The 70,125-nt window shown below is 34.3% G+C and overlaps 7 protein-coding genes and 1 pseudogene across 12 annotated transcripts; 6 read left to right on the forward strand and 2 right to left on the reverse strand.

The window, feature by feature from the left end:
• The first annotated feature begins 4,288 nt into the window (after positions 1-4,288).
• Positions 4,289-22,742, forward strand: LOC120280391 (calpain-type cysteine protease ADL1). The gene is made up of 32 exons (XM_039287234.1): positions 4,289-4,422; positions 4,728-4,909; positions 5,431-5,681; positions 6,553-6,735; positions 6,853-6,988; positions 7,199-7,329; positions 7,422-7,536; positions 7,664-8,705; positions 8,831-8,941; positions 10,004-10,062; positions 11,395-11,557; positions 12,510-12,783; positions 12,905-13,055; positions 13,143-13,254; positions 13,341-13,506; positions 13,674-13,744; positions 13,895-13,986; positions 14,092-14,254; positions 14,347-14,418; positions 15,050-15,427; positions 15,524-15,639; positions 15,732-16,029; positions 17,090-17,406; positions 17,591-17,942; positions 18,763-19,083; positions 19,154-19,258; positions 19,374-19,502; positions 20,403-20,783; positions 20,880-21,017; positions 21,209-21,445; positions 21,530-21,998; positions 22,193-22,742. Exons 2-31 carry the CDS (start codon positions 4,782-4,784, stop codon positions 21,833-21,835), a joined length of 6,498 nt encoding a protein of 2,165 aa, XP_039143168.1. The 5' UTR covers positions 4,289-4,422; positions 4,728-4,781; the 3' UTR covers positions 21,836-21,998; positions 22,193-22,742.
• A 144-nt stretch (positions 22,743-22,886) lies between these two features.
• Positions 22,887-30,250, reverse strand: LOC120280392 (phosphoenolpyruvate carboxylase 4). 2 transcript variants are annotated; one of them, XM_039287236.1, is made up of 21 exons: positions 30,006-30,250; positions 29,519-29,682; positions 29,092-29,206; positions 28,919-28,996; positions 28,282-28,350; positions 28,124-28,202; positions 27,960-28,036; positions 27,777-27,872; positions 27,401-27,542; positions 26,871-26,999; positions 26,481-26,527; positions 26,236-26,320; positions 26,039-26,133; positions 25,771-25,896; positions 25,463-25,564; positions 25,232-25,378; positions 24,878-24,976; positions 24,697-24,785; positions 24,479-24,605; positions 24,144-24,350; positions 22,887-23,876 (listed from the first exon to the last, which is right to left on the reverse strand). In XM_039287236.1, exons 1-21 carry the CDS (start codon positions 30,159-30,161, stop codon positions 23,052-23,054), a joined length of 3,054 nt encoding a protein of 1,017 aa, XP_039143170.1. In that variant the 5' UTR covers positions 30,162-30,250; the 3' UTR covers positions 22,887-23,051. The 2 variants fall into 2 exon arrangements, with proteins under 2 accessions (XP_039143170.1, XP_039143169.1); XM_039287235.1 differs by having other exon boundaries at positions 26,039-26,320.
• A 2,442-nt stretch (positions 30,251-32,692) lies between these two features.
• LOC120280924 (nudix hydrolase 1) lies at positions 32,693-33,319 on the forward strand. Its single transcript, XM_039287895.1, has 2 exons — positions 32,693-32,864; positions 32,994-33,319. Exons 1-2 carry the CDS (start codon positions 32,720-32,722, stop codon positions 33,296-33,298), a joined length of 450 nt encoding a protein of 149 aa, XP_039143829.1. The 5' UTR covers positions 32,693-32,719; the 3' UTR covers positions 33,299-33,319.
• Positions 33,320-34,494: 1,175 nt separating this feature from the next.
• Positions 34,495-40,524, forward strand: LOC120280372 (zinc finger CCHC domain-containing protein 8-like). Of its 4 annotated transcripts, none has more exons than XM_039287195.1 (9): positions 34,495-34,687; positions 35,599-36,039; positions 36,399-36,480; positions 36,654-36,729; positions 36,932-37,015; positions 38,071-38,204; positions 39,098-39,344; positions 39,714-39,777; positions 39,858-40,524. In XM_039287195.1, the coding sequence occupies exons 2-9, from the start codon at positions 35,661-35,663 to the stop codon at positions 40,493-40,495; spliced, it is 1,704 nt and encodes a 567-aa protein (XP_039143129.1). In that variant the 5' UTR covers positions 34,495-34,687; positions 35,599-35,660; the 3' UTR covers positions 40,496-40,524. The 4 variants fall into 4 exon arrangements, with proteins under 4 accessions (XP_039143129.1, XP_039143130.1, XP_039143128.1 ...); XM_039287196.1 differs by having other exon boundaries at positions 34,495-34,676; positions 35,604-36,039; XM_039287194.1 differs by having other exon boundaries at positions 34,496-34,676.
• Positions 40,525-41,071: 547 nt separating this feature from the next.
• LOC120280373 (protein MIZU-KUSSEI 1-like) lies at positions 41,072-41,917 on the forward strand. The gene has a single exon (XM_039287198.1). The coding sequence runs from the start codon at positions 41,109-41,111 to the stop codon at positions 41,862-41,864; it is 756 nt and encodes a 251-aa protein (XP_039143132.1). The 5' UTR covers positions 41,072-41,108; the 3' UTR covers positions 41,865-41,917.
• Positions 41,918-48,505: 6,588 nt separating this feature from the next.
• Positions 48,506-58,526, forward strand: LOC120280096 (histone acetyltransferase HAC12-like). 2 transcript variants are annotated; one of them, XM_039286826.1, is made up of 14 exons: positions 48,506-48,696; positions 53,682-53,726; positions 53,814-54,586; positions 54,795-55,124; positions 55,211-55,486; positions 55,569-55,697; positions 55,783-55,983; positions 56,111-56,253; positions 56,332-56,620; positions 56,751-56,887; positions 57,192-57,270; positions 57,354-57,725; positions 57,889-58,100; positions 58,186-58,526. In XM_039286826.1, exons 2-14 carry the CDS (start codon positions 53,693-53,695, stop codon positions 58,256-58,258), a joined length of 3,048 nt encoding a protein of 1,015 aa, XP_039142760.1. In that variant the 5' UTR covers positions 48,506-48,696; positions 53,682-53,692; the 3' UTR covers positions 58,259-58,526. The 2 variants fall into 2 exon arrangements, with proteins under 2 accessions (XP_039142760.1, XP_039142759.1); XM_039286825.1 differs by having other exon boundaries at positions 53,682-54,586.
• Positions 58,527-62,345: 3,819 nt separating this feature from the next.
• LOC120280458 (putative F-box protein At2g33200) lies at positions 62,346-63,659 on the forward strand. The gene is made up of 2 exons (XM_039287312.1): positions 62,346-62,933; positions 63,633-63,659. The coding sequence occupies exons 1-2, from the start codon at positions 62,346-62,348 to the stop codon at positions 63,657-63,659; spliced, it is 615 nt and encodes a 204-aa protein (XP_039143246.1).
• A 2,256-nt stretch (positions 63,660-65,915) lies between these two features.
• The window catches only part of LOC120280459, a 6,918-nt pseudogene continuing 2,708 nt past the window's right edge, over positions 65,916-70,125 (reverse strand).

The raw sequence follows: 70,125 nt of genomic DNA on the forward strand, positions 1-70,125 counted from the left end.
ACACTTATTAACTCTGTCCTTTCCACAAAACAAGTTATTGGATGTCAGTATTCAAACTACCTTCCTGGGTAATCAAAGAAATCCATTTGGTTGCTAGAGTAGAATTTGTAGACCTCGACATATGGGTGGTTGGGGGCATACTCAATCTCCACTATTTTAATAGAGCCTTCCTTGGAAAATGATGGTGGAAGATTTCTTCTAATCCCAGCAACTTTTGGTCAAAAAATATAAATGCCGATTACTCGGCAAGAAATAGTTGTTGAATTCTTTATCAAACTCCACGTAGAAATGTGTCTTTCCAGGCAGGAATCAGTTCCATTTTACCCTCATCCCGTTCATGTCTTTCTAAAAACATCGGAAATGGTGCCACCACATCCCTCTGGTTTGATAAGTGGTTTTATGCATGGGAAGCCCCCAAAGACCTCTGGCTCCTTCTCTTCAATGATTGCAATTTCTCCTGGATAACAATCTCTCAAATTCTGATTCTCTAGAAAGAATCTTCAAATCAGCTACAACAATTGAATTACTACCACTTATGACCTCCCTTCTGGATTGCTCTAACGGAAAAGAGGATGTCAATACTTGGATGCTGAACACCAATGGGAATTTCACAGTCAAATCATACTATAAGTTTCTTATAGATGGACGTACAGACAGTCCATTATACTCCCATTTATGGAAAATTAATTGTCCAAGTAAAATTTGCTTATTCTGTTGGGTAGCGTGGGATGATAAAATCCTAACCCTCACGAATCTCTTCAAGAAAGGCTGCAACCTTTAGCATGCCACAAATACATGTATTCTTTGCCACAAAACCTCAAAATTGGTAGAGCACCTCTTCATCAATTATGAATTCTCGGAACGAATTTGATCCTTCTTTAAACAAATCTTAGAACTTCAAACAATTCTACCAACAATTGCTACGATTTGGACTTCGTGGATACTGTTGTTAAATTCCCAGATTCAAGCCCTCTGAAACCTTATCTCAAGAGTTATCTTTTGGAATATCTGGCTAGAAAGAAATAATCAAATTCTTAATTTATCCGCTTTACCTGTAAATTCAATTATTTGTAAGATTGCTAATATGCTAATTTCTTAGTTCTACGGTTCAGACCCTCATCAACAGTTGCCACGTGAAGCTACGCAGAGGATTAAGCACTCCCTCGACTTATTTGTAGGCAAGATGAACCAAGATACTACTCCGGAGTAGGATACTCCATGGTTCAGATCAAGCAGCCTGTGTTATTGGACTGTGATTCCGTTAGCCTTTCTGCTTTTTTTTTTTTCTTTATTTTCTTGTTTGTTAGTTTGCTCACTAAGAATGCTTTACCTCTGGTGAGAGCCTCTACGTTGTGTCTATGTTCTTGTTCTGTTCTCTTTTTTTTTCAATAAAATAGTAGTTTGTCCACTTTTTATATAAAAAAAAAACTAAAATTCTAAGTTTTTACAATATATTTAGAGATTTTTTTCATATATATATATATATATATTTGAGTTGGATGTAGTGATTTCCAAATCCAAACAGAATTTATGTATGTTTTTAAATTGTTTTGTGCGTAATTGAAACTAAAATTTTAATTTTTTGTCAATCATTAAATAGCTCAATGGTGGTATGACATAAGAAAACAAGAGAAGGATAATGATTCCAATCCTGACAATATTGTTTTTGTACTATTTATATATTGTACATCTAGGTTTAATATTGTTTATGAGTTTGAGTGTGAATCCATTATGGGAGAAATAATGGTTTTACCCATCCTGCGGGATTGTAGAGTAGAGGTTTTTTCTTATAAGATATACAAACCATTGTAACTGATGTACATCTATATTTGCATATTTTTTTTGACAATTCTTTAAATAGAGGTAGCTTGTCGTCTATTTGTAAAATTTTTTTTTTTTTATAATATCTCAAAAGAATATTTTCTTTAGTAGGAAAAAATGTTTATTTTACTCAAATGCTTTGATTTCAAAATTGAGGAAGAATTCTACATTCTCTAATTGTGGAATAGTCATGAGTGATACGGATTTCTTTCTCATGTATGGTTAATTATTAATTTAAGTTTGCATACCAATTTTATTGCATTTTTTCTTTATTGAGTTTTTGAACTTTTGATTACTTATTTTGACCATCCTTCTCATTCTTGACATAAATATAGTATTATAAGTAATGCTATTTTTATTTTCCATTTTAATTAGAAGCATGACCAATGGTCAATAGACAAAATCTCTTATTTCTTTGACCATAAATGATGTATCAATTGATCATGACCTTGTTATTGAGTTGGATGATCATCAATTTTTTTTTTAAATAATTTTTATAAACATGGATAAATCAAAAACTTTGTCAAATACAAAGGAAAAGATTATGATACATAAACAGAGATATTATATACAAACCAAACTAAAATATGATACAAAACCTCAAATTCGATATGTGATGAATGTGAAGTTCAATAAAATAGACGTAATGCAGATAAAAGATAACAATAGCACTAAAACAAATAATTGCTAATGGTGAATTATCTGTCATGGGCGGCAAATAGCGAGTAGAAATTAGTAGACTTTTTAGTCAATTGTTGTTATTTCACTTGTCGTCAATGGTGAGTGGATGAAATCGAATCTTTTTTTTTTATTGCAAATAGGTTGGGTCCTCTAACTTTGATTCTTTCTTGCATTTAAAAAATAATCATGTGATTAATTTTTATTATACTCGAGATAAGTTGGCATGGAGACAATTATATTTGAAAATCTCTAGATGCATTGCTATGCAAAATTATGCTTTGTTATGCATAAATGCATTGTAATAATACTCAAGCTTTCAACATTAGTCTTCTCATTGTTCTCAAGTAGTATACATGACCATGCTACACCAAAGTAGCACCAAAAAAAAAAAGAATTCAAAATTATTTTTTGAATGGTTTATTTATATTTGAGCGAGATTTGAGGGTTTTTCTAAAGAATTACTTTTTTTTATTTCAAATATTTTTCTAACGAACATGTGAATCTTTGTTTAAAATTATATTTTCAAATTTATATATATAGTTTCTAATGATTTCAAATCACTCTCAAATCAAACATGTGACTATCTTTTCTCAATGAAAGATCATGGTTCATGAATAAGTTTTAATATAATAATATAAATAAATAAATAAATAAAAATATAAATAATCATCATCTTACCATCTACCATAAAAAATAATCCTTTGGTTTTTATGCGGATTCTGAAATAAAAATGCAAATTCAAACAATTGAGAGGGTGAAATTGGAAGAAATGGACTTGATCCGCCGACCATAGGCATTTAAGCCCATGGGCTTGTTTTGGAAACAGATGACCCAATGTTTGGCCTATAACGGCCCACTTGAATAACTTACCTTTAAATTGATTTATTAAATTTATAAAATTTAATTAATTAAAACGGAAACAGGGATCCAAATTAGTACTTGTGTTCTAAGCACTAATATTCGGATAATTTAGAAAAAATTCATTAAATCACTACAGTTTATAGTTATTTTGACAACACATAAATTCTAAGAATTACAATAATTTCAAATAAAAGAATTAAATACATTAATTTAACTTAATTTGGAAAATAACCATAAATTTTCATTATAAAAAAAATAAATATTAACAAATTAAAAAAAACCCTCAAATACAAACATTGCACAACTTCAATAATAAAAATGAGGAAACTTAAATGAAGTGCAGTATATGTAATTGTTGAATTTTTTACGCTTGTTATGAAATGAGTAATTTAATAAAAAATAATAAAAATATCATGAAAAAGTTATTATATTTTAATATATTTTTTATTACATATATTAAAAGTTAATTAGATATTACACAAACTACATCTAAATCGATCTCTAATAAAAATATATTAGCATTTGCATGCACTATTCACGGTGCGGTAGCTCTTATTTCTCCCTTGTGTTGGTTTTTTTGTTGTTTTTTCTTTTTTTGGTTGTGTGATTACTAGTCAAGTTTTATTTTTGGTGACTCAATTTTTGTGTACTTTCTGTTCCTTCGGAGGTCTATCAAGGAAAAAAAAAATATAAATAATTAAATAAACAAAAAATAGTTCAAAATCAAAACCATGACCAGATAAAAATCTCGTTCTTTGTTCATAGTGCCTTTATTTAAATTTTTTTTTAAAAAAATCTTTGTCCCAATTAAGACATAATTAAATTTAATACAACGGATCTTTTTTTTATAGATATTTTATAATAATAATAAAATTTTCGTTTTAATCCCTGTATTTCTCATCTCACTCACTCGAAGTCCCTCGAGTTGACAAAGGGTCACCACGCTTCTTCGCTCCCCTCTAAAAATCCCATTTTTTTTCTCTGAGGGTTTCACGCTGCTGCGCTGCTTTACCTTGCTAGGGTTTCGAAGGAGCGGAATTGAGCTCAAGGTTTCAGAAGGTATGGCAGAGGGGTTACTGTTTTTTTACCTCGATTTTGTTCCAAATTGTGGTTTCATTTCTAGGGTTTTCTCTCGAGGAGTTCGAGAATCCAGTTTTATTGGAGGAAATTTAAGGGGATTTGTGGATTTCTCTCTTTTATCGATGCATTTAGGGTTTTGTGTTGGAATGCTAGTGATTAGGGGGATCTTTTTAGGTTTGGGGTTTGTGTCGCGGGTTTGGGTACTTGTTGAATTTTTCGGATTTCCTTTTTTTTGGATGTGATTTTGTGGTTGGGTTTGTGAGTTTCTTTTGTAAGGTTTGCAGAATTAGATTGGTGTATCGATGGTTTGAGGTGAAGGAAGGGTGGGGGGAGGAGCCATGGATGAAGACGAGCATCATCGGCTTGTTCTGGCGTGCAGTTTATGTGGGGCGCTCTTCTCCGTCCTTAGTCCTCTCAGCTTTTCTGTTCTGTGGGCTGTTAATTGGCGGCCATGGAGGATATACAGGTTTATTTTCTTATTTATGTTTTGCTATTTGTGTTTTTATTTCTCCATTATTTGGCTGTTGATTGTATATTTGCTGTTTTTTTTTCCCTTCAAACCTCAAACTTGTCACTGGAAACGCTGCCTTGACATTGCCTTTATTATATATAAGTGTCTGGCAACCCCTTAGTTTTATCATTTGTTGATAAGGCAACATTTTTGAAGATTTATGTCGTGGCTAACATCATTATAGCTATTTCTCCTTTATTTGGTTGTTGGTTGTATACTTGCCGGTTTTTTTCCCTTCAAACCTTCAAATGTGTCACTGAAAATGCTGCCTTGACATTGCCTTTATTATATAGAAGTGTCCGGCAACGCACCTTTTCGAAGATTTTTTGTCGTGGCTAACATCATTATATCTATTTATGTTGCCATAACTATTAGCCATATAGAATAGTTTTATTTTGTTTTTTACTGATTCGTAAAGCGTTTCAACTTATAGTGACCATTTGGACTGGCGTGATATGTGTTTTTCTTTTTATCAGCTGGATATTTGCTAGAAAATGGGCAGAATTTGTTCAAGGGCCTCAATTAAGTGCAATCTGCAGTTTTCTGGCCCTATTTGCATGGATTGTGGTTCTTTCTCCCATCTTGGTGGTTATTACATGGGGTGGTATCCTGACTGCACTTTTAAATAGAGATATAATCGGGCTGGCAGTAATTATGGCTGGTACTGCTCTTTTGCTGGCCTTCTACTCCATAATGCTCTGGTGGAGGACACAATGGCAAAGCTCAAGTATGTATTACTATTCTTCTTTCATTGAGATGCTGTATATATTGGCTGAGATCAAGTAGTAAGTATGAATTCGTGTATCTATTGATCTTATAACTTTATCAAACTTCAGTAATAGAATAATAAAAAAATTTGACTTTTGCATTAAAAACAGAATGGTATTGCCCACAAGTCATGTTTATGCCGATTTTTCCCTTTCTTTAATCCATTTTTCCCCATTTGATATCATGTTTATTGCATATGAACTGTCGAATGGTTAGGTTCTTGGCCATATAATCTAATTTGTTGGACTAGCAAGCTGATTTTTTGTAATTAATGATTGGAATAGTATGTTTGTGCCAACCTTTCTGTTATTTTAAATGACTTTGGCTAAATCGATGGCAATTGAAATTATTGTCATGCAAAACAATGGTCTTAAAAATCCTCTTTGTTAATCTGAATTCCAGCAGTTTAGTCCTCACGCTTCAGAAGTTACAATACTGTCTTGCAGATTCTAAAAGTGATTTTCCTGTGTCAATTCTTAGATTGTTTTCATGCTATTTCTCCTCTATTAATTTATTATGGAATTTGGCCTTCTTTTGGATATCCTGGTTTAATATAGTTAAACTGGACTTGTTTCATTTGACAACTTTCCTTCATTTTCTTTCAAGCTTTTTTCTGAACTCAAATTGTTGATAGATACAAAAACAGTACACATCTATTTCTCATGAACTTTTATGCTCCATTTTCAAAATTCTTATAAGTTTAAATTTCTTCTGTATGGGATTGTTTTGTGTAAATTTACTGAGAGTCCTGTTATTTCTATTTTATTTTCCTATGGTTCAAACTAAACTTGGAATTCCACACTTACTGTATGTTGTTTTTTTCTGTCTAGGGGCGGTTGCTTTTCTCCTCCTCCTTGCCGTGGCCCTGCTTTGTGCATATGAACTCTGTGCTGTATATGTCACTGCTGGCACAAGTGCTTCTCAGCGATACTCACCATCTGGGTTCTTCTTTGGTGTTTCTGCAATAGCTCTTGCCATCAATATGTTATTTATCTGTAGAATGGTTTTTAATGGTAATATAGACCTTGACCTTCTGTTTTTTTTTATTTCTTATTTTTGTTTAATTTCTACCTTATACATGTTTGCCTTTCTGATAATATTAATGCCCGTATTCTATTGTTATGTCACAGGGGCTGGATTTGATGTGGATGAATATGTGCGTAGATCATACAAGTTTGCATATTCTGATTGTATTGAGGTTGGCCCTCTTGCTTGCTTACCTGAGCCCCCAGATCCACATGAGTTATATACGCAGAAGTACAGCAGGTAAGCCCATTCTCCACTGCTGCATTTGGCTGTGAAGAGTTGAACATACTGTATTCCATATTTAAATGTGGATTTATTGTATGCATATCTTTTCTCAGTGGCACTCTATCAGTCTTTTTCTAATTTTAATGGACATTTTCTTCCACTTTATCACGCACCTTACACCATCTTTCATGATTTTCTGGTGTTTGTTGTGCACCACTGCTGCAGGGCTTTTCATCTTGGAAGTCTCTACCTTTGTTCACTGCTTGTGCTTCTGGTTTACTCAATCCTGTATGGCTTGACGGCAAAGGAATCACATTGGTTGGGGGCAATTACATCAGCTGCTGTCATTGTTCTTGGTACACATGCCTGACACTTTCATTATACTCTGTTGTACTTGGATTGTTAAATGTCATTCCTTATAGCTGGGCCTTTTTGTCATGTTTCATAGACTGGAACATTGGTGCGTGTTTGTTTGGGTTTGAGCTACTCAAAAGTAGAGAGGTGGCGCTGTTTGTCGCTGGAACATCCAGAATTTTTCTTATCTGCTTTGGGGTGAATTACTGGTCTGTCATAAAGCTTTTCTATTATGTTTGCCATACTTCCTGAAATAACTTCTTAATTGTCATATTTCCTTTATACATCTGCCATCATTCTCATCACCTGTATTTACTACTAAAATTTATTGCCCAGGTACTTGGGACATTGCATCAGCTATGCTGTTGTAGCATCTGTGCTACTAGGTGCTGCTGTTTCACGTCGTCTTTCTGTTTTGAATCCCCTTGATGCGAGGAGAGATGCTTTAAGGAGTACTGTTATACGACTGAGAGAGGGTTTCCGGCGTAAAGGACAAAATAGTTCTTCAAGCTCCTCTGAAGGTTGTGGTTCGAGTGTCAAACGTAGCAGTAGCAGTGTGGAAGCGGGCCAACATGGAAGTGCTATTGAAGCCCTTTGTCGGAGTAACTCTCGTTGTGTGGGTGATGGTAGTAGTTGGCACAATGTGCTTTTAGGTCGCTCTACTAGTTGCCATGAGGGTGGTAGCGGTGACAAGAATGCTGATGGTGGAGGGTTAAGTTTAGCATTTCGCAGTAATTCTTGTCGTTCTGTTGTTCAGGATGCTGAGGTTGCAGGAAATTTTGTGGACCGTCATCTCGATCACAATGGTTCTCTGACTTTGTGTTCTAGTAGTGGTTTGGAAAGTCAAGGGGGTGAGTCAACCATATCATGTGCAGCAGCTTCCGCTAATCCTCTAGTTCTGGATTTGAATTTAACCCTTGTACTCCAGGACAGGTTGAATGATCCAAGAATTGCATCGATGCTGAAAAATAAAGCAGGACTAGGTGATCATGAATTAGCTAATTTACTTCAAGACAAAGGTTTGGATCCTAATTTTGCATATATGTTAAAGGAGAAGGGTTTGGATCCTAGGATATTGGCATTATTGCAGAGAAGTAGCTTAGATGCAGATAGAGATCGTCAAGAGACTGCCGATGTTGCAGTTACTGATTCTGACAGGGTTGATGCAACTGTGCCGAACCAAATTTCTTTGTCAGAGGAACTTAGGCGGAGGGGATTGGAGAAGTGGCTCAACTTTTCCAGGTTTATTTTACACCAAATAGCTGGTACTCCAGAGCGAGCTTGGGTTCTTTTTAGTCTTGTCTTCATCTTGGAGACAGTAATTGTGGCAGTTTTCCGTCCCAAGTCCGTTAAGATAATAAATGCTACTCATGAGCAGGTTAGATAAACCTTTGGGATTGAGAAACTGATTTTGTGCTAGTGTGATAATTGTAAATGCTGTTTTGATGCCTTGGGCATTGCTTAGATATGCTGTTGGATATTAATACTTACTATTGTTTGCAGTTTGAATTTGGATTTTCAATTTTGCTTCTGTCTCCTGTTGTCTGCTCAATTATGGCTTTCCTTTGGTCACTGCATGCGGAAGATATGGTCATGACTTCCAGGCCTCGTAAGGTATGCTCGTGCAAATCTGTCCTCTATTAAATTGTAATTGAGAATCCATTTTCGGAAAAATTGTTAGTGCAGCTCCTTGTGACCTAAAGAAAACCTAAATAAATAATTGGTTTTATTGTTCTGAGGGAAAAGAAATTCTCCATATCAGTACTATTCTAAATGCTGAGGTTGGTGCTCTTTTGATTTAAGTGGATGAACTTCAAAGTATTCATTTTTGACTCTGCTGGTATCTTGTGTCATCATTGTAACTCCTTGTCATTTATATCTTCAAACTCAGATTTAGATATTCTCATTTAAAACTTGATCATTGTTCCTCAACCTTGAGTTCAATGTTCAATGCATACAATCATATTCAACTGATTTACTTATCAACCAAGAGCTGCGTGCATCTGCTAGTTACTGTTTCAAATTACTTTTGATAGTATTATTGGTTTGTTTATTTTTGCACCTTCACCATTCTTTACATTTTAAGCATCAATTCTATGATTGTGATGAATATTCCCGTGTTTTTGCTGTCTTTCCTTAGCTATGAAATTGAACAAAGTGAGAAAATATGCCTTTTACATTTATATTTGGTAGTATGCATAAATTCTTCTATTCCTTAAAGTGAAATCTGATGGGCATGAGACTGGGAAACAACCTCTCAACATGTGTGAATAAGTTTGGGTAAATAAAACACTGCCTGGTTGCATTGGTGGGAGCTCTGTTTACTGGATCAACCATTTTACTCTATGAATGGTGGAAAATTTTTATATTTGAAGGTCAATGCTATTGCTTTATTTTTCACTTGAGGTTCTATATGCTGTAATAGGTAAATAGCTATTATTATGACCAGCAATCATGAATCCTAAAATAATGGTTCAAAATTGTTTTCTTGAATTTTAGCATTTTGAGCTCCAGCCTTGGTGTTTTTATTTTTTATTTTCGCTGTTTGGATTATGATTTCCTTTCTTCTTTTGTTTTGTTTTCTTTTTCTGTCCAAATGGTTTTTTCATGTTATTGTTTGATACTTGGTGTTCTGGTGGTTATTTACTGTCTCTTATTTGGGTTTTGAATCTTCAGTATGGTTTCATCGCTTGGCTCTTGAGCACCTGTGTTGGTTTGCTGCTGTCCTTCTTGAGGTAATCCTTTTTTTTTCTTCTCATGGTATAAATTTTTGTGATACTCTTTTCTAGTTGAAAGATTTGATAGTGTTGTAGGTGATTTGACATGTGCCGTGCATCGCATTTCTCATTCTTTGCTTGACACATTAAACAAGCTAATTGAAGTTATTCTTTCTGAAAAAAAATATGATTGCTGGATAGAGAATTTGAGTACTAGGTTATATGACTTATATAAAGTACCCGGAGTTCTGTGGCTATAGTTGGCGTCATTCACTGCCATAATAAAAGCAACTAAATTTCATAGAAACTAGGAATTGATGCCATCAACATATGTAGATGGGCCTTGAAGCATGTAATGATCTAAATGATGAAACCAAAAAGGTGGAATATTAAATATTATTAATCCAAGCCACTCTTTGGAAGGCACCTTTCTAGTGGAATAACGTATACTCTGCCATAAAGTCTCAACTCCATTGTATTTGTGTAGTTTTTTAAATGCTTGTCGCCATCTATCGAATTTTGTACTGTATCTTTGAAAGTTACAACTGCCTGTAATTACTTATCTTGATTGAAGGCTGTGAAACTGGCCTTCCTATCCTTGGCAACAACTGCTAGTTGCATGCAGTTAATATCGTCAAATTTTGTATCTTGTGGCTTGCATGAATTTGGTTCTGGGTAAAGCCACTAATTAGAATGCAGTCTTATTTTGTTAAATGCTTGAGGAACCATTAGGTTTTATTGATGTATAGACTGCACTGGGACCATGAAGGAAACTGCTGATTTCACAGCATATAATATGCTATTGAAAACTGCTGTTCCTTATTGTTTAGAAAATTTTCTCTTCTGATTTCAGCAGTAAGCAATACTTGGTGCATAAATATTTTTTTTATGCTAACATGTGATTCCACTGCACCTTGCTTTGGAAAAGGTAGTAAGCATGTCGTCCTGATTTATTTTTTTCAATTCCAAAAAGTTTGTTTTTGAGAGACGGAATTGATTGTTCAGGTGAAGTTTATCCCTGTAGGCATAAATAAAGAAAATTTTACATATCCCTTATGAAATTGTAATTTTCTCCTGGCATATGTGAATGAGATTCTTGTTTGTCTGTCTTGACTTCTTTAGATCCGATTGCATCTAAACAACTTTAACAAAACATAAATTATTTTTATAGTATCTCTGTGTGACATGCATATATCAGTTTCTGTTTGAATCTAGTTACAGACCATCTCTTCTGCCTTGTCCTCCACCAAACGTTTTAAATGATGGCAACTCTTTCTTCTCTTTATATATGGAATTTAAGGCAAAATAAGTAATTTTTTAAACTGAGCCACACTATCTTTTTTTGTGCAGCAAATCATCCGTTATACTTGGCTTGGCTTTAACAGTCCCTCTCATGGTCGCATCCCTTTCTGTTGCCATCCCACTATGGATTCGTAATGGTTACTGTTTTTGGGTTTCAAGAGGAGAGCGCGAGCGTCGTGGTGACAATCATCAAAGTCTCGGGACTAAGGAGGTTTGGAATGTTCTACATTTAAATTCACTACATTTATATTTATGCATTTGTCCTTGTCAACATGCCACATACATTTTCAATGCACAATGTATTTAGGAGAAAATGTGCATAAGCAATTCAAATCTGTGTAGCACAGGATTCACCTAACTATCCAGTGTCTACCAGAAAACTAATGCATGAAGGTGTGTCTTGAATTTTGTTCATTTTTTCAATGGTGACTTCTGAGGCTGTGGAGGCATTTTAGACCTTTTTAATCTTGCCTAAATGAGGCTGTCTGTTTACTGATGTGTTTTTTAATGAGATGATTGACAAGTCATGGTAATGGAAAAAAATTTAAATACTGATTGAGAACCTAATAATAGCCAACTTGATCTGAATTCTAATTCGAAAAGTCCAGGCTTCATCTCACAACTTACTGAACTGTGTGTGTGCCATGAGCTCTATCAGTACGGATATCATTAGTTGCTTTTGTGATATCACTTATAGTGATGTTATGCTTTTGAATAATCTTAACTATGATATTCCAGTTTATTTTTGGGTAGTTTTTATTTTTTAAATGTTGAAAGTTGAAACTTTTTAGCGTCCTTTCATTTCTTTACTAAATGTTTAAGATAGGACTAGTTGTGAAGGCTGGGAAATTGGAGTTCTTGTTGCCATAAGTTAAATTCTATGAATTATTATTCTTCCTTTGTTTCTCTTAGAATGGGCCCAATCATGACTCTGTTTGGCCCCTAATACAATCTCAGCATTAGACATGTTATAGTGATGATGTAATAAAATGCTATAGTCATTTTCTTTTCTCAGACTTCTAGGTTCTGAGAATTTTGTTAACACCGCCTGGCTATTTTGATGTGTTATATTGGTTTGATCTACTTTTCAGCTTAGAGATTGAATGTCTATATACCTGTCTCTTCGATAAAGTATTAATGATCTCTTTTTCTTTTCTTTTCAGGGACTACTCTTTGTTGCCAGCATAGTACTATTTATCGGATCTGTTATTTCTCTAGGTGCAATAGTATCTGCAAAGCCTCTGGATGATTTGGGGTACAAAGGATGGAATGGAGATCAAAAAAGTTCCTATTCTCCTTATGCTACATCAATGTATCTTGGCTGGGCAATTGCGTCTGCTATTGCTTTATTCATTACAGCTGTATTACCAATTGTGTCCTGGTTTGCAACATACCGTTTCTCTTTCTCTTCGGCAGTATGTGTTTGCTTATTCACTAGTAAGTGTCTACCTGATAAGAGTTATTATGAACTTTCTCATAGTTGTCTTGGGATTGTAGGCTGTTATAGTTGCGCAAACTAAAGTCTTCTTTTGTGCTAATTTTGTTTCTTCTGCTTTAGTTGTTCTTGTTGTATTTTGTGGTGCGTCATACTGGGGGGTGGTTAACACCCGAGAAGGAAGAAACCCTATGAAGGCAGATTTTCTTTCTGCTTTGCTTCCCTTGGTTTGTATTCCTGCAATTTTCTCACTTTTTACGGGTCTATACAAATGGTGAGGAAAGCCTCTTTTCTTCAATTTTTATAGTGTGAATGCCATATGTCTGCACTTTTCCTGGGATTCATGGAATATCATCTGCAGGAAAGATGACGATTGGAAGCTTTCTCGTGGTGTCTATGTTTTTATTGGAATAGGGATCATGCTTTTGCTTGGCGCTATCTCGGCGGTCACAGTTATCATTAGACCTTGGACGGTCAGTAAGGCTAGCAAAATTATTTTTTAGGTAATGGGTTCACTTGTCTTAACTGATCCATTCATCCATTTTCAATTGCTCTGCAGGTAGGGGTTGCGTTCCTCTTGGTTATCTTATTAGTTGTTCTTGCAATTGGCGTTATACATTATTGGGCCTCCAACAATTTCTATTTGACAAGGGCACAAATGTTCTTTGTTTGCTTCCTCGCTTTTATCCTGGCTTTGGCAGCATTTCTGGTTGGCTTGTTTGAAGGTGTATAAACATTATATATACATATATATATTCTCATAGATGGTTTTAATTAAATTTGTTCTTTGAATTTATTATTATTATTATTATTATTATTATTATTATTATTATTATTATTATTATTATTATTGTTTTCAGTGTGATTAATGTGAGTTTTTTTTGGGTTGTAGAAAAGCCTTTTGTTGGTGCTTCTGTTGGTTACTTCTCATTTCTTTTTCTGCTTGCTGGAAGGGCATTGACTGTGAGTTATTATTATTATTTCCAAAGAATAATAATGATTCTCTTGGCTTTTCTTAGATAACATAATAATGTTTGACTAATTATCTAATATTGTTTCGTAAGTGCTATTTATCTTTTCTGTTAATGCTTTGAGACCAATTTTTTTCTTCAGGTCCTCCTTTCACCTCCAATTGTTGTCTATTCACCAAGAGTGTTGCCAGTGTATGTTTATGATGCACATGCTGACTGTGCAAAAAATGTCAGGTCAGTTTGCTGTTGTATCTTTATGTGCTTGCTTTTCCATGATTAGGTTGTACAGATAACGATATCTGCTAGTCATTTACTTATAGCTGGTAGTTTTTGTCACAGTCATGCCTTCCTTATTTTATATGGAATAGCCTTGGCAACCGAGGGTTGGGGAGTGGTCGCCAGTTTGAAAATATATCCTCCTTTTGCTGGTGCTGCTGTGTCAGCAATCACTCTTGTTGTGTCCTTTGGTTTTGCTGTTTCTCGTCCATGCCTTACCCTCAAGGTTGGTGAATGTTTGCTCTTTTCCACAGTACATTATATGGTGGAAATTCCTTTGATTAACTATCTCTGTTGGTCTCATGTATATCTAAATAGATGATGGAAGATGCTGTGCATTTTCTCAACAAGGATACTCTTGTGCAAGCAATAGCTCGATCTGCTACTAAGGTAAGCTGGGATTGCTGAATGATCCTTCTCAACTACTGTTATATTATGTAAAATCTCCATAAATTTTGAAATTCTCTTCTCATCCTATTGGTTGTATTTCTCAAACGCCATTCAATCATGAGGAATTTTTTGTTGAGGTTTTATATTTGTATGTATTTTTTCTTTGTTGACTTTGTTATGTGATCTTATTTTACCTAAACTTGCTTTGCTTAAAATGTGCTATCATTTGTTAGGGGCTGAATCTCAGTTGACAGCCGGGTTGTGTATTTGGTTGTTGTGTCCGTTGTATTGACCTTTGGGAAGAAAGCACTCTTTGTATACTATGGTTTTACGATTGATACTTTTATATATCAGAGTTTTGCTTCTTGGACAATGACTAGGGAAACATGGTGGTTCTGCTTTTCTTAATATGCAATTCATTTGCCTCTATTCTTGTTGAGTTGAAGAGCAATTGTATTTGGTTGAATTTGGTTCAACATTCTCCTTCTCTTTTGTTTCACCATGTTTTTACCACTTGCCTTGCACAACAAATATTGATGTTTACTGCCTAATGGTGGTTTCTCATTCACATTTTTGCCCATATTTATTGCTTGTGGAGATACTTATATATATATATTTTTTATTTTATCAGACAAGAAATGCTTTATCTGGAACATACTCGGCCCCACAGAGATCCTCTAGTTCAGCTGCTTTACTGATAGGAGACCCTACCATTTCACGCGACCGTGCTGGTAATTTTGTGCTTCCAAGGGCTGATGTAATGAAATTACGGGATCGTCTAAGGAATGAAGAAATTGCTGCTGGTCTACTTTTCTCTAGAATGAGAACTGGCCTAACTTATCGTCATGAAACATCATCAGATGTAGACTACAGGAGAAAAATGTGTGCTCATGCACGCATTTTGGCTTTAGAAGAGGCAATTGATACTGAATGGGTCTATATGTGGGATAAATTTGGTGGTTATTTGCTTCTTTTGCTTGGTTTGACTGCCAAGGCTGAACGAGTACAGGTGGAGGAGTTATATCTTGTAGATGTTTAAATTTTTAGATCTTTTTTTTTTTGCTATTCATTAGTCAAGTGTGGATTATTGGTTTTGTTTTGGCAGGATGAGGTTCGGCTTAGGCTTTTCCTTGATAGCATTGGTTTCTCTGATTTAAGTGCTAACAAAATTAAGAAATGGTTGCCTGAAGATCGTCGTCAGTTTGAAATAATTCAAGAAAGGTGATGATCAATATTATCTTGACTTTTAGTATCTTTATTGATCATGTCGTAGGCTTGCTTAATTTTTTGGTTATCTTTTCTCATTGTTGCAGTTATATAAGGGAAAAAGAAATGGAAGAGGAAATTTTAATGCAAAGGCGTGAAGAGGAGGGCAAAGGTAAGGAGAGAAGGAAGGCTCTTTTAGAGAAAGAAGAACGGAAATGGAAGGAGTTAGAAACCTCTCTTTTGTCATCTATACCAAATGCTGGAAGCAGGGATGCTGTAGCTATGGCAGCTGCAGTACGTGCTGTTGGTGGGGATTCTGTTTTAGATGATTCTTTCGCAAGGGAACGGGTTTCCAGTATTGCTCGCCGAATTCGCACTACTCAATTGGCTCGTAGAGCAGAGCAGGTTTGCACAATCAGAATTTTTCTTGCACATTCTTTTTAAAGTTGGCAATCAGTTGTGAAGGATTTTTTTTTTGGCTGTTGAATTGTAGTGATGTGAAATGTCTTACTCGCTTACTTCAGCCCTGTTTCTACATTATTTACTGCACTGTTTTTTAATTATTTATTTTCATTTGACTTTGGTGTTCATCATCTGTCAGTGCAAAAATCTTCCAACATTTCAGTTTATTTAGTTCTGTGACCACCATCCATTTCTTTTCAGAGTGTTTTACAGAGTTCATAGAGCAATTTTTAAGTATTTATGCACAATAAGAACCCATACTATAGTAGGATAGATTCTGAGTCACAAGGAGGAAGGTAATTAGAAATGTTGTATGGAAGTGTTTAATCCATGCCATCCTCTGTAGCTTTCTATTTGATTAGATGCAGTTTTTTCTTGAAGTTTCTGTTGGCTGTAGATTCATCTGTATATGAGCTGTCATTATTTTTGTAATATGATACATTATGTATCAATTGTATAAAGATATTAGTTTTTGTTTCTTATTATATTTCTAGTATCTTCCCTGATGTCACGAGTAAAAATAAAATTAGTCTTTGCGTTCCGTTTGTGTTTGATAAAAAACTACCTTGTCTTGAGAGCCTTGAGATTGGGATGTTGTAACCTGGGCTTGAAACCACACATACTTGGTTATCCTACACAGGTTGATGTCTTTTATCCGAATAGCTGTATGCTTTTCTCTGATATTATTTTCAAAGGCCTCCCTTAACTTCTGCGGTATTTGAAGATGGTCTAAGTGCCACATGGCATCGGAATTTCAGTCAGGTCAACATCATGATCATGCTTCACTGCATAGCTAAATTTCTTGCACAACTTGTGATCAACCACAAATTCTTGCAATTGCTAAAAAGCAACATGACCCAAACTCGCATGACATTGCCATGCTACTTATGCTAAATATTGTTTGAATCATTTTCTTCTCCTCCTTTCTGTTATTTCTAATTGTTGACTATTAAAAATGGCACTAACAATTATCATCTGATAAAAGAAGCTTGTTCTCTGACAGACTGGTCTTCCTGGTGCTATATGCGTCCTTGATGATGAGCCAAGGACCACAGGCAAACACTGTGGTCAGGTTGATCCAAGTCTCTGTCACAGTCAAAAGGTTAGCTTCTCAATTGCTGCCATGATTCAACCAGAGTCTGGTCCAGTATGTCTTTTGGGAACCGAGTTTCAGAAGGTCTGCTGGGAAATCCTTGTGGCTGGTTCTGAACAAGGCATTGAAGCTGGACAAGTCGGACTCAGATTGGTTACAAAAGGTGAAAGGTTGACGACTGTTGCCAAAGAGTGGTGTATCGGTGCTGCTTGCATTGCAGATGGAAGGTGAGCATTTTGTTTTCCATATTTTATGATTGCTTCCAAGTAATCTATTTGGGCTGTTCTAAAGTTACCTAAACTAGTCTGGGCAAACTCAATTGTAGCTAAAGTTGATTTTGCTTCAGTATGTCTTTCTTCATTTTATCTTCCACTTTCAGCTATCAGTGTGCATGTTTAAATTGCTCTGCAGGTGGCACGTTCTCACTGTGACAATAGATGCTGAGTTAGGTGAAACGACTTCTTATCTTGATGGAAATTTTGATGGTTATCAAAGTGGATTGCCATTTCAAGGCAGCTGTAGCATTTGGGAAGAGGGTACAGATGTTTGGATTGGTGCCAGACCGCCAACAGATCTGGATGCATTTGGAAGGTCAGATAGTGAGGGTGCTGGCTCCAAGATGCAAATAATGGATGCCTATCTATGGGGCAGGTGCCTGACTGAAGATGAGATTGCTGCCTTTCATGCTGCCACCAGCCCTGCTGAATATGACTTGATTGATCTTCCTGAAGATGGCTGGCATGTTGATGGATCACCTTCACGGGTACTTAAATGCCTTTTAACGGTTTCTAATTGCTTTTTATTCCAAGTGGGCAATTAGTGCTTGTTTAAAATAAATGAGGGATAAAACAAACAGTACATTTGCATTATTTTTATTTAGACTTAGCTTAATTTAATCTCTAATAGCTAAGCTCATGTTTGATTTGAAAGTTAATTGTTGTATCAAACTGTTCTGTTGTGTTTTGGGTTTTAGGCGGGCCTATTTTATTTTTTAAAATCACGTGGCTCAGGCCCAGACTGATGCCGACCAATTTAGGTCAGCACAACTCATTTATAGCCCCTTTTGTGGTACTAGATTCTTACCAAGTTATATATACTGTTGCTTTCACATAAAACTAGGTGTTTTAGTAGGATATCAGCGCTTTTTTTCCTCCACAAAGCTTGTTTAAAGCTGATTATTCTTGCTTCATAAACTCATTCCACTGAGGGGAAATATTTGGTCTTGCTTCAGCTATTAGTGTATACTTTTTGCAAGTAGAGCTTATTTTGTACTTAATTTTTGTCTTTCGTCTGTTTGTAATTCAATGGATTTACTCGTTGGTTCCATTCATATAACCTTAATGCATTTACCAGCTCTCTGGAGCTGGTCTTCATGCTCAACTTGAGATTTCATTTCATGTGATATTGTGCATGTTTGAAATAAGTGTAAACAACTGCATGCTAGTTCTTGCATTCACTTTTCTTAAAAAGTTGGGTGCTCTTCCTGTGTTGAGTATTCCCTTGATTTTTGTGAGGCGCTACAAGATAACTCTGGTTTGCAATGATATTGGCTGGGATCTCACAAAAGATGTCTGTCAATTCAGGTGTATGAGTGGGATAGTGAAGAAGCTGATGTTGAGTTGTACGATAGGGAAGATGTTGATTGGGATGGACAATACTCTAGTGGGAGGAAAAGAAGGTCAGGACGTGAGGGTATAGCTCTTGATATGGATGCTTTTGCAAGAAAATTGAGGAAACCTAGATTTGAAACTCAAGAAGAAATTAATCAGCGCATGATATCTGTTGAAATGGCTGTCAAGGAAGCTCTTGTGTCAAGTGGAGAAACACAGTTTACTGACCAAGAATTTCCTCCAACTGAGCGGTCATTGTTTGTGGATCCTGGAAATCCCCCTCCAAAACTGCAGGCAAGTAGCAATGATCAGGAAGGTAATTTCAACTTCTCCTTGTAAATCTAATTTCTGTACCTCTTCTCAGGTTGTTTCAGAGTGGATGAGACCAAATGATATTGTAAAAGTGAACTGTCTTGGCTCTCGGCCCTGTTTGTTTTCTGGTTCTATAAATTCTTCAGATGTCTGTCAGGTATGTTCTATGGTTTATTTTTTTCTTGAATCATTTTTTTAATTCATTGCTTGCTATGTCTTTGTTGCTCAAGTTATCTGATAAAAGGTAGCAGCTAATGTTCAATTCTATGCAGGGCCGTTTAGGTGATTGCTGGTTTTTGAGCGCTGTAGCTGTTCTGACAGAGGTGTCTCGCATATCGGAAATTATAATCACACCAGAATTCAATGAAGAAGGAATTTACACTGTTCGCTTCTGTATTCAGGTGAACTTTAAAATTTGTTTGAAGTTAGATTTCTTATTATTTGCCCCATACTTGAATGTAATAGTCTAGTCCTAGATGAACATCTCTAGCTGTTGGCATTCTATGGTTTTCTTTCTCAATTAAATTAGCTTCCTTGAGAGGTGCAATGGAACCATGGTGTAGAACTTATGTATAAATTATGGATTGCCATCTGTGTTTTTGGAGCATTTGCTAATTTACTGAAAATCGCATTAGGTTACCAATACTATGGTAGACATTTTCTTAACATAGTATTCATTTCAAATGTTAATTTCTAAGATGGGCTACAAGCTACTCCTATTCATTCTTTTATTCCATGTCAATATTTTCTATAAGTTGAAAATACTCAAGAATGGTTTTGCAGCATGTTGATGTGGATCTCTTAGTTGCATTGGTTTATATTCCTGGAAGAGAGCCAGATTGGCTTTTGCTTCAAAAAGTATAGATAACCTGAAATTTCTTGCTTAATGAACTAGATGTGAATCATGGGATTTTTAAAACTTCCAAGCAGTTATGATTCTCAGAAATTTGCAAGCATGACTTATGCCTTTTAAATCCAGAATCTTAATTAGTTTTCTTGAAATAGACTTATTTTTCATTTATTGCTTCATTGTTTATTGGTGAGAAAGAAAGGGTACGGAGCCTCCAGTTTGTCTGTCTCTGTTCTTTAACTTTTAAGGATCAGATGCTTGCTTTGATTTTCATTGGGTTTTATGAAAACCAGACTATATGGAGGTCAATTTAAAAAGAAATTTAATGATGCGTGTTGTATTTCCCAACACTTAATTTCAAGTGATTATTTCCATCTGCTAGTTGAGCACTTTCCTGGGAATGCTATATGCATTGACTGCTCCAATTGATGGTCTTACTTGGGTTTCGTAGGGTGACTGGGTCCCTGTTGTCGTTGATGATTGGATTCCTTGTGAATCTCTTGGAAAACCAGCTTTTGCTACAAGCAGGAATGGTAATGAACTGTGGGTTTCCATCCTGGAGAAGGCGTATGCCAAACTTCATGGCTCGTATGAAGCACTAGAAGGTGGGCTCGTTCAAGATGCACTGGTAGATCTTACCGGTGGTGCTGGAGAAGAGATTGACATGAGAAGCTCACAAGCGCAGATAGATCTTGCTAGTGGAAGGTTATGGTCGCAGTTGTTGCATTTTAAACGAGAAGGTTTTCTTCTTGGTGCTGGTAGTCCATCTGGCTCAGATGTGCATGTCTCATCCAGTGGAATTGTTCAAGGGCATGCGTATTCTTTGTTGCAGGTACAATGTCATTTTTCTCATTTTCCAATCACTGTCAGTTAAAACAGTGAGGTTTTTGTGCTCTAACTGGTGAAATGGTCCATTTGTATGGTTTAGGTAAGAGAGGTGGATGGGCACAAACTTGTGCAAATTCGAAATCCATGGGCCAATGAAGTTGAGTGGAATGGTCCTTGGTCTGACTCATCACCTGAATGGACTGACCGTATGAAGCACAAGCTCAAGCATGTCCCTCAGGCATGTGTTCTACTATTAATATCTGTTAAAGCATGTGCTCTCTAAACTAGTTAAAAATTGATCCAATTCTAAATTATCTCTCTATTGTGCATTGGGAATCATATTATGGTTTTCTATTATGAAACTTAAAGTGGCAGATTTTGTTTATTGTTATGTAATTTTACATTTATTATTGGCTTCTTTTTTAACAGTCAAAGGATGGTATCTTTTGGATGTCCTGGCAAGACTTCCAGATCCACTTCCGCTCCATATATATTTGTCGAGTCTATCCCCCAGAGATGCGATATTCTGTCCATGGCCAATGGCGAGGCTACAGTGCTGGTGGTTGCCAGGATTATGATTCATGGCATCAAAATCCTCAATTTAGGCTGAAAGCAACTGGTCCTGAGGCTTCATTTCCTATTCATGTTTTTATTACACTGACTCAGGTATGTGTTTTTGTTGGACATGCTATATTATATTCTCCCCAACTCTGTTAATATTTTAGGCCTTACAAATTGGGATTTTATTAGGGCGTGAGTTTCTCCAGAAAAACAACGGGTTTCAGGAACTATCAGTCTAGCCATGATTCAATGATGTTTTATATTGGTATGAGGATACTCAAAACACGCGGTCGTCGGGCTGCATACAACATTTATTTGCATGAATCTGTTGGTGGAACAGACTATGTTAACTCAAGAGAAATCTCTTGTGAATTGGTCTTGGAACCATATTCAAAGGGATATACAATAGTACCAACAACGATCCAACCCGGAGAAGAAGCGCCATTTGTGTTGTCTGTTTTCACTAAAGCACCAATAACTCTGGAGGCCATTTGATAGTTGTCAGCTGAAGGAAGCTTGAAAAGGATGTTTATAGTCGCATTTTGGTGGGCCTCTGAGACTGATTGATAGTCTCGAATTGATTGGGTTACTAGGAGCTGCAAGCGGGCAAGCAGACCAAAATGTACCACCAGGCGAACCAGCACATATGGATCTATAAGTATGATTCTATCGCTGCTTCCTTTTTCATTTACATTCCGTGCTTGATCCTTAACGCATTCTTCATTTAATTTCCTTAAGTAGAACCTGCCGCCTTTATATTTGTTACACATTTCTTCTGTTTTCAACCCATCACACTGGTTTCCAGAAGGTTTAATAATTTGTTAATGCCTCTGTTATCTGTTATTTCAACAGGTTATACAGGCTGCGGTTCTTGATTGCAAGATAATAGTATGGGTGTTGTCGAAAGATTTTGTCAGCCCCTGCTCATTCTTGCGACATGCTACAGTGTATTTGTGGTACAACTTTTTTGACTGCACGCTCAAAGGGCAGACCTAGACACTTGAGATGATTCAGACGGATCGCTCGTCAACTGAAATGTGGGTCATTGGATGAAATTTTGGTTGTACGATTCCTATGGATCTCCTCAACCCAGCTTCAGACGGGGCTCTCGGCCGAATTTGTAAATATTGGCATCTAACCCAGAGTGATGATTATAGGGGTTTGCGCAAATTATTATAGGTGTTAAATGTATAGTGAGGCAGGAAGAATGAATCACCGGTGTGGAATACAAAGACAAACGCGGTGGAGTTTAGTTCTTTGCCTTAGCGGTTAATTTCCAGACTGAATGACATAGTTACATTGGTGTTGTGGCTGGAATCAATGACATCAAGTTCCAGTTGCAGTTTTGTAGAATGTTTCATATTTATTAGTTGATAGATTCAAGGTAATATTCTTTTTGTCAGCTTTGTTCACCAGTGCTGGTTATTTTTTCAGTTTTTTTTTTCTTCATCCAGATAATCTACCTGGCGTGATATAAACACCTTTTCGCACTCATGTTATATTAAATATTATTCTAAACATGATATATGACAAAAGTTTTATCCACAAGGTGAAGAATAATTTTCAGCTAAGCTAATATATCCCAAAAGAAAAATATAACCTAAAAGAGACCATTGAATTTCATTGCCATTAATGTGATTACCATCATCAGAGAATTTATTCTTCTTCCTCTGAGAGAGAGAGAGAGAGAGACAGTAAAGATTGATCTCAATCAACCGGTGTTCCTCATTCCGGCAGCAATGCCATTGATGGTGACAAGCAACACATCCCTGAGTTTTTTGTTATCGTCATCCTGCCTCAACCTCTTAAGTATCTCCACCTGCAACATGTTAATAGAGTTGAGAAATGGCAGCCTGCTCTCTATCAACCTCTTCAAACTCTTATTATTCTCAGAGAGCTTCTCATGTCCACTAACAACCAAGACATACTCCTCAGTCATCATCAACTCATTTCTCAACTCTACACCAAGCCCTCTCCTACTCTCAGAAACTAGAACTTCATCATAGTGCTTGGCAATTGGAATGTCAGCCTTGGCAAGAACCATCTCAATAAGATCTATTGTAGACTGAAAGAAAGGCCACTCTTTGTACATTGCCTGTAAATCATGCATGTATCCTTCTGTGCATGCATGCTTGAGACCTGCACCAACGCCAAGCCATGAAGGGAGGACAAACCTGGTCTGAGTCCAGGCGAAGACCCAGGGGATGGCGCGGAGATGGGCGATAGCAGTGGAGGTTTTACGGCGAGCAGGGCGGCTTCCAATGTTGAGGAAGCCGAGCTCAGCTTGAGGTGTGGCTTCATGGAAGTAAGGGAGGAAGTCAGGGTTATCGTAGACGACGCTGCGATAGAAATGGCAGCTGTTTTCAGAGATGTCTTCCATGACAGTGCGCCATTTAGTTTCTCTTGGTGGTTTTGGAGGTCGCATTGTGGCTAGCAGGACTGCTGTTGTGTATATCTCTAGTTGTCTTACTGCTATCTGGGGAAGACCAAACTTGGCTTGCACCATCTCTCCTTGTTCTGTTGATCTTAGTGTTCCCTGTTCAGTGTTCACACAAAATCAAATTACCACATATGTCATCTTTTATTTATATATATATATATCTGAGGGAAATCAAAAGGCTTTCTCTCTATATATTTCACCTCCTCCCTCTTTTTACATACGGATAATTTTCACTCTCACTACATTGTTGCAACTAGAAGAGAACTTTTCTCATCTTGCTCTCTTTCTCTGTATCTGTTCTTTTTTAAAACAGAAATTTATTTATGTTTATGTAAAAAGATGAAGTAAATGATATACACTTACTATTACGGAGCCAGGAGGTTGTGATTGGATGGCAAGGTATGTGGGGCCACCTCCACGACCAATGCTACCGCCACGTCCATGAAACAGAGTGACTCTAATTCCAAACTCTTTGCATGCAGCTACCACGTCCTCTTGGGCTTTGTACAATTCCCATGCAGCTGTGAACCTCCCTGCATCCTTCCCAGAGTCTGAGTAACCAACCATCACCTGTTCCAAATTCCAATTCCCCCCTTTGTTTTTCAGTACAAGACTATATATACATACATATATATATATATATATATGATCTTTTAAAAAATTAGAATGTGGTATGGATGGGAACAAGGATTGGCTACCTCTTGAATTCCATTGTGATTTTTTATAATGTGTTCTCTATACCAGTCTATAGATAGCAGCTTCCTTATCACTGATCCAGCTGCTCTCAGATCTTTTGCTGTTTCGAATAATGGCACCACTCTTAGCCTGTAGATTAGAAGAATTGAGAATCTGCTGGAATTTTCATGTTTAATTGTTACTATAGATATGCATAAGATGAAATATTTATTAATCTTACGTTCCACCAGGACAAGGCTTTCCTAGTTCCCCACTCACAGAGAGTCTAGCATCTTTCTGCAATAGCTCTACAGCAAGAACATCACTTGCCTGCCATATTTGACAAACCAAAGGTTGATCATCATGCAGGCATGTAATTAATTAGAGAAAGTGGGAAAGAGATGTAGATTCATGAGACTTACATTTGAGGCCATTGAAATCACATATGCTCCAAGTGAATCCGTCCCTAATTCAGCAGCCACACGGAATGTATCCAAAACCTCCTTTACATCTGGCACTACCTGAATATCTCCAACTGTGAGTAGACGGACTTCAGCATGAAGGAAGCAGTATATATATTTCTTGAGAAACAAAGTTTTCAAGTGTTCTGATTGATATTAGTGACTAAATGTTTGTATTAATTACAAGAGGATATTAGCAATGGTTATATGGAAGTTTTATAACGGCAGTTGTAGAAGAGTTGATTAATGGGCTAGTTTATGTGGCAATCTGAAAACAAGATCTTTAGAAAATTTACTCTGTTTTGAAATATTTACCTCTATGCTTGGAGGAATTAGGGGCCGCTTCCCTTTCAATTCTCTAGTTAGAAATTCCAGCTTCTTATCTTCATCCCACTCACTATACACCCCCATATCTAAGTACACTGTCACTGCATCAAGTGCTTCAGAATGTCTGCTGGCCTCCTACAATATGGCAGGGATAACCATGAGTAAATTGAATATTGCATTCCCTGTAAATTGATTAATATGAAGTTACAAATAGATCACCTGGCGTAAATCCAGTTTCATTAGTATCATGCCAAAGGTGGCCACCCTTCTAATCAAATCCGCTAATCGTCCATCAGCAAGGATTTCTGATCCACATGATTGCTTCAAACAATGTGTGATGACAAACAAATCAGGATTATTTAAAAAAAAAAGAAAAGAAAGAAAGAGTAAGAACACTAGCATTGACTCGGGAAGTGTGTTGAGAACATGGTGTACAGGATTAAATCAATGCAATTTCAGAGTAACAGGGAAAGAAGCAAGACAGATGTAGGCAAACAAGGAAATACTATGTGAAATTAGTAACATACCAGAGATTCATGGCATAAGAGCAATGGTTCCAGAAGTTGCTCTGCTGTTTCATAATACTCTGTAGGATCATATTCACATGGAAGATCATCTAATAGAAGTTCGAGCCGTCTCCTAGTCTTGATAAGCTGAACGTACAATACATAAACAAATGTTTAGATGATTCAGAAACAAGAGTAATGATCGAATGATTCATATCTAACACAAAATTCATTACTCATACAAAACTATCGATAAAGAGGAAACATTAAAAGCTGAACAGGAGGATACCTTGTCCTTCACATTTCCAAGGACAACTCTGTACGGTGCAATGCCAGGACGCTGATTCAGGCTTGGTTCCAGAAGCTTTCTGAAGCTTGATCTGCCTGTTTCAAGTTCAGCAAATAGTTTTCTTTGAGCAAGAAGCTGACTAGAAGTGAAAGAAGCTCCCTTGGTTAAGCATGCTGCTTTAGTTGGCGGACGATTACCCTCTCCAGAGATGGTTCCACTACTGATTTCACTTGAAGAAGTCTTAATAGAATTCAGACTTGTTGGAGCCGATGAAGTTCTATTCTGAACCAGGTAGAAATATTAAATAACAACAATATTTTTAAATCTGATCTAAAGCATTAAAAAACAAAGCACACTCAGAGTAGTAGGGATTAATTCCAGAGGTAAACTGAAATTATAAATAAATGATGATGAAGTCTTATCAATATCAGATGTCTCTTACCTGGCGGCTCAAGTTTCCAGGGAGTTCTACTGTTGAATACTGAGATTCTGCATTTTAATACACGAAAAGATGGACCTTGTAAATCATCTACCACCACATTTGAATTTAAGTATCCAAAATGCAGCTGCTTGAACAATACCAAACTAAGTAACAAAGGTAATAAACTAATTATGTATAAGTTATACATATATAGACAACAGTTTACTTAATGTGGCAGAACCAGCGTGATAAGGAGACAGTTATGCCTATCTTAAATTATCAAAATTTATGTAAATCCAAACTTTAGTAATTGCAACCGGTGCATGACTGTTTAACTTAGCTCAACTTCCACAGAATGGAATTACTCAGATCTACTATTGGCACCATTCCCCCAAGTGAAACAAAGAATACCTGTGCAAGAAGGAAAATCTGCATCTGCAGGAAGTTGGGTAGGCAAGGCTAAAGATTGCCGATAATATCCGTTCTTTCTGTTGACCGGCTCAACCCAATTTTCATTTTTCTGATTCTCATATGATGCTTCTGTAGAATAATGCATTCAAGCATGAATTTGAGAGTAATAATTAATAAAGCGTTAAAACACTCACGTTGGTGATATACAACAATAATGATAACAAAAACAACAACAATAATAATATTATTATTATTATTATTATTATTGTTAATTAATTAATTAATAATTACAACAATAATAATTATTATTAATTAATAAATAAATAACACTGAAAGTCCTTTGTGGTATATCTCAAAAATAACAACAAATGCCTCGAAGCGAGAAAGAGAGGCTTCAAATATCTAGTCGTTTTATTATGATTATAAATGACTGTCCAGGAGAGGCCCCTGGATTACGTTTTCAAATTTCAATATACGTTTAATAATCAAAATTTGCACATAAAAGTCAATAAGACAATGGCTATACACACCTTGAAGGAGTATTTCGTCAGCCAGAATCGCTAACTTATCACTGCATCTACCCATGGATAGTTCAAATCTCAGACTGTCAACTTCCCGGGTGTAGAGGTCAGTTGCCATCCATTGTGACAAGAAAGCAACATCTCGCGTCACCTAGAAAATATTTGGAGGAAAACTAAATTCAGAAGTTGAGCAATACTGTTCAAATAAACATATACAAACAAGGTAGGATGAATCAAAGCCTAATAATAAAATCGAGTGCCAAATGAGCTAGAGATCGCCACCAAAGCACAAAGAGGCTTTCTGAACCAACATATAACTAAAACTAACGTTCATTTGAAAATTTCTACAAATCAAAGCTGAGGTACGCCAGGAAACGAGCCTCACTTTTGCAGTGACATTTGGGTTACCGTCTCTATCACCTCCCATCCATGAGCCAAAGTAGATTGGTGCACAGGTAAGCGGAAGTGGTTTACCAGTGTGCTGCAAATTTGAACAACTATTAGAGAGAGAATTTCACTTATGAGCTTCTTAGGCTCAATGCATAGAATGAACGTGAAGGAAAAGAACCTTTTTCAAAGAAGTGCTAACACGACGAAGATAATGGGGCACTGCCTTCCAAAGAGATTGCTCCACAATGTGCAGTCCTATGCAAGGGGAACAAAAAGCAATGAAAAAACCAGGAAAAATCAAAGAAGTGAATACTTTGTGCAAGGTATAGCAAATGGCTTTACCAGCCCTTGCTTCATCAACAGGAGTAGGTCTGTGCCGCCTCACTTCATCTGTCTCCCACAATGAAGTGATCTCTCTCACCTTCCAAATAAAGAAGTCATATGGCAATTTTTACAAGAAAACAAATTAATTGAGCACAAAATTATCAACTCAGGAATACCAGATCATCTATCACCATCTCTCTATCTTCATGACTTAGATCTGGTTGCTCATTATACTCGAGCAGATGCTGTGAAAAATAATGTTTGCATATTCTAATGAGAGGTTTATCACGACCAAAATAGAAGGAAAACAAATGCTATCACAAAGAAGAATGCACAAGATTTACTGGTAAAACTACTGTATATAGTTTCTCAAGCTTGGAATACAACAAATAAAATTGCAAAGAAATAAAGTTGCAGACAGTATGTGTATTTCAACCAGACAAGGCAAGATTGGAGGCAGTTGATCGCTTGTATGGATATCATAATCCGAGGAAAAATTTAGAATGAAAATGGTTCCAGGAAAGAATCAACAAAGAAAAACTATAACTGTGAATCAAGATCTATTGTGTTTACACCCAGCATCACCGATTGAGCATGAGCACAAACGTTTTGCAATGCTAGGCATAAAAGTTGATCAATTCTTCTGAACTGTTCAGCTTTACATGGACACATATATAAACAAAAATATGTGCATGTAGGCGCATAGGAACAGGTAAGCATTTCGATAGCAATTTTAATAAAAAATAGAAATAAAGAAATGGTACTATGCTAATTGAATATCAAATCTCATAGTATAATTAGAACTGAGCTTACCGCAATTCTTTTGTGTTTATACTGGAGTGTACGTCTATTTATTTGAGTAGGATGTGCAGTTAAAACAATACCAACTTCCTGCCAATCGGTTCAACATCAAATATAAAAGCCATGAGCTATATTGAGGTATATTTAGCAGAACTTAATTAAAAATAAACTCCCAAAATGTAAACCTGTTGGCATATGGTATCATAAAGCTGTTGAGGAGGAACTCCACTCTGTATCAGCTTATCAAATATGTCATCACAGGACTTTGACAAATGTGCAGTATTTCGTGTCTTGCGAACCCTATAGGATAAACTCATATTGGTTATTCAAGAGCAAAGAAACCATCTAGTTTAATCATCCCTTCCTAATTGCACCCAAAAAAAGGAGCAAGGTACGGAACAAGGATACTATTGTACTGGTGGAGCTAAATGCGTATATATAGGTAAAAGTTCCAGTCCACACTCACACATCTAGCTATGGGGTCACATGAAAAATTAGAGATATCTTCCAATTCGTTTCTTATGAGAGAATTACATGAAAAATTAAACACAATGCATTATTTTTCAGAACATTAACAAATGCATGAATATGAGAAAGATTTAGTTCAAGCACCTGTGGTGAGTCTCTGCAATGCCCATGAGATTAAGATAATGACTGAAAGCACGAGCCAGTGACAAAGCTTCCTCCAAACCTATCTTGGATATCTCTTTGGCCAGTTGTTGCTCAAGCAACTCTGCAGTATCCTCCATCCCCGCAATCCTCATATTCACAGCACTCTATTAGAAAGCATATCAAAGCTTTTTATCAAATATTTTCTTCAATTTCTTTATCCATTTTTGTTTCTTTTTCCAACAAAACTCAACTAAATAATTTTCTCTCAATCCAAACACAGCCCTGAGATTCAATTATGCACTTTTGTTCTTTATATTGCAAATAAATTTAATGAAGGAATAAAATCAAGAAATTCATGAGAAAAAGAAAAGCAATCAACACTGAAACACAATCCGCATTCATTGCAAAACAAATCGAAGAAGCAGAATGGCAAGCAAACATTGAATTTAGGGTTCAGAGAGAGAGAAAGAGATCATCAAATGAAGACCTGAGCGAGGATTCTCTTCCTTTCAACTGTGTCCATGAACTGGGGACCGAGTTCGCGGTGAAGGACATCGTTGAGGAGACTACGAAGGAGATGGCATTCGTCCTCGAAGGACTGGAACGAGATCTCCTCCGCAATGTCATCCGTGGTGTCCGTCATTGCTCTCTTCTTCTTCTTCTCCTCCTCGAGCAATCCCAATCCAAACCCTAGAAAGAGAAAGCTCGAAAGCTCGAAGCTTTTAGCGAGAGAGTTTCTGAGAAACAGAGCGCGAACAGGGGAATGGAGAAGGTGTGGATTAAATACTTTGATCTCGAGGCGAATCCTACGGTGGATAGGTGGCTGTTTTGCCGTTTCCTTGACGGTTTAGATCACGACACGTGGCAGGCGATTATTGGGTTATGGAGAGAAAGGTAGTTTAACCGTTGGATGGGAGGGGTAGTGTGTTATGGGACGGTTGGGATTGTGTTTGAGCTCACGTGAGTCCTTTGTGATGCATGTAGACATTGATTTTCTCTTATTGGTTGTTTTGCATTAATTATTTAAAAATACCATATAGAGCCTATAATTTTATGAATGATGGGTAAAAAAATATTTTTATTAAGAAATATATATATATATATATTTTAAAAAAAAGACAACAAGCGCCTAATCAAAAGACGGGCATGTGGGGGGAGTCACACTCTACGCCACAATGCCCTCACCTTACATTGGGTGAGGATCGAACTTGGAGAGCTATACTCTACCCAAAACGAAAGCCCTACATAAAAGACTCAGTGCCAATTGACCCAAGGGCTGTTCGCACTAAGAAATATTTGCGTTTCATTTTATATTTAATTATTATATTCGGATTTTGTTTAAATATTACAGCTGTAATTAAAGTTTTAAAAATTTTACAAAAATTTATAATAAGATATTTTTATTTTTATTAAAATTATTTACTCTTATTAATGTGCCTATCTTGACAATTAATATGAAATGAAAGAGAAAAATTAATGTTAGGGTATTAATGGTTACAAAAAAATTTGATGAGGGTATTAAAAGCACTTTGACTTTTCCAAAACGTGTATCTATGCAACATTCCAAGTGATTTATTAGTCATTCCCTGTTAAAAATTTTAAAAGAAAAATTATGCTGAAAATAGGAGTTTGATTTTTTTTTTTTTAAAAAATTTTTCACAAATTTTTCAGATTAATTTAAAGCTAATAATTATTAAAAAAAAAATTATCATGTTTGGATTAGTGTCAGTTATAATATGGATGATAATATGTGATTACTAATATTAGAATATCACCAAGAAACTTGATAATTTCATAATCACAAAATAGTTGGGTATATTAGATTATCAACAAGATAATTTGAATTTTTTTCATAATAAATATGTTATTTATTAAAAAAATAATTTTAAAATACTGCACACGCTTTACACATAGGATAAAACAAATTAATTTTATTTTCGGAATATCTTTAATTTTGAAAATTTTAATTTTTTGTATTATAATTAATTTTTATCATAAAAAAAATATTTTATCTTAATTTTTAAGTTACTCAAAATTTTAGGTATAAAAGTATTTTGGAAAAAATTATGTGCATAAATTAATTTTTGATATTATGATCTAATTATTTTGATCCCAAAATTTATTTGACTTTAAATTTAAATTTGCTCAAAATTATACATATAAGTGTATTTTGGGAAATTTGAAACATTACTAATGTAATATGAGTTTTCAACCAAACATTATTATCATAAATTACCACAACATTCTTGAGCATATAGTATTGCTAATCTCATTACCAAGGTACGTGATAATATATCATTACAAAGGAACTAAACGGCCCCTAAGATTAAGGAAAGAGATCTGGTTGTTATTTTCATTTACTTCATGATTTATATTTAATTATTTGATTTCACAAGCACCTAGATTTCAAATATAAGGAAGTTGTTTTCAACCGTTGGATGAAAATCCAATGGTCTTTATCGAGTTTTGAATTTCTGTCACTATGTTTATAAATAATAGCACAATGAAGTCTGGTTGGTTGTACAATAATTTTTGATACTGTTCATCTAGTTGCTCTCTTATATTGCTTTTCCCTCTCATCTTTTTTTAAACTCTGGAGATGTTCTGTGTCCCAAAGGATGTTTTGTACTAATAAATAGTTTTTGAGTTCTTGTAAAAAAAAAATTTAATAATTACTTGTTGTACAATATTTTTTGATACTGTTCATCTAGTTGCTCTCTCACATTGCTTCTCTCTCATCTTTTTTAAATTCTGGAGACGTTCATATTTGGCAATAAAATTAACGAAAACCTTTTTATTTTTTATTTGATTTAGAATTTGAAATTCTAAGTATTTATTATTGACGAGCCATAGTAATTGCACCTATTAAAGAAATTAAAAGAATTATCGAAATAAGTTCAAATGGAAGATAAAAATTTGTTGATAAACGAAGGATGTTTTCTATTAAAAAAAAAAGTTTTTGAGGTCTTGTAAAAAAAAATTTAAAAAACTATTTTATTTATTTATTGATGTGAAAATTCGAGTCATGCTAACATAGCCATTAATATATTAAATATAAATGATAACTTTTCTTGGTCAACAAGTAAAGTCAGGTCCTTTTTGTTCACAGTTACCAAATAATTTATAAAATAAAAAATAAAAAAAAACTTTTAATCTATAAAAGGGAGAAATGTGAGCATCTCAATCACAAAGTCACCGGAGATGAACGGAGGAGGAGCAGTTGAAAGATCGCCGACGGTGGCAGTGGCCGTGTTTATACTAAAAGGCTCCGCTGTCTTGCTCGGCCGCCGCCTCTCCCCCATCGGAAAAGACACTTTTGCCCTCCCCGGCGGTCGCCTTGAATTCGGTCCGTTATTATTTATTTATTTATTTTTATAATTCATTGATGCATCAATAAATAGGGAGTAAATTAAAAATAATTCAAATTTTATTTATTTATTTTTTTTAAAATTTAAATAATTTTATTGGATGACAGGGGAGAGTTTGGAGGAGTGTGCTAAAAGGGAAGTGAAGGAGGAGACAGGGTTGGAAGTGAAGAACATTGAGGTGGTGAAGGTGGTCAATGATGTGGTCCGAGATGGTCCGAACCCGAGTCACTTTGTGACCATTTTGGTGCGTGCTGAGCTGGTTGAGTCAGATCAAGTTCCGGCTACCCTTGAACCTGATAAGTGTGAAGGTTGGGATTGGTTCCCATGGGATCAACTCCCCCAACCACTCTTTAGGCCACTTGAGTCCCTTGTTCACTCTGGTTTCTCTCCATTCTCATCACCTTCTTTGTAGGTTGTTATGATTTATTAATTGTTTTTTGAATTAGTTTCTGGATTTTCGTATTAAGTACTAAATTTTATTATATATATATATATATATAAGGAAATGGTAATCTAGATATATTCTAGATTACTGTTATTTAGAGATGCTTCTTGTACCACCGTTAGATGTTTATTTATATAAGCATTATATATTTTTTACTGTTTACGATTGCTGTAGGATACTATAAAATACGTTTTGCACCGTGTATGATGATGATAGCCGTTGAATGATAATCTGATGGTTACTGTGGATATTTTTAGATTTAAAATCTAGGGGCGTTCTTAGAATACCGGCTTTTTTTATATAAATATATATATATTACATTGGCCATATTTATATGAGATTGTTTATTAAAAAAATTGGATGAAAAATGCTCCATCAATAATAATAATACTACAATAACAGCAAATACAATGGCAAATAAATTTGATTTGATTGCACGGAAGATGGATAAGTTATTCTAAGTGGATAGTTCCATGAAAAAAATAATAGATGTAAGAAAAAAAAATTTTAGCTAACAAAATATCCATGATTTCATGTATAAAAATTCTCTTCATTTTTGTATTAGTAGTTTAGCGGAGAAATTGCTTTTCTTTATAAATGTCAGTATTATTTATAAATATTAATTAAATTTATATAATTTTTTGTATATGCCAATATAACAAAGTCAATTTTTTTTTAAAAAAAATTTACATTGTCATCCTTCCATTTTTTTAAAAATAAATTAATTTTCAAATTTAAAATTTTTGCCTTTTATTTTATGAGTTCAACAAGAAATAGATTTTCACGGCCTGTCCCCACTATAAATTAAAATATTTACTATGCTCATAAGTTTATATTGTATACAAAATTATTATTATTTTTTACTATTTATTCTCACTAAAATTTAAAAATAAAAAAAATATATATGGTAAATTTTCCCCACATTATATAAAAATTCAGTTTTAGCTAGTTTTGGGTGGATAAACTTGCTCCAGTGAGAGGGAAAACTTACCATCTTATTATATATATATATATATATGAAAAAAATAATTAAATCTGTTTAATTTTTTTATAAAAAAATTATATAAAAATCATCAAATTCAAATTCGGGTCCCCAAAAATTGAGTCTGAAGGTCCAACCAGAAATAACCATTTAATTCGAATGAGATTTGGTTTTTTTCTAGGTATAAAAAACATAGTTTCGATTTCCCATAAATTTTTTCAGGTACTCATAAAAGTTCTAATCGAACCTCGTCTTCTCCAACCACGACTACCTTCGCCTTTCAAAGCTTGGCTTTCCATCGCCTCGTCGTCGTCGTCGTCGTCTCCGTTCGTCTTCCGCTCACGGGCTTCTTCTCTCTTTGGGGTAATGCTCTGGTCTCTCTCTCTCTCTCTCCCTATCATCTCTTGAACCCTAATTTCTTTGTTTGGGTCATGGTAATTGCGCTGATTTCCTTCGTTTTCAAGCATTGCATCACTTAGATCTCAATTTTCATTTTGCTCTCTTTTTCGTCTTAGAATCCCTTTTGTAGAGGGTTTGCCCTAAATTCTTTGGCTTTGTTATGGTTTGAGCCTTTTATTTGTGTTTGCATGCTGTGTTGATGGATTGTATGGTGTTTTCTGAAGATTTTAGTGGGATTTTTGTTCGCTGGAGCTTGTAAAGCTTTGAATTTGACTGGGAACTATCATATTGCTGGTTTTGAGTTGTTTGGCAGCTTAGGGTTTTGAGGGAGTTGAAAAGTTGGGGTTCTGCGTTTACAATTGAGTTTTCGCTTAATTGTTGTACATCTCCCAGAGTTTTTAAGAAAGGAAATGCATTTACAATTGGGTTTTCTCTTGTTTTGTTGTTAATTGAGGAGTTTTTCGGTGGCTTGGCCTTCATGCTGATTATAAATTTGAGGTTTGGTGTTTGTGAGACCTCAATAATTAATGTGTTGTAGAGAACAATTGTGTTGCTTGCATTAAACACAGCACAGCATGAGAGCAGTTTAAGGCCAGTGATTTTCTGAGCACTCACAAAACAACTCTTTGTCTTACTTTTGTTCGGCGGATGTCTGTAAAATAACTTTGAATGCCGTCTGATATAAACTTATTTTTATATTTGTTTGGCAGTTTATGTTATGCAATATCTTTTCTTATGCGGCCTTCCTATACCATTTGGTTTTTTAATTTGAAGTTTTGTATTCTTGTATGCATTAAAATTGTTAATTGTTTTTTATTGCTATATTTTCTCTTGACTGATTTTTCTGTGTCATTAACCAATAACTTGTTTATTTAATCCTTTCCAGCACAGTATCTGCACTTAATTGGCGGTTAAACTTAGAGACTATAGGCATCTGCTTTCCAGCTGATGATGGATTCAAATAATTTTACTGATCCTGATACCTCTGGCACTTCTAATGGTAGAGGTGAAGAAAATGTCCCAGAGTTGCTGAACACTGTTCCGGATGAAAATAACTTGACAGAGAGTACATCTCAAACAACTATTCCCATTGGGGATAGTATTGAGGAAGTTGACATGGATATTGAGGAGGAGGAAGGCCAATATTCACCAATAGTGAATGTTGAGGTTGAAGCACAGCAAAAGGATTCTGCTTTATCACAAAGTTCAGAGCTTACTACATCTGTGACAATGTTGGAGAAGGAAGATCCTCAACAGGACCAGGAGAATGGCCATGCAATTATCCAAAATGGTAAATCCAGGGACAACTTTTTGGTTGATGAACGCGGTATCCTTTTCCCTTGATTTTTTACTTTGATTTTACCTTCATGTTAGTTGGATATGAACAGCTGGCATTACTCTTTCCTTGTTACTCTTTTATTGTTAAATTGTTAGACACAGTTGTTGATATAAATCTTGATGTATATATGGTTATAACGGATATTTAAGTTTCCATTGGTGTGTATCTAGAACAAGGCTTGTGCTTGCTCTACTAACTTAAATGGCATCATTGCATTTGGGTGTCAACTAATAACTTTGATATTGGTACTAATTGATTTATGTTTAGGCTGATGTTAGTCTTTCTTGATTTGCTTGTCCTGTTTTCTCATATGTCCTAAGTTTTTTTTCTGTAATTTTGATTGCCAGTTATAACAGGAGCTAAGCGAGCTAGAATTACATATGATGATCAGCAACCATCTGTACATGTAGTTTATAAATCCTTGACAAGGTTGGCTTGGAGTTATCATTTCTTTTCTTTGAAAATATTTTCTCTGTTCCTTCAGTAACATATCTCATTTTTTTCATCAACTTCTGCATGACTTACTTTTGACAATCATCATTATTTCTTAAGTTGTCGCCTTATTTTGGTCTTCTGATATTTGCTTCTTTTTTTTTTCCCAGAGAAAGCAAGAAAAAGCTCATGCAGCTTATGCAGCATTGGTCTGAGTGGGAGGCTCAGCGTCAATCTTCTTCTGATGTAATTTTCTTATCCCAGAAAATAAAGATTAGGTGGCAGTTTTGTAACTTCTAGTTTCAGGGGAAAAAACTCATACAAGATTTTATTATATATATATATATATATATAAATGTATATATATTTTATCTTAGTTTACCAACTATTTACGCTGTAACTTCGGCAGCTCCTGATTCTATCTTTTATATTCTCCCATGGACATCAGGTGTCTTCAGAGGAGGCTTTTGAGTCTGGCGAAGAGACATACTTTCCAGCACTTAGCTTAAGATCAGGGAGGTCATCTACTGTGGTATGTGATTTGCTGTTTGTGTTGTTATAAATACCTTTCTGTCGTTAAATGACGTTTGCTTGCTTGCTTATCTGTGTTGCATAAGTTCATGGTAATTAGCAACCACTTGGTGGGAAACCTAGATCATTTTGGCATTTTTCACCCAATATTGAGTGTGTTCTGTCCATGAATTTTCACCCAATATTGAATGAGGTGCCAAAAAAAAAAAAAGTGACCTGCATGTGCTTTATTTAGTGAGTTATCTGATACTCAAGGCCAAATGAAATATAACAGTTCAGTTTATTTGCTGTTTCTCCAATGTGGATATTCAAATCAATCTTATTAAACTCAATCATTTTGCTTAAAACAGCAATGGCCAAAGTTTGCCTTCTAAAACCAGCCTGAAAATTTTGGGAATTGATATGGTTATTTAAAGTTTAAATTATTCGGTGATCAAGTCCAAGTAGGTTAGCTTATGCTAGACGTTTTCTGTCATTTTACTATCATTTTACTAACACATGCCAATGGAGGCCTGTATTGAAAATGAGTGCTGATAGCTGCTAGTCTAGAAGAAAATACATGTTTATCCTATCAGATATCATGACATGGCAAGAATGTGGATGGCCCAATCTGAATTTATTTTAGCGTTGATGACTTTATGCAGAGTGCTTGGTGGACCTGTTTAACATTATTAAGGAAACTGTGTTGAGTGTGAGGATAAGGTGTTTCGGCTGGCCTGGTTTTAACTTTTTTCTGTGATCTGTGATGGCCAGTATTGCAAATAATTTTTTCATTGTTATAATAACAGAATTTAGTATATCCTTTTATTTAAATAGAAACTTTAAGTTATTTTATTTTATGTTTTTTGAGTGGTGTTCAAGTTATGCTTTCTCTATCTTGAGTTTGGTGTGTTGATTGAATGTTTTATGTTTAACTCTGTGTTTATGTTACAATGACCTTCTACTTTGCACCTCTGATGGAGATGGTACTAAAGCAAGATTTTCGTCTTCAGTATTGTTGTTTGACTTTCAATAATTTGTGGATCTCTCTCCTTTTTTTTTTTCCTCCTCATGTAGTCATTCTGGTTGGACAACATGAAAAGAAAAGAAGAAATCAATGACATCCAATTAGAAAATGAGTCAGTTCCTCTTTATGACCGGGGATATACGTTGGGTTCAACTTCACTTGATGGTTCAACAAATTCCAACTGGTGTGTTTCATTTGTTTTAATAATTATGAAATCCTTTTGTTCTACATATAATTTGTTTTGAAATATATGCATTAGTTATTTCCTTTATGATCTCTATAGTAATTTTTTGAGCAATGAAGTTGCTCAGGTTATTTAGTCAGGAGGGATGTAGTATTCAGCTGCATTTGTTGCCATTGATTGGTCCAGTTGTATACTTTGTGTAGAAATGTGTATTTTAGGTTTTGGATCTAGCATTGACTGATTAGTGCTTGTGAAAAACTCTGCTTTATATGATTTGGCAAATTATGCTGGTTGCCCTAATTTATGTGGCTTTCATACTTATCTTGATTTTCATTGTCATCTTCTTATAGTTTCACAGCTGGTCACATGCTCATTTGTTTAGTACTTCGTACCTATCTCCTACATCACCTTAGATCTCATTAAGTGCTTTGAGACTCCTTCCCTGTACTTCTTCAGGGTTGGAGCCCTTTTCTACAAGATATCAGGGCAAAACATTTCACAGGAATTTCTAGAAAATTATTCTTAGTTACTGACCAAATTTATCCAACATCTCCATGTTTTCTCTCTGTCTTCAATATTCATCTATGTCTTCTTTGGAAGAGCAACCAATCTATGATACTGCACAATAATTGGGACCTGTCTGTGTTACATTCAATCCGTTAAATGCTTGGTTTGACTAAATTACATGAGGGATGCCAAATTTCTAATGACTGCTATATATTGCTTTTTTCTGTTCTCTCCCTCTTCTTTCTATTGTGGACATTGTTCCAGATCTGCATCTTCTGCAGGAACATGCTTGTTTCTTTTGACATCTCATAATCTATTTTCAATTCAATTTGTCTACCAATTGTTCAAATACGTGGTAATGTGCATGTGATTCTTCTCAATGGCAGGATCGAGACACCAGATACTTCGCGATGTTTTAACTGTGGTTCATACAGTCATATGCTGAGGGAATGCCCAAGACCTCGCAACCGATATGCAATCAGTAATGCTCGCAGACTACATGGCTCAAAACGTAATCAGCCTTCTGGTCCTCGTGTCCAAATTAGGTATTACCAGAAATCTTCTGGGAAGATTGATGATGATATCAAACCTGGAGTTCTTGGAACTGAAGCAAAAGAATCCTTGGGTATTAGGGTAACCAATTTCTTTTCTCATTCTTAGTAGAAGTGTTCACTAGCCTTAAATTAGTTAGCAAACCTCATGCTAAGTAGGATTGAAATTGCTCTTGTAGCTATATCCTCTTTTATTTGTTGGCAGCTATAACTATCTACCTTACGTTTGGGAGCTATATTTATGAACAGTTCCAGATATCCTGAAACTTATTTAAAACAAACAGTTTCTATATTGACAATATGATTTATAATTGAAAGCACCATAAATTCGTTTTATGATGTAAAATGATTTACTGAAAAACTATATCGACTTGCTTACTGTGATTGATAGATTTATTTATAATCTTTATCGTAATGAATTGTGAAGCATCAAGTTTTCTTTCTGATACAGGAATCCGATCCACTTCCTTGGCTACACCGAACTCAAGAGCCGGGACATCCACCAGGATATCTAGGTGACGATTCAAAACTGAATTTTGCTTTGAAAATTTAGTTATTATGAATATACCTTCCAACTATTGCCTAATTGTGCCAGAGGGAGCTGAAGATGAAGATCAGCCTTCAGGAATCACAATATTTTCTGAAGAGGAGGAGATAAAAGAAGAGTATGAAGAAGGGGAGCTCCCTGAAAAGGCTGAACCTGAAACACCGTTGAGAAAGATGGCAGCAGAATTCTCAGGGATCAATGCTCCTAGCCCTGCAAATGCAAACCAGAGGCTTTGGGCAGTTCACTCTGGTGGATTTCCAGGATCCTACCCTTCCAAGCACCACAGGTTCTCTAGATCAAGTCATTCATCAGAATCCCATGGAGGGCGCAGCCATGAGAGGTGGTCGGAAGACCATCGAGACAACAGATTACCATCTTCCGATACGGGTGGATACTACTCACCGAGGTACAGCCCTTATGGTCAACATCCAGCACTAAATAGATCATTGTCTGATAGAGAACGTGGGACTCCTCTGCCTGACAAGAACTCAGCCAATCCATTTACTTACCCACCACCACCGCCACCACCAGGCACCACTCGGCACTCATCCTATCACAGCCCGACAACCAGTGGCGAGCATTGGAAAAACTATAGCTCATATAACGGCATCACCAGCCCGAGTGTTTCATCACAACAGGCAAGAGACAGGCATGATCATCATTTTCGGAACCATAGCCGAAGGTAGATATCACTGTACCATTAATGCTATCTCTGTCGGCGCATTGCATAACAACCTCAGGTTTGTATGTTCTCCTCTGTACACTGATCAATGGATTAAAGCAAAGCAAAACTAGCTAATATAATTAAACGCTCAGTTGCTGTATATTTTCTAGTAAATCTTCTAGATCCATGTCTTGTTGTTGCCCATTTGAACTGTGATTGCTCAAAGTTTATTTTTTTGGGTCAAACTGTCATCTGTATCTAGTGTCCTGCCATCACATCCTGATTTCACAGTGATGATGACCTTTGCTGATGTTTGTCTCAAATGGATTAGACTTGATATGCTCTTTTGTTGGTTCAGTCAAATTGACCACCCTTTTCATCTCTTATGAATTTGAGTCATTCCCCTACACCTCTCTCTTTCATGTGTCTTGCTATGTCTCCTGTGTCTTTCCTATGCTTTTCTCTGCATTGATTTTCCCCAACCCCACTGGTAGTTGGATCTGGTCTTTGTCAGGATTCAATTGAGTAGCAGACCATCAGAGAATAAATATGCATGCTTATTGTCTCTTCCCCAGAACATACATCCTCTGCGTTTGAGTGAGTGAATCAATATACATTTCATTCCATCTTAGAGCATGAGCACCATCATGGCCAGAAGTCCTCTTGAGTCCTCTTCATCCAGGAGAAACTTCCAGTGGATTTCAAGAGGAAGTGTTAAAGAGTCTGAGAAGAAGTATGGTGAAGAAGAATTTACATTCTTCACAGATGAAGAAGCCCCTACGGCGACTGCCATGGCTTCTCCGGCTGCCACGAAGAAGAAAACTTTATCATCTGCTTCAGTTGCTGTTATGAGATTGCGGTCGGTTATCGCTGCTGTTATCGCCGGAAGAGATAGGTTGGCTGGGCTCGGTCCTCGGGTCACCGGGACTATATTTGGCCGTCGGAGAGGACATGTCAAGTTGGCCTTTCAGGCTGATCAGAGATCTTCTCCTGCCATTCTTGTTGAGCTTGCAAAGCCAACAAGTGCTCTTGTGAGAGAGATGGCCTCAGGGATGGTGAGGATTGCTCTCGAGGCCGAGAAGGCCGTGGCTTCGACCGGGAGGCTGTTAGATCAACCATTGTGGCAGGCTTACTGCAACGGGAGGAAATGCGGCTACGCCGTGCGGCGAGAATGCGGTGCCAGTGATTGGAAGGTATTGAAGGCTATCGAACCGGTGACGATGGGGGCCGGTGTGTTACCGGCCGAAGGCGATGAGCCGGAGGGGGAAATGATGTTCATGAGAGCGAGGTTTGAGAGAGTGGTTGGTTCCAGGGACTCTGAAGCATTCTACATGATGAATCCTGATGGAAATTCTGGAGCTGAACTTAGTGTGTACTTGCTTAGAGTTTGAATGCTACAATTACTGTTGATATTAATGAATTACGTAATTTACGTTCCTAGTTTTGAATGCCTTTTTTATTGATGAAATTAACGTATTAAGTTTTCATTAATGGTACTAAACCAAGGACCAGTGCAGGAAAGTCTTGGATTTGATGAATGAAAAAGGAAGTACTAATAAATATATATATATACATACATATCATTAAATTACAAGCCTGTAACTGAGATTTTTTCAAAGTACTTTGATAGTTCTGGTAGAACTTGAAACCAAAACCAGGACCGTTTCATATATATATATATATATATATAATAAAAGTACACCACTATTGGAACAGTGTTTTGGAGTTGGTATATGCATTGTGACTCATGACTATTCCCAACAATCATCATTGGAAGAAGATGAATAGAAATGAAAACCTCTCATCATATTATTGTTACAGAGAAGAAATACAAGAAACAAATATATAAACAAAAAACTCTAATGAAGCATGGTAAAACAAGTTGATATATATTAATTAAGATGATATCAGAACCAGCACAATATATATAGTATCATGGAGAAGCCATATCCTTGCCAGAAATAGAGTCAAGCATAGAGTTATGCCTGTTAGAAGGTGCAGAAGGTGGAACCCTGAACCTGCCTCTTGGGAAGAAGCTGAACATCCGGCCACCGGTGAAGTGCTCCCGGTGAGGTCCTAACCGGCGATGTCCTCCATGATCATGAGCTCCACCACATCCATGACAAGCTCCATGAAACAAAACAAGAGTGAAGATGAACACCATGAAGAACAAGCTACACAATGAAACATGAAAAGATGAAACAGTAGTGGAGGCCATTACAAACTAAAGGCCTATTGACTAACTCAAGTGATGAAGAAGAAGGAATGGATCAGACTTATAAAAGAGAGAGAGCATGCATTGTGTGCATGGACATTGGAAGATGTCAAAAGGAATAAAGGCTAAGAGAGGGTGGGTGTGAGCTACATCACTTGGAATGTACATTAGGTACTGTTTATTCTCTTTAAGGCTGTTTATAGGGTGGCAAGTAGTACATGTATATGTATATATACATACAAATTGTGTGGGTGGTGGTGGTGGTAGTGGTGGTGGTAATTAAGTGTAGTTTGAGTGAGTAGAAAAATGTGTTTATGCTTCTCTCTTTTCAATTTTCAGAATGATTAAGTACTTGTTATTTAATTTGTTAAATGAAAGTGATAAGGTCTGACAGAGAGATTCTATATATATATATATATATATATTGGCCTGTGCTTGCATTTGCATTGCAATGCATGCATGCAACCGCACGCGTTTAATTTTCAGTGACCAGCTGGCTTGACCGTATGGACATTATAGTTCTGGTCTCAATATTATTTACTTTTATTCCAAGAATTCTAGCAATTTTTTTTTTTTTGGTATTTCATATTTCTCTCCATGTATATAATAATAATATATTATGGAAAATTTATTTCTTTAAATCAAATGCTGTGAAAGAAATTAACCTCCAACATGGTATTTCAATGTTGTAATTGAATTATACCTTTATATGGTTTTGTTTTTATATGGTTATTTGCATTAAGTACTATTTTTTTATGATGAAATATAGACAAGTCATGTGTCACGTGCATATATATGTAGGTACTACATCTGTACATCTATACTTTCACTCTGTGTGAGCTTAGATTTAAACATGTCTCTTCAACGGAACATAAATTTTTTGTGCAGAGATCTCTATGGTAATAGGCCAAGAGGTCATTGATACATTGATTACCGTTTTGATTAGGTATAGGAAAATTTTGTTCAATTTTCATAGATTTTTTATATTTATTTTTTTATTAAATTATATATGAGTCCAGCAAATTGGTATTAAATTTATAATGATTTTACCATTATATATAACATCCATGTGGATAGTTTCATTAAATTTGAAACTATATGTGTCAATTAACAAGCAAAATTAGACTTCTTTTAGATAGTGAAGAATTGAGAGAAAACTACATCATTTAAAAGAGAATTTTTATTTTTTATTTAATGCATATTATTATAGAAAAGTAATGTACTTATAAAAATAATCTTAATAGAAATTTCAAAATATAGCTAACTATGTTACTATATATATTTAACCAATATTACTATTAAGTCAAAACAAATTGTTTAGTTTTAAGTAAGCATTCTAATTAATAAGCGTATTTTCACAAACACCAATTTTTTCCCCCAAATACAATTTGCATTATTTTTAGTTTTTATAATATCAAATTTTCATATGAGATTAATCATTAGTCTATTATATTTCTTTACAACATTGATAAATTGTTTCATAACATATGTATATATATATATAATTTATTTCCTCCAAAAACAATCAAACCCTCAATCGGTCATATGAGAGTTAATTATATTATCACTTGTTCTTCGCAGCGATGGTCTAATAATATGTATATATATCTATAAGCTTTCCAAATATATATATATATATATATATTTATATCTATTTATTTGTGAGGCACTCCAAAAGTATTTATGATGGTATGTAGTACTAGTGTGTGGATCTCCAGAATTGGATTCTCATGGAGATTGACATCTTTGCCAAAGTCTGGGGACTCTGGTCATTTCACAGAGAATTATACACACAATCTTAGTGTACTACTACTTTGTAAATGTCCCATGATTTTATTTTATTTTTTCTGAAAATTATATTTTACATTCCAATAAATTTTAAAAATTTTCTTAGTTTAGTAAGTTCCTACTGCCCTCAAAATTTATTATTCTATAAAATTATTTGAATTTATTTATTTATATCATAGTGTCAGAAAAGTGTCAAAAATTAATGAAATTAACTCACAAATACGTAACAAATATACTAAGAAAAACCCCAGTTATATATATAGATATATATATATATATATATAAGGATGCATCCTCTGTCAACGTTCACAGATACGTAATCTGTGAACGTTGATATGGGCCGTTGGATTTCAATCCAACGGTTGCACACTGTTCTGTGAACAGTAACACTGCACACTATTTATAAGCACAGTAAAAAGTGGGATGCACAGTATTTTGATCTGAATCATCCAATCAATCTCAGTACAGTAACTGAATCAATCACAGTCATCCAACCCTATAAAAAAGTACTGTACATCATCTGCGGACGACTCTACGAACATCCGCAGATGATGTTTAGCATGTATATATATTTATGTAGTTCCAGCTTTTTATATATATATATATATATTGAAAATTGTGGGCAAATCATAAATAGAATTAAATCTTTATGAATAGGGAAAGAGTTTACTTCAAGGTTTGTCACAATTTTAATTGAGATTATCACTACTACTGCATAATGAATTATTCAGAATTAGATTTTGCTATCTGGTTTTTACATTTTTGAGAAAATGAAGATAAAATTTAGTTCTTATTGTTGTGTTTATCTTGGAAACTTGAGATAAACCCTTGTATCTTTAATTAATTTTATTTTAATTTTCTCTCAAGATTGATATAAATCTTAGTTTTTGTTATCATTGACTTGATTTTTCGTAGACCTTGAATATCAGATTAATTTATTATTAATATTTTTTAATAAAATATAGACAAACCACTTGCTAGGAGTGTGCACATGCTTGCAATTAATATTTCAGACACCAGTGTCCTCACTTTAAATGTATTAAGATTGAATAATTTTTTTTAGGGCACAAATATCCTACAGTGGCACTGGATAAATTTGTTTCATAATGTAAATCCAATAATTTGCTAATGTTTTGTTTAAACTGCGAATTTGTGAAAATCACTTTATTTTGATTGAGTAAAAAACAAAAAAATTTCATTTGCTTATTGATTTGTGTCTATCATTTTGGATCTCTGCTTTTCATGCCATTTGATTTGCTTCATGAAATCTTAATTTTTTGAAAGAATTTTACTCTTGCTCATACTCATAAGAAAAATTTTACTGATTTGTTTTTTTTTTAAATAAACACATGCATTAAAACCAAACGAGTTATTGCAATAAATTTTGCCATACAAAATAGTTCTTGCACAATGCTTATAATTAGACTACAAGATAGTGTTGGCAAGTTCCAATTTAATTGTTTTAAAAGTACATGTTCATGTTTGTCTTCAAGAATTAAATGAAGGACTGTCTTATCTTAGACAATTATAAATATAATAAGTCATATTTGCTTTCACTGTGGTATTTTTTTTTTTTTAATATACAACAATTTGAATTCGAAATCACTTGAATTGGTTACCAAATCCCATTGGTCTTATTTTTTCATCCATATCTAAATACAAAGAAAGGAAGACCAAGAAAATTATCAATTTTATTCTCATACTTAATTTTAATCTTTTTTTAATTTTTTCTAAAAGTTATATTAGTTAAAAATCTAATGGAATTGAGAATGGATTGGAATTAAACATAATGACTAGGTTAACAGTTGAACTTATTATAACTATTATTATATTTTTCTTTTTTGGTTTGTCAAAAGTAAATGCAATTTGGTCTAAAAAGAGCATTTGATTAAATTTGAATCTAAAAAGAGCATTTGATTAAATTTGAAAGTTTTACCCTTTAATTATATATATATATATATATATATTGCTTACATTTAATAAATAAATTGAATTTGATATAAATAAATAATTTTTTAATATGCTAAAAAAATTATGAGCCAGTATTTTTTTATTATAAAGATAAATATCAATTCACCACCCCTACAATAAATTTATCAATTTTTATAATAAAAAAACCTTTTTTTTTTAACATTTAACTTTATCAGCTTCATTGCCAAACCTACTCTTAGATGATTTATTCATTTATTTTATTTCCTATCTTTTTTCCACATGTAAATTCAAAAATCAACCAACTAAAAATCAAACAGAATTATTATATATATATATATATATATATCTTTTTGTTTCTTCAAAAAACAAAGGAAAATTTAAACAGAATTTTTTCTTTATTTTTTATTTATTTATTTGGACTCAACAAGAAACAACAGAAACAAGAGGGTTAGCTTCCATGGAGTTGGTCATTCAAGTGCAGAGAAGGGAGGGAGGACCATATCCTTGTGCTCATTTCTCAGTGAACAACCATGAACAAGAAGGGGTCTCTCTGTCTCCAAAGAGCTCAATGCCAAGCATAAAAAGGTCTCCTTTTTGTTTTCTCCTCTGATAAATCACTACTTTTATTGTGGTTCAGTTTTCTGATGTTCAGATTACATATCTGCTGTATTACTGTGTTTTGTATTGTTTTTTAGGAGATTGATTAGCTTCTAGTTTCAGTCTGGTTTTTTATTTTATTTTTTATTTCATGATCTTGCCTCTGTTGAGTTACTGGAGAAGTAGATTTTTTTGATCTACTTGTATTCATATTATAAGTTTTGGTTTAATGTTTCCTGATGTTGTTGTCCAGCTGATCAAAACAAAGGCTTTCCTGGATCTGTTTATAGCCTTCCTACATTGAAGATATTTTTGTTTTTTTTGTTTTTTTTTTTAAAGGAAGTCCTTAACTTTTGAGTTTGATGTTTAAGATTGAGTGGTGTAGATGTAGCATGAACAGAAACACACAGATTAAAACCTCATTTACCCAGTGCCTGACACATTAATTTTTGAGTGTGATCCAAGCTGATGATTTTGAAGGTTGAGTTTGAGTGTTCAATTCATAGCTTGTAAGAACTCAATAGCAATCCTAGTCTGATTTGTAGGCTTTAGCCCTCTGCTAGAATGGATTGGTTAGGAATATTTTGAACATTTAATGGGAGCTGTATAATCAGTTTTTCCTCTTTCCGCTCTAAGACTTGCCCACCATAAATTATGTTCGTTTATCCAATAATTAATCATTTTCAATTGGAGTTTTACTTTGTACAATATGCTTATTAATTTCACCAATTTTAATTTGGTGCTATCTTTTGTTCTTGCTGCTGCATTACTGTGCTTTGCAGATACTGGAAGTGCTTCTTAAATTGCCAGAGAACAGGGAATGTGCTGATTGTAAAGTCAAGTGAGTATCTTGAATCGATGTTGATGAGATTAAAATTGTAATCTTGTGTAGACCATTTGATATATGATTTTTGGAACTGGAATTATCTTCAAAATGATGTTCTAACTCTTGTGAATGATTTTTATGTTTATATTTTGGCAGTCTTTTCATATTTATAATGGCCTGTGCTACTAGAACACATTTTTACCTTGCGGTGCATATTAATTGTCTAGTTTTTTCAATGATAGGTAGGAATTCTTATCCAGCCTAATGTCTAAGGTAAAAAATAAAAAAAGGAAAAAGAAAACACGCAAGAACAAAAAGACAAAAAGGAAAAAAGCTTGATGTCTCTTAAATGTAAACAAGCCAATCTCCTTTTGTTTTTCCTGCCATGCCTTTGGTTGTTATCCTTCTACCATATAAGCCAACTAAAAATCATGGGCTTGCATTAATTTTCAATTGGTTCTGGTTTTGCAGCAATGGGGAATGAAAAGTCAAGTAGTTACTGGGAAGCTGAATTACCTCCAAATTATGACAGAGTTGGAATTGAGAATTTTATTCATGCAAAGTATGCATTTTTCATTTTACATCCTAACCATGTTCCTTCTTTGGTTTCTTTAAGTTTCTGCACAACTGGGTCATTATTTACATTTTCAAAAATTTCAAACCACCAGATATGAAGACAAAAGATGGGTACCCAGGGATACCACGTTAAGGCCAGCTCCAAATCCTAGAGAAGAAAAGAGTCTTGATTCTTGGCAGAGATCTAGTGATAGAAGCAGAAATGATTTAAACAGTAAATTGTTCTGAGGAACATCCTTCTCATGCTGCAAAGAGAACTATTTCAGTCCCCTGTAAAGTTTCAAGCCAGGTAGACTCATTTATTTCTCTACTTTATAAATTATTTATTTATCATAGAATCATCATCATGTGATAAGGTATGTAGTGATGCACAACTACTTTGGTAGCTTGTCCAAGAACTTAGCTAATACTTCTTAATCTACCTAGCATTAATTGCACCTGTCATTTTAGAAGTTACTGTGATGCTTTAACATTGTTGAATGAATGAGTTTATTTTGATCGACAAACTTAAATTTGTACTTATTTTTTAAATTTTTTATTTTTTTTATAAATATACTATTTCTCCCATTGTTGATTATCATATTTATCCAGTCATGCTGTTCTGTGTCAATCTCACTCTTGAGTTGCAAACGAATTGAGCCGCTCGTGAGCTTGCTCATTTATCAGCTTGTTAAGGCTTATAACTTATGGGTTTAGAAACAAGCCTGCTAAACGATCTTGCTCACGAGTCTGCTTAACAAGCTTGCACATGAGATTCCTAATGAGTATGTTAAAACAAGCTTGATAATGAGCCTACTCATGAGCACGCTAAACAATCTTGCTAAATGTGTGTGTGTTTTTTTCTTAAGTGAGGCTATAAATGAACTTAAGTGTTCATTAAAAGCTTGAAGGCTCGGCTCTGCTTGATTTTTAAGATAAAAGAATAATTATGAAGTATGATTTTTAAGATAAAAGAATAATTATGAAGTATGATTTTTAAGCTTAGAAGGTAAACAAGCGGAGCGTGAACACCACTTAGCTTGGCTTATTAATGATTATGAGCAACTCATTTATAGTATCATTAAAAGCTCATTTATAAAATTCTTTAAGAGACTCATTTATATTATCATTAACAAGCTTATTTATAAAAATCATTTCGAATGATCATTCCTATAATTGTTTATAGTATCATTAATAAGCTCAATTATATAAAACATTTAGAGAATCCTTTATAGTAATATTAAATGGTCGTTTAGGGGATCATTAATAATAATATGTTAAAAAATATTATAGGTTGTTTTAGTATAACTTTAAGCGAAAGATAATATTAATTTTTAATTTTTATTATAAGAAAGTTTAATATTACTTTTAAAACAATATTTTTTTAAATAATAATAATGTATTATTTATGAAAAATGACTGAGCTTTATCGAGTTAATGAGTCCAGTTTGAGCCTCAAAATTTCATGAAGCTCGAAGTAAGCTCGAACTCGGCTCGGGCTCCGTTGAAGTAAACTCAAGCTTAATTAAAATAGGTTTGGTTTGACTTGTTTACAACTCTATCTTTATGTAACCAAAAAAAAAAGAAAGGGTTTTACTTTGTGTTGAGTATTATTATCCGAACATGAAAGACCTTTTATTTTTTATTTTTACCTTGAAAATATTTTAGATACATTGTGACATCTGTTATGTGTTAATTAATATAAGAACAGAAGAAATAAATTTTAAGTGAAGATCTTGGGTGGGACAAAAGAAATTTGAATTATAACCAAATTTATATAAACATAACAGTGAGAGAATATTTCAAATTCATACATAATTTGCAAAAATTGAATTTTAAAATATTTTAAATTCAAGGGATTAAAATCATATCCCAAGCGGCCAAGCCCAATTCTTGCCTAACAACTCCACCTAGAAAGAAGGTTATATTTAGAAGAAAAAAAAATTATGATTAATTTTTAAAATTTTGTCTTTTAAATTTAAATAAAATAGATGAGGTTTGTTATGATAAAATATATCTATATAATTCAAATATGATTACTTCAAGATTAAGTAAGTTATGATAAATAGTTTGATTAGAATTAAAATTAGAATTAGATGATAAAGTGATTATTACAAGGAACTCTTATCAACTGTTTCTCTGGCAACTTAGCAAGTATTTTCTTGAATCTCATTTACATATTCTTTTTCCTTGTAACGACGAGAAATCATATCATATTTGAAACTTGAGGTAATACACCAATCCATCAACACAAGCCAATCAACATAGATCATAATATTTTTATTTCTACTTTTTAAAATATTTTTGCTGTCTATTATGAGTAATTTATTATGTTTTTAAGTGATTATGAGATTATTATTAGAATTTTGTTTGAAAGCATTTTTTTAGTAATAATCGGTAGGTTTATAAGAAGTTTATAACTATCTAATCAATGGTTTTTAATGTTTATGAGGAAATTGAAGATAAACCCTAGTTGTTTTACTTTGTTTTGATGTTTCTTTAAATCTTGATGTAAACCCTAGTTTTTTTTTTTTTTAAATTTTGTCTTAATTTTCCTACAAGTTTATTATTCTATAAAATTATTTGAATTCATTTATTTATTTGTCTCATTAGTTTAAGACAATCGTCATAAATTATTAATTAAATTAAGTTAATAAGTTAATTAACTCCTAAATAATTAACAAACTTATGAAGAAAAATCCCAAATTTACTTATAATTCTAATTTGGTTCTTGATTTCATTTGAATTTTACCTTTAGTTCTAATTTAATTTGAACTCAAGTTGGATTTTGACTTGATTTCATTTAAATTTGAGTCAAACATAAATTTGATATTTAATGGGATTTTGAATGAAAGAATTGAAACCATTAATGTGGCGCCTTTTTTCTAACGCATAAACCTTAAAAACTTGATCTTTTGATGAATTTCCCTCTTGATTAAAACCCTAATTTCAATTTTTAAGGTTTCTTTGCCAGGTTAGTGATTTCATTGCTATTTCTACTTTCATTGATGATCTTTTGTCTCCGTATTTTGATTTAATCGAGATTGTTGTTGCTGCTACATGATCAATTATTTAAAATTAAATTCTTCGATATAATCCCTGGTTTTTGGTATCTGATTTTTAATGTTTATGAAGAAATAAAGATAAACCCCAATTTTTTTACTATTTTTTAATGTTTCTTGGTACTTTGATATGAACCCTAGTTTTTTTTTCTTTTAATTTGTCTCAAGAATTTGACATAAACCCTCGGTTTTTTTTTTTAATCATGTATTTAAGTTTTCTTAGAACTTGGCCACAGTATATATATTTATATATGAAAGTTTTTTATTATGTCTTAATTTTCCAGAGTTTATTATTCTATAAAATTATTTGAATTTATTTGTTTATCTCATTAGTTTGAGACAAGCGTAATAAAGTATTAATTAAATTAAGTTGATTAAATCTTAAATAATTAACAAACTTATGTAGAAAACTCCCAAATTTACCTATAATTCTAATTTGGTTCAAACTCAAATTGGATTCTGGCTTGATTTAATTTAAATTTAACCTTTAGTTCTAATTTAATTTGAACTGAAGTTGGATTTTGGCTTGATTTCATTTGAATTTGAGTCGAACATAAATTTGATATTTAATGGGATTTTGAATGAAAGAATTGAAACCATCAATGTGGCGCCTTTTTTCCAATACATAATCTTAAAAACTTGACCTTATGATGAATTGCCTTTTTGATTAAAATCCTAACCCAAATTTCAATTTTTAAGGTTTCTCTGCCAGGTTGGTGATTTCATTGCTATTTCTACTTTCATTGATGATCTTTTCTCTCCGTGATCTAATCAAGATTGTTGTTGTTGCAGCATGATCAATTATTTAGAATTAGATTCTTCGATATAATCTCTGGTTTTTGGTATCTGATTTTTAATGTTTATGAAAAAATAAAGATAAACCCTAATTCTTTTTACTATTTTTTAATGTTTCTTGGCACCTTGATAGGAACCCTAGTTTTTTTTCTTATAAGTTTTGTTTTAATTTTTCTTAGGAATTTGACATAAACCCTCGGTTTTTTTTATCATGTATTTAAGTTTTCTTAGAACTTGGCCCCCCGTGTATATATATATATATATATTAAAGTTTTTTTTTATTTTGTCTTAATTTTCCTAAGAGTTTATTATTCTATAAAATCATATGAATTTATTTATTTATCTCATTAGTTTGAGACAATCAGACAAGCATCATAAATTATTAATTAAATTAAGTTACTTAAATCCTAAATAATTAACAAACTTATGAAGAAACAACCCCAAGTTTAGCTATAATTCTAATTTGGCTCGAACTCAAATTGGGTTATAGGCCTTATGACTTCATTTCATTTGAATTTTATGATTTGGTTTAAACTCAAGTTGGATTTTGACTTAATTTCGTTTGAATTTGAGTCAAATATAAATTTGATATTTAATGGGCTTTCAATGAAAGAATTGAAACCATTAATGTGGGTCCTTTTTTTGGGATTCATAAACCCTAAAAACTTGATCTTTTGATGAATTGCCCTCTTGATTAAAACCCTAATCCGAATTTCAATTTTCAAGGTTTCTCTGCCATGTAGGTGATTTCATTGCAACTTCTGCTTTCATTGATATCCTTTGTCTCCATATTTTGATCTAATCGAGATTGTTGCTGCTTATGCATGATCAATTTTTTAAGAATTAGATTCTTCAATATAATCTCTGGTTTTTGGTATCTGATTTTTTATGTTTATAAAGAAATAAAGATAAACCCTAATTTTTTTTACTATTTTTTAATGTTTCTTGGTACTTGATACGAACCCTAGTTTTTTTTTTCTTTTTAATTTTTTTTTTTAATTTTTCTCAGGAATTTTACATAAACCCTAGGGTTTTTTTATCATGTATTTAAGTTTTCTTAAAACTTGGCCCAGTATATATTAAAGTTTGGTTGTACAATGTGTTTTGCTGATCTTATGCTTGTGTTGATTCAACAATTTGTGCAATGTGTTTGGCCCAATTGAACTCATATGCACTGATTCCGTTGATAGATTGGGTGTTCTACTTCTGCAGAAAAAATGCTTTTTGTTGCATGAATTGGAATCTAAGTTTATTTGTGTGACTATTTTGGTTTATCAGATTGTCATAATATAAGGATGTTCTTTCTTAGAAGACTAAGAATAATTTTACTCTGACCATTCATATTGAAGGCAACCTTCTGTTTTTACTTGCTTTCTGTCATTTCAATGTTATGAATTTTTCTAAACAGTTTCTGTTTGATTGGCTTCACATTGAGCAGGTGTTCAAAAGATGCAGGGGAGCTTTTTTAATGTCCCAGTTGTGGGTAAGTATGATCTTGCAGGAATTTATGGTCAAGTAACCAAAAAAAGCCAGCACATGGACTTAAGTCAGCAGAATATGAACAATGCAGTGGATCTTAAAAGACAATTAGGCTGGCCTCAGTCAGAAAGCATTGTTCATGGAGTTAATCAGAGAAATGGTTTAAGTTCACAAGGTCCAATGCTACCATTGGCACTGACGAAACAGGAAGTTTGTTGGCAAAATCAGCTATCTGGCACCCCTTCCACCTGGAGGTGGAACCAGCCTTTGGATAATGGGTTCTTCGTCCGTGATGATGCTCAACGGGGCATATTTGAATCCAATGTTGGTTCACTCTCCGATCATAGCAAGGAATGCAGAAGTCACAACTATGAAGCTTGCTCTGGTATTGGAATGGGATTGGTTGCAAATCGTAATCCCAATGGCACTACACCGAAGATTGAGACTCCAAGTTTTGAAGAGTATCATTCGCCTCCATCAAAACGTGCCAAGACTCAATCTACTCAGTCTGGAACTATCACATCACCATTAACATTCATGGATATCGGAATGACATCTCAAGGATTCCTCACAGTTTGCCAGAGAGTTAAAACATCTGCAATTGCTGAAAGCACTGCCAAATCTTGTGATAGTAAGCCAGAGGTTCAAATGAGTACTTATCCTATCTGGCCAGAAGTGAGAATTGCTCAATGTAGAGAAGAAAAATTACCGGAGCCAGATGTGAAATGTGAAGCTACTGAGAAATCAATTGCAGTTTCTGATAATACGGTACAACCGCAGATGAGTGGTGTCTCTTTAATTGAATCTTTCACTCCGGAACAAATCAAGGCACATATTGCAAGCCTCAGAAGTTCTAGTGATCAGGTTAGTTGTAAACTGTTGGACTAGAACAAAGTGCTTTCTTTGTTAGCTTTATTTGATAGTTAACTGCCGTAACTTCTATAATTTTGTCTTTGTAGCCAAATTTTTGCAGTTTTTGTGTGATATGTATTCCCTACATTGCTGTGGAATGCATGTTCGCGCCACAAATGTATGATTTCTTTCTCTTCATATGTTGTTTGTTTCCTTGCAGTGTAAAGAAGGCATGAAAAGGTACCAAGGGACGGAGCATGAAAGTAATGAAAACTTGTGCAGTTTGTGTGAGAAGGAGCAGATTAATTTTATGCCTACACCAAATAATAAATTCTGTGCATCATGTTTGAACCATATAAATCCCTTGGTTGTCTATTATTCCACGGGAAGTGCTGCAGTGTCCAAAGATGATCTTACTGAAGACAAGTTCATTTGCCGTAAGTGCTTTAGTGTCCAGAACAAGAATATCAGGATTGATGGACGAGATATTCCCAAGTCATCTCTTCAGAAGAAACAGGCCTATGGAGGGGAAGGTGCTACATGCGAGCCAGTAAGGATCTCTCCATGCCATGCTTATGATTTATGTACCATGTTGAATTGAAAATTCTTATTGACTTGTATTTGTTTATCCTCCAGTGGGTGCAATGTGCTAGATGCAAAGCTTGGCAACATCAGATATGTAGCCTGTTTAATGAGACAAGAAATCAGTCAGAACTAACCGAGTACCTTTGTCCCACTTGCATTTTGCATGGAAGTGAAAATGGCGAGAAGCTATTGAACCAGACTAAGGCTTATGGAGCAAAAGACTTGCCAACAACCAGGCTTAGTGATCATATAGAGAAATGGCTCTCCCAGAGCCTTAAAAAAGAACGGCAAGAAAGAGCACAGAGTTTGGGAAAAAGTTATGAGGAGGTAATATTTGTCTATTAGCAAAATCTTTTTCCATATCTAAGCCTCAATTTTTATCTTACATGTTGAATTTTCGGGTTAGCAGGTACCAGGGGCTGAAGATCTTTATGTCAGAGTGGTGTCATCAATTAGTAAGATTGTTGAAGTAAAACAATTTTTCCGTGAGACCTTTCAAGAAGAAAATCACCAGTCAGGATTTCCTTACAAATCAAGGGTAGGTGTATTTAGTAGGTGTTCGTTTGCATTCACCACTATCACTCTATAATTTTACTAACTCCATCATCTTGCTTTTTCTCTAGGTCATTTTGTTGTTCCAAAAAATCGAAGGTGTAGACGTGATTATCTTTGCCATGTATGTCCAAGAATACGGAACAAAATGCCCACTGCCGAATCAAAGACATGTTTGCCTTTCATACTTAGACTCAGTTAAATACTTCAGGCCTGAGATAAAAACTGTGAAGGACGAGGCTCTTCGGACGTTCGTATATCATGAATTGCTGGTATGAATAGATTTCTTTCATGGATTTTATAATCATTTAATTTTATATAGATGTGTGTCCATCAAATTTTTGTTTGGTGGAACACTGCAAGTAAATGAGCTTATTGTGAGTAACTTTTTTTCATCAGCTTGGGTATCTGGATTACTGCAAAAAGTCTGGTTTTACTAGCTGCTACATATGGGTTTCTCCTCCCAAGAGGGGAGACAACTATATCCTATATTGCCATCCAGAAACACAGAAGACACCAGAGGCTAAGAAGCTCCGTGACTGGTGAGTCTTGCGAAAATTTTGTAATACTTAAATCTCTCCTTTTACATGTTTTATCCTACTAAAAATCATCTGACTCAGGTACTTGAAGGTGATACACAAGGCTGAGCAGGCAAAAATTGCTGTGGGCCACAGCAACTTTAGTGATGGCTTTTTGGATGAAAAGTGCCGCACGAATATTACTGCAACTCGCTTGCCATATTTTGATCAAGATTACTGGTCTGAACAAGCAGAGGAGATCCTAAAAAATACACAAAAAATGTCTATGGTTATCAACAGCCATAACCCTTCAATGACCCTGAGGTCTGCTGCACATGATACTAATCAAGAAATGACAAGAGAGCAGAAGGATGCTTATCTAATAAATGAGGTAATATTTCTTCAACTAGTTCATTCTGATTTGTAAATTTTAGTTTTGCTTAATCTTCTCTGTTATGATTTGCTATGAAACCAATGAGACATGCAACCGTTGCTTATATTAATGCATTGATGTTCAACAGCTAAAGGTGAAGATGAGGCCCAAGGATAATTTTATCATGATCCATCTGCAGCATTGCTGCAAGTCTTGCTGTAAACCAATTTTATCTGGAAAGCTATGGATCAGCAATCTTCGAAAAACCTTCCAAATCTGTGAAAGGTGAGAACTCATATCTATTTACTTGTATTACTAGGACACTTTTCATGACTAAGCCTATCAAGATGAATTTTTCTTCCCCCAAATTAAACAATTTTGAAAAACTTAATATGAAATCTTGCCATACCGTGTGTTCCGTGTAAATGTACTTGAGCTTTTTATGCTTACAAAGTAGTTTTTTTTATTTCTTCTTATATGAATTTAAAAAAAAAAACTCCCCTTCTTTATTAAATTTGTTTCTATAAACCTTTTCCAACTACATTTCGATTATGAATTTGTGAATTTACCTTCTTGGATTTGATTTAAGGTGTTATGATAACCTGAAGAATCTCAACAAGCAGAACATACATTCAACTGGCAAAGAGGTGGAACATGAGTTTTATATGGTAACTACCTATGTATGTCTTCCATTAATTGATTTCTTTTCATGCATTTCCTTTTTCAATTGATTCCTAAATTCCTTCTTCAGGTCGAGGTGGAGAAAGTTTCTTCATTTTTAAATGATGAAGATAAAACTTTGTCATGTCAAATTTTCAGCACAAGAGAGGGGTTTTTGAACTATTGTCTACAAAATCACTACGAGTTTGGTACTCTCCGTCGGGCGAAGCATTCCTCCATGATGATCCTGTACAATCTCCACACGGCCAAGTGCAACACATGCAGCAACACGATCGAACCTGCTTTGGGCTGGCAGTGCATGACTTGCTCTGGATTTCACATATGTGATTCTTGTTATCAGAAAGATGGTTGTTCATCACATGATCATCAATTGGTACCGCGCGCCAACGCCACTAGCTTTTTTTCACACAGCAAGGAGACCCAGTCAAAGTTATATTGGCAGGTGCTTAATTCCTTCATCAATCTCATGAATGTGATGCCATGAATGATCTGCATGTTTTATTTATATAAACTTGAAGTAATTTCCTCATTTCTACTATTTTTCCGAACATAATATGTTTACATTCGGCAGTTACTAACACTATACATGCTGATTGAATGAATAGAGTGTGGTCAGGGATCTGGAACTAGCTTTGAAGTGCAGTGAAACCAAGTGTAGCCATGCACATTGCCGTCAGTTTCGGGAACTATTCAGCCATACTAATGATTGCCGAATTCGTGTTAATGGGGGTTGTGTAAACTGCAAAAGAGCTCAATTTGTCATGGTTGTTCATGCCAAGTATTGCAAAGATGGGAATTGCCGGGCGCCAAGTTGCAGGTATGCTTTACATTGAGAATGAGCTTCAAATTTCATTAATTGATTGAAGAAAGTTAGAATTAAAACTTTGCTGCATTAATTTCAGTAAAATGAAGGCTTATCTTCGGGAGCAGAACAAGCGAAAATTGCAGGAGGCAAAAGATGTTTGTGTTGATTGACAATTTCCGGCTAATGACAGCAGAGACAGAGACAATCTTTGGCTAATTAAACTTGCAAACATTATACAACATGCAACTGTATACATAATATTGTGATAGTGATTTTAATTAATTTGAGAAAAATGATTCGCAAGAGAGTCATCTTCATTATCAGATTGTTTAATTAGCTGACAAAGTCGAGATCAAATGCCATTTTGCCCTGTAATTATTTGTCCAGGGGTTTTAGTTTGGCATGTAGTCAATTGTATTTTGTATTTTGTAAGATAATTAGTCCCTTAATAAAATTTATTGTTTCATTCATGTGTGAATCACTCTTCTTTGATATATAAGTAATCTTTTTATTGATGTATGTCAGGTTTGATGAAAAATGAATGCACAACATGTTACATATAAAACATTTTAATTAATAAAGAACTGGGAAGTAACAAATACTCCCTCTATAGTTCCTTTATTCACAAATAATCCTTGGACGTTTCCATTACCTTAAGTTAATACATCCCTCTTTTATCTGCCATATATTTTTCAGTCCACCTCACATCAACGGACTGGTAACAGTGTTAAAGTGAAGATATGAAATTCCCTTATGACCCCTAGTGATGATCACTACTCTCCACTGGTGTGGAAATGTCAAAAATACCCATCAAATGGCGATGTTGGGCACTGAGAAGTGGGTTCCATCGCTCTCTTTGCCGTTTTGAAATTTCACCGAGCAGCGTCTGGATGAGACAAATGAGATGTTTAAATCACCAACGGATTTAATCCGTTTGTAGTTTAGTAAATTACAAATCGGTTTCTAATATTGGCAATGAACCCTAATTTTGTTTGTAAATTAGGAACTGAAATAAACTTCCTTTGCTAAATTTATATTTTATTAAAAAAAATTTCATTTAAGATGATTTGGACAAATGATAAATAACTTTTATGTGTATGTATATTTGTTAAAAAATATATTATAGAGATGCTTATTTATAGTATTAAGATTTAATACATATTAGATCAATATTTTTAAATAATAATAATAATATTTTTTAAAAAATTAAACAGGTTTCTAAAAATTAATAAATTTTAAAAAACAATACTTTTTTAAAAAAATTGGGTTGAAACCCACAAATAAATCACTTTAGTAATTATAAAAAAAAGGGTCAAAATACAAAATTTCACCATTTTTTAAATTAAAAATACCAAATCAGTAGTCCAATCAGCATAGGTGTTGGTTGGATCATGATTTGATGCTTTAAAGGCCATTTTGACAAATAAAATTATTTTATAGTAATTTAAACAATAAAAAAACAAAAAAATATTGCTACATAAGGAAATAACCCATATATATATAATGCACGATCCTTCATTTATGTATATATATGGTTTAATCTAAACCAGTATTAATTAGTGTCTAACTGTAACTCTCTATGCTTTGGGTCTAATTCCACCAAATGACCATTTCCTTTCTATAATTTGTTTTACATAGATTACTCGTAGATTGTGCATAACTAAAATTTTTAATAAATTTAAAAATATATAATTGGATGTAGAGATGGGCACGGCCAGTTAACCGGCCCGGCGGGCCTGACCCGCCGGGTTGCGGTTCACCGGCCCACCGACCTGGACCCGGCCCGGCTGAGTATAGAACCCACCGGGCCGGGTTGGCCCGTCGGACCCGGCGGGTCCGGGTCACAGGAAGCCAGGCCCGGCTTCCATGTTGACCTGACGGGCCGGGTTGGCCCGGCGGGTTGGGCCCGACAGGCCGGCCCACCAATAAAAAAAAATTAAACAATTCAGAAAATTTAGAAAAAAAAAATAAAAAAAATTCAAAAAAGGGTTGGGCTCGGCGGGCCGGGCCGGGTTGCAACCGAGTCTGGCCCGGCGGGCCAACTCGCCGGGTCACGGGTTGGGCCAAGCCCAACCTGTAACCGGCCCGTCTCTATGACGGGCCGGTTACGGGTTGTTGGCCCGGCCCTCCGGGTAGTGACCCGGCGGGCTGGTTCCGGGCCGGGTTACCGGACGGCCCGTGCCCACCTCTAATTGGATGAATGAAATTAAAAAAAAAATTATTTGAACTCTAATTTTTATTGAAAAATTATCATTTGAATCATGTTACTTTTGCTTTATTTAGGGAGTTTTGTTTTTAATTTGGGTCGAGTTAGAAATCCATAACCGACTCAGCAATGTAGCAAACCAGATTACGGATGGCGTGGGTTAAACAAGATTGCCAACTCACTCCGAGCCAGGTCCAAATTTTTAAATTTTTTTTATTAAAAAAAAGTTCATAGGTTGTTCATAGTGATGTATCCACCTTTTCAAATAAATAAATTAATTAATTAAAAAAAAAAATCGTAGGTTGACACACTAGTTAGACTGTAAATCCACAAGTTCTGACCTAACAGTTCATATTTAGAGGTTGAGTAGGGGCCAGCAGATCCGGCTACCTGATCTATGTGGCTATGCCAACCCTGAACCTTGTGTGTTATTACATTGAGAAGGCAATGGAGTAAATTATTATATTTTCAATTATGTGATAAATTTCAGTAAAAAAAAAATCAATGAACAATAATTCAAGTGGTATATTAAAGCCAAGATTTTAATCACCATTAAATGATGCATAAAGTTATAAACGTTAAAGTGATTGAGTTGGGTTAATCAGTATAATTTGTATGAAGCCTTCTAAAAATTTTTTTAAATTGTGGATAAAACAATGATTTATTAAGAGTAAGCATCCAAAATTATAAACAAATATTTTGAGTCATGGTAATCACATTTATTTTTTTAAATTTTTTTATAAAAAATAAATATTTAGTCTCTTTTCAGTAAAGTGTGATTTATCTTTTTTATTTTTTTTTTAATTTGTCCGTATAACATATATATGAGTTTATTTTATAAAATATATATATTTATTGATTGTTATTAACAAGCTAGAGAATTCAAAATTAAACTAAATTATCTGATTATCTTAATAAAAAAAATATATTAATAAATTAAAAAAATAAAATTTATGCAAAATAAATCTAATCTCAAAATTAAACAACTTGCCGGTAAAAATAAAAAATAAAAAACCAATTTACTATGGGTGAGTTGGAATTTGATTATGATTTGGGTTTGGTTGGACTTAAGATAACAACAGAAAAAATTTATAAAATTTTAATTTTAATTTAAGTATATTAGAGTTTGCTTAGGATTAAATAATAAAAAACTTAATAAAAGAACACTTAAGTCTCCTCTTTCACCTTGCATCCAATTTTCTTTCATCTGATTCATCACGTTTCATTCTATTAAAGTAAAGGTTAGTTTTTCTTTATTTTATTTAATTTTATATTTTTTTTTCATTGCAATAATAGATATCATAACTTCATAATATTGATTATAACAAAACAATTCTTTGTTGTTAAACAATAACTTGGTTATTTGATTACTTGGCAGTATTCTCTTCTTTTGATTTTTACCTCTTTTCTAGTTGTTTTTACATTGTAAAAAGTTTGAGGCTATTTTTATTTTTCATGATAATAAATATGTAGCTTATATAATGTAAAGTTTCAAAAAATATATATATTTAATGATAGTTATTAAAATCTAGAGAATTCAAAATTAAACTAAATAAGCTAAACATGAATTTTGAGGATTGTCTTCAACAATTGTTATTTATGAATAGAAAATTTTAATGAAATTTATAATATTTATAGAATAATTTCGAAATTAAGCTAATTGTTTATTGTTAATAAAAATTTAAAAAATTTAAGTTATTTTGGTGAGTTGAAGTTTGATTATGGATAGGATTTGTTTATTTATTTTTATTTTATTTTATTTTAAAAGCAAACTATGTAAGTTCTAGTGATTAATTCTCACACTATTGATTTTGGAAAAATTTATAATACTTTTCTCTTACTAAATTAAAATATAAATATCAGACATAGTTGACTTTTAAATCTGAATTGCATATAAAAATGACATCTACATTCAATTAGCCAGTAGTATAAATTAGAGAGAAAATACAGATCTCCTAGTTCGATTAGGATTCAATGGTTTAAATTAACATTGTCTCTTTATCAATTATAGAAGTATCATACTTTTCTCTTTTATCGAATCTGCAGGACATATGGCAGATTATGCAAACCTTTCGAGGGACATTTTGCAAACAATAATAAAATATCTCTCATTCCCAGACTATATTCGATTTGGCGCTGTGTGTTCACATTGGTTTGATGTGTCAAATGAGGGATATCACTCCCCTCAAAAACAACTTCCTTGGTTGGTTTGTTTTGATATTGATTTTCCAAAGTTTTTCAACCCATCAGAAGAGAAGGTTTATCAAATAGAAATACCTGAGTTACACACTCATGGGAGGTATTGTGCTGGTTCTTCACATGGCTGGTTAATTACAATAGATCTAGATCTCAATATAAATTTGATGAATCCTTTTTCTAAAGCTCAGATTGACTTACCTCTTCTGCCGTTTGATACTTTTGGTGTTCGATACCAAAAGCTTTGTGAACTCTCTTGGTTGAATTACCCAAAACAAAAGCGTGATAAACTTATATATAAAGCAGTGTTATCAGCCGATCCTTCCAAGAGTTCCGACTATATAGTAATGGTTATTTACTTTGCTAATTCTAAATTAGCATTTTGGAGGCCCGGTGACATAACGTGGATAGTGATAAATAGCCATTCTTTTGTTGAAGATGTCGTATGGTGTAATGGAGCATTTTATGTTGTCGATTCAAGTAATAATGTGTGTTTAGTTGACCTTGGTATGAGTAATAAGTTGATAAAAATCAATTCCCTTAATAATGGCTATTTAAAAACAGTTGAAAAATATATAGTAGATTTTATGGGAGAACTACTACTTGTTTATAAGAGCATGAACCCTATTAAGGACGATTATAATGACGACAACAACGATGTGGATGATGCTGAGGATGATCTCAATTACCAAGAGAATGAATTTTACCAGACAACCTATTTCAGATTATTTAAGTTGGATCAAAAAGAGAATAAATTTATTAAGATAAAAAACATAAATGGTTATGTTTTATTTTTGGGTTCTAATCATGCAATGATGATTCCAACTGCCACTGTGGCAGATAAAACAAAAAATAATATTATTTATTTCACTGACTATATTTATGCAGACTATATGTTCGGATATAGTGAGTCAGGCATTTACAATATAAAAGAAAGAAGCATTACACCTTTTCCTTGGTACAACATTACACCATTGCCTTTCCACAATATTTATCATCAAGCAAAACGGATAACATTCATAGATGTTAACCCATGATGTTAGTTTATATGTAAAAAGCACAAAGTTGTTTATCTAATTATATTTAGTTTGTAAATTTTTTTTTTTCTTAATCAATTTTTTATTTTTTATATTTTTATTCAGTCTCAAGACTTCAGTGACTTGAAGTAGCATATATGCCATTTATTAAATCTTCAAGGTGGATTTTAAACATTTTTTAATTGAGTAAATGTTGATAATGGAAGAGCTTTTATAATGTTCTCCTGATATATTTTTGGTATACCTTAATATACTATTTTATTGTTTTAAGACAAATATTGATATTTATTTGTAATGTTAGTTAAACGAAATTTAAATAAGATTACATTTAATTTAACTTAAAAAAATTTGAATTATAACCACCAAGGAAGAGGGACTGGGAAATCCTCATTGCCAAGGTCCGGAGGAGGTTATCCTCTTGGAAAGCTCGCCAGCTGTCTATCGGTGGTAGACTTTGTTAAATTCGGTTCTCTCTGCAATTCTAACGTACTGGATGTCTATCTTTCGACTTCCGAGCTAGGGTGATCGTGGGAGGTGGGACGAGCCCTCGGGAGGGACTTTTCCGTGGTCGGGGCCCCGATCCGGATAAACCCAAATGTCAGTCCCCGTCACTGGAAGAGTATTTGCAGACCAAAGGAGTTAGGTGGGTGGGGCATTCTCGATTTGAAGGTTTTCAACATGGCCCTTCTTGGCAAATGGTGGTGGAAATTGTTCTCGGATGCGAGTTGGTGCGGGTGGCCAATTGTGCGATATAACTATAGAATTTCGGGATCGAACTCGCGATATTCACCGTCACGGAAGGACCTCTTTCTTTTGGAGCGGTCTTTTCGACTGCTTGCCGGCACTAAGAGGTTGCACTGTGCAAATCGTTTCTGATGGTTCCCGCACTTTATTCTGGAAAGATAAATGGCTTAACGGTCGGGCGCCTATGAATATTTGGCCTGATTTGTTTTCCGCGTCGGTAAACCCTAACGGCACCGTTAAGGATCTCTTTCACATTCTAGATATTGTGCCTTTTATGGAGGATGCCGAGGTGGGGAGTTTTCTGGAGACCTTCACCCTCCGCGAGGATCTGACTGAGGATGATCTAAAATGGTGGGCTCTAACTCCGACCGGGCGCTTCTCTGTTAAATCCTTCTACACCTTTCTTGTTGATGGAGGGATTAAATGCCCAATGGCCAGGGTTGTCTGGAATTCCCTGTGTCCGCAGAAGGTTAATATCTTCAATTGGCTTGCTTGGAAGAATAAAATCCTTACTTTGGAAAATTTAGCTCGTCGGCGCTGCAACAGACTTCCTACCACTACTTGTGTCCTGTGCTATGCAGACTGTGAATCTGTGGACCATCTTTTCCGTAATTGTCAGTTTGTTCAACCAATTTGGTGTTTCTTCCTAAACCTTTTTGGTTTAATGGCGCTTCCTCTTTCCTTAGATGAAGTGTGGGGATCTTGGTGGTTTAATCTGCGCCCTAATCTGCGACCCTTAGGCGGTGTCATTGTGAAAGCGATTATTTGGCATGTCTGGCTTGTTAGGAATGACTGCATTTTTAATGCTGGTTGTTTGTCCCCTTCTGCTGTGATTTCGAAGATTGTTCATGCTCTGATACTGTGGTTTTCTGCAGCCCCTCCTTCTCAGCAAGCGAGCTTTGGTGAGCATGCTTCTACCTTGCGTCGCAGTCTGGTGTTCTCTGCGCATCATGTTGACCCCACAGATGGAGTGACTCCTAGTGGCGTGGACCCGGCTCAGGATCTGGGGTAGTGAGTTTTCTTGTTGTTCCTGGTCAGCTGTTTGGCCAGGGGTGTGTTTGGCCATTTGTTTATGGCTACCTATTTTGTATCCACCTCTAGTGGACTGTTTTTTCGTTTTTTGTGGTTTTGTCTGTACGTTTGGGTTGCCTGGGGGTGTTTCTGTTTTTTTTCCTTTTTAATGCATGTGGTTTATCCACCTTTTCAAAAATTATAACGACATTAGTGATTTGCATAATGTGACAAGAGCACTAAGAGAATATTTTAGAGTACATATATTTCAATTTGAAACATTAAATTCTACTATACTTTGAATTTCAAGGTAATTAATTCATATCCCAATTCCATCCTCCAGAATTTTACTTATTCACTAATTTATATGGTTAAATTTTGCATATTAGTCTTTCTACCTTGTATTTTGTATAACATTTTTATTATTTATTTTCTTATTATTTGATCAAACTTAGTTATATATAGTGCTTTGCTTAAAATATTTTGGTTTATAAGTATACACAACCCCCTTTTCTAATACGTGAAATCTCACAGCCTGCGGGTTTATAAGGGACAATTATAATGATTAATTTTTCTTTTGATTTTAAAGATATTAATAAATATATAACATTTTTTAAATAAGGATTAGTTATTTTAAATACTAGATCCTAAAATTACAACTTATATGCAGTAACTGAGATATGCCAAGACAACATGGCTTAATGGCATCAAATACTCTGCATAGCCAATACAAAGTGAGGAAGCAGGAGTAGATGTTGTAGAGCTAGCGTCAACGTTCTTCGGTTGTGCATGTCTCTACATTTGTAAAAAAATTAATTAAATAAAATATAGTGTTCAAATTAAAATTAAAATTGCCCCTATACCAATTATAAAATTATATTTAGCCCATAAAAAAAATTTATTTTTATTTGTGGATTAATTAAAAAAATTGAAAAAATATCAAGTGAGGATTTATATGTGTGTGTGTTTTTAAGGTCACATATCATTAAAAAATAAAAATAAATAAAAAAACCCTGCCTTAATCTCAATTATAAAATTACATTGAACCTATGTATATTTTATTTTTGTCCTGCTCAATTAATTAAAAAATGATAAGGAACATATCAAGGGTCTTGTCCCTCAGGCTCCTCCTCTTGTCACCTAGTACCTATGACTAAGATAAATCTAGCTTGCAGGAGTATAAATATACACTAATGTTAAATTTGACTTTACCAACAAGTTTAATACATGAATTGATGTTTTGAAAATGCACAAACAATAACATTTTTTTTCCTCAATTTTTTATTAAAAAATTGAGTTTTGTGTATTAATCAACATTAAAGTAAAACTTAATGTCTAATATAATTTTTATAGACTATGGGGTTATATAAGTGAAACGTAGGGTTTTTTTGGTCATTTGTACGCATTTAACCAAAAAAAAAAAAAAAAAAAAAAAAATAGTTATTAAAAATTAATGCAAAAGCTTTCCAACCAACTAGATTTAAACCTGTCATCAATGAATTATTAGTATCATCAGTAACTGAGAATACAAAGACCGATAAAGAGATTAAAGTGAAGATTTGAGCACCTGTATACATGCTAGTATATTTTTATCATTGGTTGGAATAGTTCAATTATGAGAGTGAGACTAATACATGCTAAAATATTTTTTCTTTTCATCAAAATTTTTAATTAAATCACTATTGGCTAGAGCGAAACAATTGCATTTTTAATAACTATTTCAATATACTTCCCTTCATGTTTGTTAAAATTAACTGTATCTTTCCTCTTTGATTCTTTGTAACACTGCAACACAATCATCTACAACACAACTACAGAAGCTATCTATTCAAATTCCAACTAATGAGGACTTCAAATTTGCTCTTTAGAGTTCTCTTCTTAAAAAGAAGCTATTTGATTTAAAAGCTTAACTCAAAGTTTAAACTGAACAACAAATCTAAATGAGCTCATTATTATAATGTATGCACAGAAACACTTGAAATAGAATAAAGTACATACCTTATAGAGCAAAGTAAAATGAGTCCAACATTAAAAAGAAAAGAATTCATCAGTGTCCCACACCACCTGAAAGCAAATAGGTTAAAAAGTTAACAAAAAGAGAAAGGCATTGTAGAAAATGATAGAAGAGGCATGTAATTACTTCATTGGATGAATTGTTATAATACTAATTGCAAACCAAGCATCATTTCCCCTGCAATAACCACAAGCAGAAGGTAGAAGCAGAATAACACAAATGCTGCAGTACCCAGTAGCCCTGTTTCAAATTGATCAATAGAAGAAATGTAAATGATGTTAAAGGCCAATTGATACTAACACCCAATGTGTTTTGGTGCAACATACCCCATATGTCATCCAATTGAATGAAGACTTCATTTAAGAAAGGTGAAAGTGGAGAGTCAATCAAACAATATATCACAATGAGGGCAATCCAAGCCACTGAAATGATTGTCCTAGAGGAAGCAACCATCAAAACTAAATGCTTGAAACTCAAAGTAAATAAACGTGCATACACATGAAGTCCAAAAATCAATCAAATGAAATAGTAGATAAAATATTCATAGGGTTTTGTAAGTGGACGGTTTTTACTGGCTAGTGCTTACCCTAAGGTTCCCAATATAAGTTTTCCCATATAACCAAGAACTGTTAGAATCCAAGCAGTCTCTGCCTGCAGGAAATATTAAAAATTAGTAATATTAAAAAAGTAATTATGACATTCATCCAATTAAACCAAAGTCATATAATTCAATTTGTATCACCTGCTCTCCTTGAGGATACATTTCTTCAAGAGTGTTCACATCATTCTCTAAGAGAAGCAATTCCTAACATAAGCCAAAATAAATAAATATAATAAAATAAACAATATCAAAGAAAAATCAAAAGAAAAACAAAACAAAGTCTAACTCATAAAATGCAAAAGGGAACAACCTAGGAGAAAGCTATAAATATCAGCGATATTGGGAAAGACCATGTTTGGAAATAAGAATTCACAGGTCTGGAAAGCATATTGGTAGAAATTAGGCAACTACAGATAATTTTGTTTAGTCTAGCCCTTTTGGAAAGAAATCATGTAAAGAGTTAGTCCTCATTAAATTAAAATTATATAGCATCAACTAAGATCATAGCTTTTGGATCGACCAAACGCAATCTAACATAAAGCAAAGCAGCAAAAGCAACCAAGAATGCAAGAAAAAATGTCCACCAACATGCTAAAGCTGGCTGCCACAAAAAAACTTTTCAGAAAGCCCACTATTCTGAAGGAAGAAATGTTTCACTTAATAAATCTCAAATATCGAGAATATTTGCTTTCATACACAAAATAAGTTTCAATAGACACTCTTAATAGAGTAAGAATAAAGTTGCCCACTTATTTCAAGTGCCAACAATGCTTATGGTTTCACTAAGGGTGGATAGCAGAGAAAAACAAGACTTCGCCTAACCATTTGAAACAGATTGATTACATCCACAGCATGACTTCACTCCAGTGCAGTAATGTGACGCTACTAGTGGTCGTTAACATAAACTATATTCAGGTATAAAACTCAAGCTACCTGAGAATGAGAAGAGGTTTGACAAAATGCAACTGTACCTTTTCAACAGCCTTCACATTTTTACACCAATTTTTCCCTTCAGAACTATTCTTCTCTTCTTGACGAAGTGCATCAGCTGCCTTTCTCAATTCTCTAGCTTTTTTGGTCAATTCAGTTGCTTCCTGACGAGACAACACAAACAGTAAAAGATCGCATCAATCTTGGAAATCAAATAAAATACAATCAAGAATGACTCCATTAAGCATAAGGTGCCAGGGCAGGTACCTTTATGTATCGTGATCGGGTGATCACAGTCTTTGAGCGCTTTATAAATGAAGCTATAAGTCCCAGTGGAAAGCAAGTTATTCCAACACCTCCAAAAATCTAACAAATGAAACCAAAAATTTATTGGAAAATAATAGAATGGGTATACCAAGTGATGAACAGGAAATAGTCATTTTCTTCCCTGAAGAGACATAAATGCAAATGAAAAAAAAAATGCCAAGTCTAAACTTTTGAAACACCAATTAAATTCTACCACGGAAAACTTCCACGAAAAATTGCATTAATGGACATTGGCCCAATAAAAACAACGGTTAGGTTCATAAATCAACTAGCTGAAATTATTCATAATTTGATAGGTAGGCAAAAAATCCACAGTATTCTTGAACATATAAAAAACACATAATCAAACTACTATATATGGTCCATGCATATATGGTCAATTGCATGGCAGATTGTTACCGGAAAACACAATAAGTCATCCCAAACTCACCAAGAAAAGAACTCATCCAACAATAGTTGTTAGAGCAACAACATATTCTGGGAAGGAAGTATGGGTTGTCCAAGTTGTCAGTGAAGAGGCACTCGCCGTATATGCGGAACACTAAATAAATGAAACTAAAACAAATCAACATAGAGATCATCATGAATCTCTACCAATAATTAAAAAAATGTTGCACAAAAGAAAAGGCATAAAGTCAACAGTATAACAAGGGGATGAAAAAGATGAAAAGTTCATGAAAGCAAATTTTACATGTTTTCCTAGGTAAACTATAAATAAATTAATTAAATGGTGGCCAAATGAACTAGAGTTGTAGCCAAAAGCTTAACAACGTATTTATTCGATGTAGCTTAAACACATATGGAGAAAACCTGCTTGATGGAAATAAACCTGATGTGAGGATGATCCAATACAAAGTTGAGTGCTTGAGAACTCAGTCCACATACTTGGAAAATTAGTTGTAGACGAAGAGAGATGCCTAACTGTGACATCCGCTTTCCCCAAAATTCATGATTTTCATCAGCAAATATGA

Source organism: Dioscorea cayenensis, chromosome 17, assembly GCF_009730915.1.
Source record: "Dioscorea cayenensis subsp. rotundata cultivar TDr96_F1 chromosome 17, TDr96_F1_v2_PseudoChromosome.rev07_lg8_w22 25.fasta, whole genome shotgun sequence".
Classification (NCBI taxonomy): Eukaryota; Viridiplantae; Streptophyta; class Magnoliopsida; order Dioscoreales; family Dioscoreaceae; genus Dioscorea; species Dioscorea cayenensis.

Bases quoted from the DNA above. Each gene is read 5' to 3' on its own strand.
- LOC120280391 (XM_039287234.1), top strand. From the start codon at position 4,782: ATGGATGAAGACGAGCATCATCGGCTTGTTCTGGCGTGCAGTTTATGT. The intron at 7,537-7,663 runs GTCTGTCATAAA...TTTATTGCCCAG, and splicing joins TGCTTTGGGGTGAATTACTG to GTACTTGGGACATTGCATCA. The intron at 13,987-14,091 runs GTCAGTTTGCTG...TTTTTGTCACAG, and splicing joins GACTGTGCAAAAAATGTCAG to TCATGCCTTCCTTATTTTAT.
- LOC120280392 (XM_039287235.1), bottom strand. From the start codon at position 30,161: ATGACGGACACCACGGATGACATTGCGGAGGAGATCTCGTTCCAGTCC. The intron at 27,543-27,776 runs GTGAGGCTCGTT...AATATTTTCTAG, and splicing joins ACCCAAATGTCACTGCAAAA to GTGACGCGAGATGTTGCTTT. The intron at 25,565-25,770 runs GTATGTTACTAA...CATTGTTTGAAG, and splicing joins TCTTATGCCATGAATCTCTG to CAATCATGTGGATCAGAAAT.
- LOC120280924 (XM_039287895.1), top strand. From the start codon at position 32,720: ATGAACGGAGGAGGAGCAGTTGAAAGATCGCCGACGGTGGCAGTGGCC. The intron at 32,865-32,993 runs GTCCGTTATTAT...ATTGGATGACAG, and splicing joins CGGCGGTCGCCTTGAATTCG to GGGAGAGTTTGGAGGAGTGT.
- LOC120280372 (XM_039287195.1), top strand. From the start codon at position 35,661: ATGATGGATTCAAATAATTTTACTGATCCTGATACCTCTGGCACTTCT. The intron at 36,481-36,653 runs GTTGGCTTGGAG...TTTTTTTCCCAG, and splicing joins GTTTATAAATCCTTGACAAG to AGAAAGCAAGAAAAAGCTCA. The intron at 37,016-38,070 runs GTATGTGATTTG...CTCCTCATGTAG, and splicing joins CAGGGAGGTCATCTACTGTG to TCATTCTGGTTGGACAACAT.
- LOC120280373 (XM_039287198.1), top strand. From the start codon at position 41,109: ATGAGCACCATCATGGCCAGAAGTCCTCTTGAGTCCTCTTCATCCAGG.
- LOC120280096 (XM_039286825.1), top strand. From the start codon at position 53,693: ATGCAGGGGAGCTTTTTTAATGTCCCAGTTGTGGGTAAGTATGATCTT. The intron at 54,587-54,794 runs GTTAGTTGTAAA...GTTTCCTTGCAG, and splicing joins TCAGAAGTTCTAGTGATCAG to TGTAAAGAAGGCATGAAAAG. The intron at 56,888-57,191 runs GTGAGAACTCAT...ATTTGATTTAAG, and splicing joins ACCTTCCAAATCTGTGAAAG to GTGTTATGATAACCTGAAGA.
- LOC120280458 (XM_039287312.1), top strand. From the start codon at position 62,346: ATGGCAGATTATGCAAACCTTTCGAGGGACATTTTGCAAACAATAATA. The intron at 62,934-63,632 runs GTATGGTGTAAT...ATTTTTATTCAG, and splicing joins ATTCTTTTGTTGAAGATGTC to TCTCAAGACTTCAGTGACTT.